Here is a 72,089-nt window from a genome sequence, read left to right on the forward strand (position 1 = left end):
CACTGGGTATTACTGGCCAGTAAAAATGTATATTGACTTGCTGTGGGGAAACCTCCCTTCTGTTCACAGTTGAGAAGCAAGTGCTTGGTTAGTTGCAACTTGATAGGCTCTTGGTAGGCAATGTCCAAAGCAGAGGCAAAGCTCCGGCGGGGAGTGAATGGGCAAAAAGATCCACTAATCCCCGTGAGCAAATTCTCCAAAAATGATGCCTTTTCAGGCCTTAAGACTCAAAGAGAACATTGTCAAAAGGTAGAAACTGTTTTAAACTGCTCATTCCCCTGAGAGTAAAATCTGGTTTAAGGGGATGCAGTCTTTTACTGCAGGGAGAGGTGAGTGAGGTTTGTGTCAAGCCTTTGTGATAAGAACACTGTATAAGTCAGAAGAGGCTAGGTTATGCTGTAAAAACAAACAAGCCACAGATCCTAGATGCTCACAGTAGCGAAGATTTGTTTCTCTTTGTTTTACAAGTCCAGTGCAGGTCAGTAGGGAGGCTCTGCTGATTCACTGTTGTCATTTAGGTACCCAGGATGAGGCAGACTCAACTTCTACGCAGATTTTTGTGGTTGTCAAAATCACGGGGCAAAATCAATACTGGGGGATCTCACATTGACATTTCAATACCTCAAACAGAAAGTAATTCATGTAACTTTCACTCTCAGCCCATTGGGCTGAATTAGCATCCAGTCTCAAGAGGGCAGAGAAGTCCTCCCCTGTGTCCAGAAAGAGAGGAGAATAAAAATCAGGGAATGGCAGTAAAGACTGCCACATATATAGCACTATTTAATGAAATGGGGAGGGGGGAGTTGTGATACTAAAATTCTAGCATCAGAATTATATTCAGTGAGAAAACTCTTCTCATTTGGGAAAATATCTTGATAGGCATCTCAGTGTGAGGGTTGAGAGCTGACTAATCAGGCAATAGAAGATTATCCCTGAATTACTCTGAGTGTGATAAATTTAAGAATTTGCTGTGATTCCAAGAGGAAGAAGAGAAAAGAAAAGAAAAAGAATAAAGAGATAGATGTCAGCAAGATGCAGAGATTGAGACAAGATGAGTAAAAGATCATGGAAAACCTTAAGTCCTTTAGTAAGATAACTGATGTATCTTTTCAGAACAATGATCACTACAGGTCCAGTTTAGATTTTTTACATGGCTGCAATTTAACTTCTTCATTTTAGCCTGCAGTCTTCAATAAGTCTGCTACATTCATCAATGCACTGTGTGCACAGATTTTTTCTGTGAAAAAATGAAGGAAAGTTTCTTTTCTGGTTTAATACATGGCTACATAGAAACAGAAGCTGAAGGCAGACACCCTCCTACTGCTTATGCCCAAGAAAGTTGCCAAAATACAGGGAAGACTTTGGATGCCCATAGGCCATGGAATTTGGGGTTAAAGCCAAATCTTTCAAGGAGCCAGGAGATCCCAAATTGGTTATATCAGTATATACCCAGGATTTTGTCAGGATAAGAAATGTAGGTGTCTAAGAAAGTTCTTTCTTGCATTTATTGAGATTCTTGAATCTAGTCCCCAAATTTGGGTATGTAACTTTGTCTTATGGGTTTTGGTTCTTTCCTTTAAATTTTTCCATTCTCCTATACTTTCATTATTCCTTCTCTACTTCACATGAAGAGACACCAGCCCAGAATTGCGTGACTCTAATGTGGTCAATGGAGGAACCAGGAGTTTATGCCACCAATATTCATTTCTACTTCTGGAGTCTTAGATAAGTATATTTTAGGAATTTCTTTTCAGCTCAAAAAAAAATTCAGCAAATGCTGGTATAATTGGAGATGCACATGGAAAACTGGTGCCGTCAATGGGGTGACATTATGGAGAGCAATGACTTCTATCACAGTGGTTCTTGAGGCCTGGGAAGCCAATGTGGCTAGGATGCTGGGAAGTGCAAAGCTTCCTGCTCCAGATTTTGCCAGGTGGTTGTGCCCTCTTTTAATTTCAACTGCAATTATAAGGATGATAAAATGGAAAAACAAATATTTGTGCAATGAATGGGAAAAGCCAATTAGTTTTGCACCAACGAGAAATAACGCAGAACTCCTCGCGTCTTATAATAAAATTGGCTCTTTCCACATACATTTTTAAAATGCATATATACTGTCCAAATGTACTTAGAAATTTAAATAGCACTGGGATAAAATATATTCTGCAAGTTTTATTAAAAGAAATCAGCAATAAAGTTTCTGAATTTTAAGAAGAAAAATAATTATAATAGGATCTAGGTGTATAATAATTTAGTAAATGTCAGGGTTGTGTTTTTTTGCTTCCATAATATGTTCTTGCATGATCTTCTCTTCCCTCTTGCTGTCTCTACCCGCATCCAAAGGAAGCATAGATATATCTAAGACTTAACCAGTTAGCAGTGCAATTTCAAGCTTAATACCCCTGCCAGCTCCAATTTTTTTTTTTAAGGTAGAGAAGTCCAGTCTATTATAGCTTTTTCTCCGACTTAGTTGAAACTTGACAACCAGATCTGAAAGTACTTTGTGATTTTTTTTCATATTTGATAAGACAAAAATTTCCTGTGTGACTACAGGCTGGTTTTATATATGAAGTATTAATATAGATATCCTTTATTTACTAAGCAGTTACTATTAGCTTTATATGTGAAATTCATTTTATATAAATTATTGCATTTAATCTTTATAACAGTTCTATGAGAAAAATCTAATTATCCCCATTTTACAGATAACAAAACAGGTTAAGAAATGTTATGATAACCCAGCTACTGAGGAGAGAGATACACAAGTCTACATGAGTGCAAAAGGTTTACTCTGAATCACTAGTAAGTACATTACTCTGAATGTAGTTCTTACTAGTATCTTCTATCCACCCATCCATCCAATCATCCATTCAATCAATCATTCCTTCATTTATTGATTTCTAAAAATTGTATTATTCACCCATGATATACCAGATGCTGTGTACCAAGAACTGGGGATACAACAGTGTGAAACAGCAAAGCCCCTTCCCCCAAGAGCTTACATTCTTATAGGAATAGATGAGGCCAGAAACAAAAAAACAAAGAAGGTAACATAGATAGTGATAAGGGCTCTGAAGGGAATGAAGAGTGCACTGTGGAGGAGAGAAACTGGATATGGCTGAGACCCCACTGCTTTTCACAAAAAGATCTGAGAAGGACTCTCTGAGGAGGGGATATCTGAGCTGAGACCCTCAAGATGAGAAGGTGGCATCCACATTCATGGCCAGAAGGAGGAGTGTCCCAAGAAGAGGATGCAGTATCGGGGAGGTGTCTAAGAGGGCCAATTCCAGGTAATGGAAGCTTCTTTTTTAAGTGCCTATTTAAAAAACCAGGTACCTAGTTCAGTGGAAATGATCCACAATCAATACCACACCATGCTGCTTTCTAGAAGAGAGGTCACTGGACTACTCCTCTGGTTTCTGTTGATTACCTTAAGGCCAGTATTACATCTTCAGGTGTTCATTTTAGATAACTCTCAAGTCTATTTATTGTATGTACCACATTTATTTTTGAAACTTAGGAGAAAGGAGTCTCATGTGGATGTTCTTGGGGAAAATGATGGGCAAGTCACACTTCTAATTAGTCTTTTCACATTACTTAATGTCTTAGTTAAATTACTTTTTTTTGGTATCCTTTCCATTTCCTCTCATCTACTGAATAATAATTTGCTGAGTGTTTGTAAACACTATGCTGAAGAGTAATAACTGAAATTCTCCATAAAAGAGATGTGCAATGTAGAGTGACAAGGATAATTTGGCCCTTAGGGTGTTGGAAGAGATATTATATCTTGTGCACTGCCATTACTTCCGCAATAAGACTAAGCCAGACGAGATTCACCTTCTTGTGACATTTCCCTGAAAGACAGGAAAATATCTGGACTCATATGACAAAGTAAACGTTTCATTTTAAGTTGTCTAACTCTTCAGAACAATGTTGTAAGTGTCAGTGTCTGTAATTTCAGGCTCTAGAGAATGAGATTTTCTTTTAAAGCTCTGAACAACTGTAAGATAACGCATGATGTGTGATACTGTTTTTGATTGACAGAGCCAGATCTGATAATCCAAGGGGCTAAGATAGGAGTTCTAATTTTTAATGTTGGCATGGAAAGTGACTGGGGCTGGTGACATTCACTTTAATATTCACTCTGTTCAGGTTTTGTGAACAAATGCTATATATATTCTTCAAGTATAAGTATGTTGGCAGTCCTGGGACATGTTTGCTGGTTTGTGATGACCTATAGTATGTCACCCAGTACTGTACCGAATGGATTGCTTTGCAAAGGCAGTTCTACCCTCGATTATACATTCTCAGAGAGCAATACTTTGTCTGTATAATTCACTAGAGCTTAGGATAAGCTTGGAGCCTAGCTATTAGCAGCAGGAATTTCATCAAGGCTTGGGAGGAAGGGGAGGATGAGATTGATGCCAAATGTTGGGTTGAACAAAAAGCTGAGGTATCTCTGAGGGCTTCTTGCTTTCTTCTTTAACTTTCCTCCCAACGAAAAGAAACTGCTGGGAATTTTAGCCTGTTCAATTTGCTGGTAAACAAGACATGAGGTGGGACATGGACCTGGACTTGCTGACTTGTGGAGGTTGTGGGACAGGAGCCACAACCATCAAATCATCTTGGTCCAGTAGGTGGTGGACAGGCCTGGGAGTCTCCCAGCAAGAGCAGAAGGAAAGAAAAGACCTTTATTTTGATGCTACCTTAGGATTCACCAGACAGCAACCTCATAAAAATAGGGCGAATTTGGTGGATAAAGGTGTGTGTGAAAGAGTTTTTAGGTCAGTGAAACTACTGTGTATGTTACTATAAGAGTGGACACATGTCATTATACATCTGTCCAACAAGACAGATACACCAAGAGCGAGCCCTAATGGAAACTATGGACTTTGGGTGTACTACAGATGTATCACTCTGGTGGGGATGTTGATAATGGGGGAGGCTACAGGTATGTGGGAGCAGCGGGTATATGGGAAATCTGTACCTTCCACTCAATTTCTCTGTGAACCTAAAACTGTTGTAGAAAAGAAAGTCTATTAATAATTAAGAAATGACACATAAATAATTAACTGCTGACAGGCTTATAAGTCATTCCTAAAATACACGCTGTAAAAAAAAGTTCGTGTACGTCTGCCCATAAATGCACAAAGAATTCCATGAAGATATTCAGGATATTCTTAAAAATGGTTTATTCCCTGTATCTTAGCCTAGGATCTTAGGTAGGAGGACTTACTGTCCATGTCTACCTTCTTCAATTTTAAAGATATTTTGCTGTGGATATATGTTACTTTTTAAATTAAAAATAGGCTAAAATTTTTATGTAGGTGGTATTTACCTTAAGGTATGTTTCTTTGATTTTTTTTACGTAAATGACTTCTCAATATTTAATGTGAGTATTCAACAGTATTAAATACTTCGGAAGTGCTTTTTAATCTCTGAAAGAGGAAGGGGATTATTTTTACTCAGAAGAGTCTTCTGAAGTAGCTTAGTACTGTCATTCAACATTTTCTGGTTAGGAAATTGGGGCAGAAAGAAGCAAACGTATTCACTGACGCACTGAAAATTTGTAAAAAGGACAGAATTAGAACTCCCAGCAGCCAAATCACAAACTGGGCGCATTCAGCATGACAGCGTGGTCAGTGTAGCAGCAGCATCAGTTAAAAATGGGTGGCTGGGCTGGATCAAATAAGTCAAATAAGCCAGCCCTGAGGACCAATATCCTCAGAGAAGAGTTCAATACAGGGGAAGTATACCATGCTGTCTAAGCCATTAGGTAGAAATTAAATAATTGCATCTTCCTAGCAAAGAGTTTGAATTAGTAGCAAATGACCATGTGGATTAGAGTGGAATGCCTGAGGCCTGTAATCTGGCCAGCCAATAGTGGAAAGGGTATATTTGAGCAGACAATGAATCCAGTGTGTTCAAATATTAGGTCTAACCAGTATACCTCAATCTAGCTGGGGGCCTGGTCTTTATTAAAAAGGAGAAATGACTGTGTATTATAAAGCAGATTAAAAAGAACTATTCCTGATATATTTTGGATAGTAACCCTTTATTGGATATATCATTTGTAAATATCTTCTTCCATGTGGTAGGTTGTCTCTTTGTTTTGTTGATGGTTCCCTAGGCTGTGCAAAAGTTTTTTAGTTTGATATAGTCCCATTTGTTTATTTTTGCTTTTGTTTCCCTTGCCTGAGGAGACATAGCTAGAAAGACATTGCTAAGACATGTCAAAGAGCGTACTGCCTGTGCTTTCTTCTAGGAGTTTTATGGTTTCAGGTCTTACTGTAGCATTGTTTACAATAGCTAGGATATGGAAATAACCTAAGTGCTCATCAGTGGATGAATGGATAAAAAGGATGTGGTACATGTACACAATGGAATACTACTAAGCCATAAAAAGATGAAATCTTGCCATTTGTGACAACATGGATGGAAATAAGGGAAATAAGTCAGATGGAGAAAGAAAAATATTATATGATTTCACTTTATATGGCATATAAAAAACAAGCAAACAAATGAACAAACTAAACAAAAGCAAACATGTAAATACAGAGAACAGAGTATTGATTACCAGAAGGAAAAGGGGGCAAGGGGAGGACGGAATGGATAAACGGGAATCAACTATATGGTGCTGAATGGAAACTAAATTTTTGGTGGTAAGCATGCTGTAGGGTATACAGAAATAAAAATATAATATTGTACACATAAAACTATATAATGTTTAAACCAATGTTACGTCAATGAAAAATAAATTAAAAAAAGAACTATTCCCCATCTGCTGACAGCAACATCCATAATAACAATGATTCTAAGAAGTGATGGAGAATTAGTACTCATTGGGACATTACATTAATCATAGAATGGAGTTCTCCTTCTGTTTCCTTCAACTGAAAATGGCAAAGGGGCATCTGAGTTTATTATTTACCAGCTTTCTTGGAAACTAACTTGTGACTAGGAAATGCAGGTTATGACAAATCCCATTCTAGCGAACTTGTATCAAAAACTGTTCATACTGTTTTGTCATGTTGATTCTTGTTGCATAAATAATATTTAAAATATAGGAGGACACTGATTGCCATTGTCTGTGTCTTGGGTATCATTTTTGTAGCAGTTTAATCTGAATGTTTATAATGTTTAAAATGAAATGCTTATTCAGTGAATGATGAAGTATCACAATTCTGGTGAAGACTCAGAAAAATCTTAGTTTCAGATTCTGAAGGGTAAAGGGGAATATTAGGCACATAAAAAATCTGTTGCCAAATATAATATTTTCAATGATGTGTTATGTGTTAGCTTGTTATAATTAAATATTTTTCTTCTCTTTCAGAGTTAGCTGACTGTGAAGGAAATGGAAATTCCCATCTTTTTCTCACTGACCAATGTCTGGGTGACTGAGAGTCTTGGGGTGCAAAAGGTAATATGATGTCTCACTTGTCTTACTGGATGCAAATTCAAAGAACTCATCCCCTGGCGGTGGTGGTGAAATTTGCTACAGTTGGATTAGCAGCATTTAAAAATGTGGACTCACTGGATGCAAATTCACTGATACCAAAAGAAGAGGTGAGTTAGTTGTGATGTCTTGTGGTTGTGCTTCCAAGCAGAAAGCCCTGCTGCTGTCCTCTGATGCACTTTGGGTTTGACATAAAAAGTGATGGCTCAGCCTTTCAGAGGAAAGCTTCGAGGCAGCTTTTGTCTTATCTCCTGGACTATCTCCTGAGAGGCAGGCTTGTCAGCTTCGAGTCAAATAAATCCAGGCTTTGAGATTCGGAGGAGAAGATGAGCTATGCCTTTGCTCTCTTGGCAGTCATCTGGGGACTTGCTGTGAAAATCCTTTGCCTAAGATGAATTATCAGCCCCTCAAGACTTTCACTAAAGGAAAGTAAACTGTACTCATGAAAATTAAATGGTGGCATTTCAGATAATGACAAGAGGGTGCTCTCTCTCTCTCTCTCTTTTATTTTTATTTTTTTTATTTTTTAGTAATCATTTATTTATTTATTTTTATGTTTATTTATGGCTGTGTTGGGTCTTCGTTTCTGTGCGAGGGCTTTCTCCAGTTGCGGCAAGCGGGAGCCACTCTTCATCGCGGTGTGCGGGCCTCTCACTATCGCGGCCTATCTTGTTGCGGAGCACAGGCTCCAGACGCGCAGGCTCAGTAGTTGTGGCTCACGAGCCCAGTTGCTCCGCGGCATGTGGGATCTTCCCAGACCAGGGCTCGAACCCGTGTCCCCTGAATTAGCAGGCAGATTCTCAACCACTGCGCCACCAGGGAAGCCCTCTCTCTTTTAAATTCAGGAATTCAGTGCTTTGGTTTTCAGTGATGCTCTGTGCATTTATAGATCAAGGAGCTGGAATATTAGGAAGCGTGTTTTTGTCTGCCTTTCTTATTCCAATGCCTTAAAATCATGGCTTAGGTCCTTGGAACCTTTTCTTGCTTGCCAATGTAAATAAAATAAAGAAGAGAGACACATACTGTGGTGAGAATATGAAGTCAGCAGAAAACTGCTTTGGAGTTTGCAAGACACAGTCAACTATATCTAGCTCAGAAGGTGCATTTAAGGGTTAATTAGTTTAAGTTGCAGAATATTTGGAAAAGGAAGCATGAGGCATGGAGACTAATCAATAAAATATACACTTCCTAAACATTTTAACCACCTAGCCCCAATATTTCTCCCCACCAAAACACTGTTTATTTTTATATTATTTATTTGCATCTATCAGCCTTAATAAAATATTTCTTTTATTGTTTTAGTATCGATATTTTATCAAGTCTTTCTTTTCTCAACAAATACAAGCTGTATTTGCACTGGAGCATTTCTATAGCTCAATCTCTTTAAAAATAAAAATGCCCCCCCCCGAAAAAAAAGAGTTAGTGCCAATTTATCAAGAAGAAAATAAAACTCAGATGGCTTTCAGTCCATTTTCAAGTAAAGTATGAAATATCAGGAGATGGTTTGTTTTATACATGCTCACTTTAGATTAAAATGAAAATTTCATAATGTTCTTTAAAATACAATCCAATTAAATTTCCAGTGTCTTTGTTTACAAGTTCCTAGATGGAACTTTCGAAAAGCTCATACTGTAGTAATAACCATAAAGCCACCTTGCTAAGAAAATGTTACCCAACTTAGAAATAATGTCTTTATAGTCTGTGTGGGAATACGTAAGTCCAGAATCTTTAGTAGGTGATGATACTGTTTGAGTCTGCATTTTCTCTCCTGTTGTGTCCTCTTTATTGAGGACACATTCTGAATGGCACTCTACTACCAAGTGGGGAGCATAAGGCAGGCACAAATCTATTATTTGAGAAAGTTGAGCCCTGAGAATTTGAGGCAGCTACTCAAAATCATACAGCTGATGGCGGGTTCAAGTTCCCAGGTCTTGTTTTCAGAAACCTCTACTTCCATTCCTTGAGTAATACTTAGCCTCTACTAAGGCTGGGGTCAATTTCTCAGGGACAGCCAAGGTATTATACTTAGACATGGCCAAGTACATAGCAACTCACAGCTAGATAAAATTGGTTACATGGCAGATACTACGCTGAGAACTTTTATACACAATATCTCTTCTACTCTTCACAAGAAGTCTGTAAGATGGATTCTATTAATGTCCCCATTTTACAGATGAGAAATTGAAAACAACAGAGGTCAGAAAACTTGTTCAAGGTCATATATGTAAGAAAATGGCCAAACCAGAAACTGAAACTAAGTCTGTCTGTACATTTGAAAGTCCATACATTAAACCACTCCACTCCATAGCCTCTACACATAAACAAGAAAGATACAAACAGGATGAAAATCCACATTCATTATTTAAAACAAGCACATTTTCAAATGTCTTTTTAAGGAATAGTCATATGCAAACAATGACAAGATGAAGTATTCCTGAAATATGAGTTTAAATTTTGGGAATGCAAATAGTGAGAACTCAGTACTTTAGTGTGTAGGAATGATTACAATGGTTCTGCATAAATACACACATCCTTTCTGCAAGTGAAATAGCAAACTATGTGTAAGACGTGTGTAAATTATTTTTGCACACGTACTAGCTACCACTTGTAAAATCCTATTAAGAAATTGTTGTCGACAACAGTCAGCACTGGGGAGCAGAACGAGATCTTTGGTTGTGTCAGTTATGTTCTTGTGGCTGACAGAATATTTATTCCCAGAGTTAACTATTATAAATTGTGTTGCCCCTTCAGTTGCTACAAGCTTGTGATGGAGAGTGGGCAGAGAGGACAACCTGTAATTCAGGATGGTTTGGAAGCTGGTTGCCTAGGAAACTGGGATGAGCAGCAAATGCCCACCAAAACTGACTTGTCAACAAGATAGGGGATTTTCTTTTTTGATCTGCATTGCTTTCTGAATACATATTTTGTGACTCATGTGGAGTCTGATTTGGGCCAGTAGCCCTTGGTGGGCTGTGTATGCCAAAGTGGGCCAAAGGTTAGTCAGGGAGGATGGGAAATTTTTCATAAACATTGTGCTGACAAAATACTGGGGGGAAAGGGCATGATGGTGCAGTTAAAAAGGGGTTTATAAGATAAGCTAATCAACAGATGAATATCTTACATAACATAACATGCTTACAATTCTTATCGTAAATTTACATCTAAATTTGTAGTAGCAAAACTTACTTTTCTTTAACATAAAACTTTTATTTGTTGTAATCCACTGTTCCCTGCTCTTATACCAGAAGCTTTGATTTATAGTAAAGTAGTTATCTCCAAGGGTAGCACTTGGAAATTCACAAAGCTTTGAGGAAAATAGTACCTAATTTCCCTATAGTTTTAAAGCATGAACACTTAATTTTTATTTTTAAATGTATCACACATGTACACATATACATTTTATAAGTATGTATACATGTGTGCATATATATTTAAGTAGAATCATATGAAATTGCTGATTTTAGACTATATTGGGTCTACAAAAATGGCAATTTTATGTATATATATACTTCAACTTATAAACAGGAGAGATCATAGAATACATTTTTTTTCTTGTCCTTTTTTGCTTGGGTTCCCATTTCCTCTTTTCCCATCTCCACCTTACCCTGTCTATGTCAGCCCTACCCTGCCCTTCTCATATATCCTCACTCTATCCTCGTCTCACAAACAATTCACATTAACAAACTATCAATAGTATATATCTTCATAGTCATAGAATCATAAACATATGTGCAGCTATATATGGGCTAGCGACCAAACTTGTGGTGTGGAACCTCAAACTTCCAGATTGCTTTTCCCCTGTTGAAATCTATAGCCAAATATTCTCTTTCCTGCATTTAAATAATACTTATCTCCTCTGCTTTGCACTAATCTTTAATGGATTTCAGCCTCGTTTTACGTAGTTTCTTCACTTTTTGACACTCATTCACTCGAATTCTTTTTCTCTTATTATGTGCTAGAAACTACTCACAATTGATTCAAGCTGTAAAGTATGGCAACACATCACATGATAGATTAGTAATTCTTTTCTGGTTTCTTACTTTTGCCTCCACAGAATAGCCTATTATTTTGTGAAGTTAAGAGTAAGAATATAAGAGAAGGAAATACTTTACTAGACCCAGAATTTATCCTGCAAAGAAAAATGGCCTCCCAGAGCCATTTCTCCAGTTTCCATCTGTCAGAGCAAAGTTAATGACCAGGTAGGCAATAGGGCCATATGAAAAGACCTTAGAATTTATGTTCCAGAGGAGAGAGTTTGAAATGTTAAAATCGACAAGAGGTACAGCTTCACGACGGATGTGATAGAAGACCTGGCGTTCTCACGCTCAGCCAAAGGTGACTTCTCCCCTCACTGCCTACAGCCATTGCCATTGAACCCCACTTTCCTTCCAGGAGACAATATTTATTCTACTAGGTCATTGTGGGCGATCTCTGCTCAGCAGTACGGGCAGATTCCCAAGATGCTGGGCCACTGGACTACTCCAGGACTACACCACTCTGAGTGCTCTCCCTAGGGAGTTAGTGTCAACAGATGAAGAAGGAAATGAGGACTCAGAGGTGGAGGGTCTACGCCCTCTTCTCCTCTCTGCACTCGCCTGCCCCTGCATGCATCTCTATAGGTCTTGGATGCTCGTTGGCCCACATGTAAATGCCTGCCGTGTGTCGAGGCTGTTGTCCTTGGACTACAGTCCTTTCTCTTATTTGGAAAGGAAAGTTCTTTGTAATGAAATAAAATTCATAGGAGTTTGGGGGTTGAAGGTCTCTTGGGATCAACTCAGAAGAGCCCATTTCTAAGAGTTGTGATGGGTTTGCCTGGTAGGGGTTCCTTGGACTGGTCTTTTATCCTCAGCAGAGGGTACCCTGGCCGGGGAGAACACAGCTCATTCTGGTTCTTTTGTGCTTGAGGGCTCTGATTTATTTAGAAGCTGAGACTGCCCTTCTCCTGTCTGTCAAAAGGGTTTCAAAGCTGCTGCACCAGGAACTGTTTCAGATTAGAGACTTCAGTAACTAATGATCCATGTCCTCTCTTCAGTAGTGAAACCCCCAAATGGTCCTAGGAGAAGAGAAGTAAATCTTGACAGCTGCTTAGAGGGCATTTTAGAACTAAATCCTAGGAGAAATGCTTTTAGGTTCAGAGACCTCCCCACCCGCTGCCAAAAAAAAAAAAAAAAAAAAAAAATAAGGGAGGGAAAAAATATTAGTGTACAGAAAGGCAGCTGTTTGAGCTCGCCCAGGTGTGCTCTGAAGACCAAACCCCTACATCAGCAATTAGCGGGTAACCCTTGAGCTCCTCTACCTCCTAGACAGCACAGTGGAATCACATGGCGTGGGAAGCGCGCGCGTACACACACACGTCATGTGATCCTACCTGCAGGAAGGTAGTTTCTGTGGGTGAGAGAATGAAGCCAGGTAACATTCCAAACAGACCGTAGTTTTAGCAGATCTATCAAGAACATTGACGTGGGAGGCTTGTTAATGTAATCCCGGAAGCCTTTTCATTTTTTCTTTGGAAAGTGTGTGAATAATCGTAATGCCGTTTTGCTTCCAAAACTGGACAGTGAGTTGAAGGGCAGCAGCCGTCGCCACAACAACAGCACCACCATCACCACCACCAACACCAAAATCTTCTATCCTGGCCACCATGGAGTTTCTTGAAAGAACTTATCTTGTGAATGACAAAGCCACCAAGATGTACACCTTCACACTAGACAGGTAACAGACATCTGATGCTGCTTCACAATTCTCTGTGTCTTGAGTATTCACTAAGTCCCTAGATCCTACTGCTTCAGAATTGGAAACTTTTGCTGTTGCAACTTGGGGGTGTTTTGTAAAATTTTATAAACTGTTGGCCAACTTATATAATTCTTATCCTGAAAAAGGCAATACTCTGTATAGTTGATTTGCTTCCTTAAATATCCTGAGTGTACGAAGGACATATTTTATTAGTATATTTTTCATCTGTAGATTTTCTTCTAAAAAACAGACATACACAATCTGATGTGTTTTCCTTTCTTTTCCTCAATTATTCAATTTATATAATAAAAATTATATTATATAAAATATAATTTTATAATTATTAAATTATATTTAGAAAGAATTAAGGCTTTTCAACTAGGTGGCAAATTGTGGTCACACTGATCTTAAGTTAATTGCTATTTTCTTAAGTATATAATGTCATTATCACATATACACACCTATAATAAATATAGCTGAGCTTAATGTTCTACATAGCTCTAGTTCTTTTTACTATCTCCCACAGTGCCATGTGCAATATATTCATTCATTTCCCCCTTATTTAACAATAATTGATTGAACATGTGTATATATACTGGAGACTAAAATATTCCTAGTCCTATATCTCTGTCCTCTTGAAAGCCTGAGTCTAATGTGGAATGCATATAAGAAACAGGCAATTACAAAATAGCATGTGTGTTATGCTGGGGGTATACAGTAAAAAACCTCAAGGGAACCTAGGTCTTTGCTGGACTTCGGGAGTCAGAGAAAGCTTTTCAGAAGTGATAGGCTGAGAACTGAAAAAATAAAAAGGAGTTAGAATAGGGTTAGGGAAACCCTACATAGAAAGTAGGGTTAGGAAAGTTTTCCTGACTGAGATAATTTCCTGGTAAAGACAGAGACAAATAAGAATGAGACTTTGGTGCATCTGGGGAATTCAATCCAAGTGGGGAGCAAAGAGAAACACACTCAGAATACATAGATAAATGAATGAGAATCTGAAATAAATTCATGTTAGAAGCAGAATTTAAGAGAATACTTACCCATTAATAATATGTGTAATGTTTTTGTGTGTTTCATGAAAACAAATTAATATTCCAAAGAGTAGCGGCATTGTGTTTGATAGCATCAATGTTTAAGCAACTGCAAAGGGAGTTTTTCTTAGGATGTTTATAACTTTGCTTAAAAAATATATATGACAAAGAGTCTAGCACATCTATTATCTCACACAGTAAGAATTATTCTTCTAAGAAAATAATATTAGATGTGATTTATTGAGATCATAAACGACAAAGCCTCACATTAGGTCAGGCAGAAACTTTGAACAACAAATTGTTAACACTGTGGACACTATTAATAGAGCATCTCTACATTATTAAAATAGCAGTATTTCCCTTCTCATGAAACTAGACCATTAGCACTCTGTTATGCAAATAAAGCCAACTGTTTATGGTTATAGGGTCTCATTCACCTCATGAACTGGTATGGTTTTCAGGATACAGTGATGATAAAAACTTTCAAACTCATTTTTATTTTCTTTCCAAATAAAAACAATTGAACCTAGATGAGATTATTTATCCTGATCCCTCATTTCACCAGTTAGGAAAGTGAATTCCAGAGAGAATAAATGCCATTTTAAAGGTTGGATGTCTAATTATGGCAGAGTTGGGATGTGGACCATGCTTCCTGTTTGGGAATTTTGCTCCCCTCCCCGTCTCCTGCACACACACTTTCACCATGTGGCCTCCTGGGTCCTAAATCTCTTTCCTCCTGAGCTCATATGAACCTTGATCCCCTCACTAATTCACTTTTCCTCACCTCTCCCAATCTCCTTTCTCATATATTTTGTTCTACCTCTATTTCAGAGGTAACTTTGTCCCCTGAAGGTCCTTCTCTTTTCTCCTTCCTTCTCTTTTTTTCTACTTATCATCAGCTTTCTATTTAAGTTGTTATCATCTGTTAAGAAACTTATCTAGAAGGAATATGTATTCTCTAATTACACAACAAGAGTGCTTCAGTTATCTATTGTTGTGCAAGAAACTACCCCCAAAATGTAGTGGCTTCAACAACAATCATTTTATTAATCACAGTTCTCGCTCCATGTGGAGTTATCGAGGTTTGCTTGTGAGGCTGCATTCTGCTGGTGTCTGGGATGTGCTAGAAGGTCAAGGATGGCTTCACTTACTTGTCTGGGGTCTTTGTGTTAGCTTTGACTGGTCTTCTTTCTCCTTCCCATGGCTTCTCTCTCTGTGTGGTGTCTCATTTTATCAGATTAGCTTGGACTTTTTTATATGGCAGTTCAGGGGAGCAAGAGAGCAGCAGTGGAAGCTGACAGGTGTCAGACAGCCTAAGACCAGAACTGGCACAGCACCATTTTTACCACATTTGATGGGTTAAAGCAAGTCCCAAGTCTGAGATTCAAGGGGTAGCACAGTGGATTCCATCTCTTGCTGGCATGTGCATATAAGATGACAGGAATTGTTGGACATAATTTTAGAGACATTTTACCACAGGAAGTAGTAATATTAGGCCCTGTAGGTATTATTGTGTAATCTCTCCCCCACCAATCCCTCCAATTCCCTTTCCAGTGATGTGATTCCCTATGCTTGGGCTCATGGTAGCAAAGAGATAGCTGTATAAAGTTGACCTACATACTCAATATGGTTTTCTTGGTACTGGAAACAAGCTTTTCTTTTTCCCAAGTTGTATATTAAAGAAGTGCAGGGAATGTGAGGGCAGGGCCAGATGGTAGGGACAAAGTACTGGAATCTTTTCAATGTGAAGCCTTAAAGTGTGTGTGTGTGTGTGTGTGTGTGTGTGTATGTGTGTTTGGGATGGCAGGACTTCTGGAATGGTGGTGTAAGTAGCTCAATGGACCTCCTTCCCCAGTGAAACATTTTTACCATTTTACTGGTAAAAATAATGTTAAAAAAACTCCAACAGTTTAGTCTCTGGAAATTGTCTTAAGGGCATACAGCAAACTGAGATTTATTCAAGAAAATCTACTAAATCTTAGTAAAAAGAAAGAGTCTGTGGCATTTGAGCCATGATCTGCCCCACTAACCTCTTTCCCCTCCAAGCTTGTTGTGATGGAAGTTCTACTCTGGTTGGATGTGGCCAAAAGACAGGGATCTCTCTCTCCCAGCTTCTATAGTAAAATATTACAGACTGGGTAGCTTAAACAACAGAAATTTATTTTTTCTCCCAGCTTCCAACTGGGGCTACAGTTCACCCCTAGAGCAAAGGGCTGCTGGAATCTCTAATGGCCCCAGCTCCATATTATAGAACCTGTATTCAATGCAGGCATGGCCAAGAGGACTGGGGCCCCCTTCCTTCACCCAATCCCTGCTCATGGTCTAGGAGCAGCAAGCTCCTGAACACCCCTGCCCTGGCTCACACATAGGGTGAGGTTCTTCACCACCCACTTATGGAGCAGAGGTGGCACTCTAGGATAAAGTGGGTCACTGTTCCTTCTCTCAGTTTTGGGGCAGTGATGCAGAGGTTCTGCCCATGGGAGAATCAGGCTATAAGAACAGAGAGCTATGCATCTTTCCCTTAGAGGACTGATGATACATCAGCTAAAAGTTTATTTGGAACAGAACATGGGATATTTCAAGCATAAGGGCACTGTCAAAAACAATGAGGATTTTGCTGTTGAGCAATCAAGAGCAGGCTGGTTGCTTCATCAGAGCAAGAAGCTAAATGGTAGACCAGTTAGAAGTTTAACAGAAACAGCTAGGGAAAGACAGGTAAAAAGAGCCCTCCTGGAGTTGGCACAAACCACAAAGATCAGCCTCAAATACTATCCCTGTAAGGAGGCTCTTATGGACTGAATGTTTTTGTCATTCCACAATTCATATACTAAAACCCTAGCTCCCATGTGACTATATTGGAAACAGGACCTTTAAGATGATTAAGGTTAAATGAGGTCATTAGGGTGAAGTCCTGATAGATAGAACTGATATCTTTATAAAAGAGGAAGAGATACCAGAGATCTCTCTCTTTCTACCATGTGAGAACATAGCAAGAAGACAGCCATCTACAAGCCAGGACCACCAAAACCAGAAACCAAATCTTCCAGCACCTTAATAATGGATTTCTAGCCTCTAGAACTATGAAAAAATAAATTTCTGTTGTGTAAGCTACCCAGTCTGTAGTATTTTACTATAGAAGCTAGAGTAGACTAATACATGGCCCAACTTTAATTGGATAATATTGTAATTTATGCCTCAGGATACTGTTGAAAACATTAGAGCAATCAGCAAGTGATTAAGGAGGACAAGAGCTGAGTGTGATACCAACACAGGCAGAGCAGCCAGAAGCTTAACAGTGATAGCATGGAAAAAGACAGTCAAAGCAAACATGATTAAAATGATCACCATCCCTGGGAAAGGGGGTAGGGGGAGGTAAGGATAACTGTGCACATGTCCAAGGCTGCACTCTCTGAGGAATGGCAATAGAGGCTATACAGCAGGGAAGGTCAAAGAAAATACTCCACTGAACTAGACAAGCCAATTCACTAACCAAATAAAAAAGCAAACAAGTAAGCAGCAACAATAACAAGCCCACTGGGGATCAGTATTCAGAATTGCTACAATATATTACCTAAAACATCCAGTTTCCAGAAAAATATGACAACCTATGCAAAGGAACAGGAAAGGATAACCTATAAACAGTAAAAAGAGCAGGTAATAGAAACTGCCTTTGAAAGGGCCCCCATGTTGAACTTAGCATTCAAAGAGTTAAAGCAGCTATTATAAATATGTTCAAAGAATTAAGGAAAATCATGTTTAAAGAATTAAAGAAAGGCAGGATGACAATGTCTCATCACATAGAGACTATCAGTAATAATAGATAGAAATTATAAAAAAGAACCAAATTCTGAAGTTGAAAAGTGCAATAAATAGAACAAAGGGACTCAGCAGTAGATATGAGCTGGCAGAGGAAAGAATCAGTGACTGTGAAGACAGGTCAATAGTTATGCAACATAAAATACAGAGAGAAAAAGGAATGAATAAAAATTAACAGAGCCTCAGAGAAATGTGGTACATAGTTAAATGTCCTACCATATACATAATGGGAATACCAGAAAGAGAGGAGGCAGAAAAGGAGCAGAAAAACATTCAAAGGAACAAATTTCAAAATTTGGTGAAAATATTAATTTATACATCCATGATAGTAAACAAACTCTAAGAAGAATCAAGGCAAACAGATCTATACTCTGACACACACATCATAGTTAAAATATTGAAAGCAAAACACACAGAAAAATCTTGAAAGCAGTAGGAGGAAAAAAGACTCATCGTGAACAAGAGTTTCTCAGTAAGATTAACAGCTGACTTCTATCAGAAACAAAGGAGGCTGGAAGACAGTGGCACGGCATATTTAAAGTACTGAAAGAAAAAACAAACCCTGCCAATCAATCAACTTTTATCCAACAGAACTATCTTTCTAAAATGAAGGTGAAATAAAGAAATTCCCAAATGAATAAAAATTGAGAGAACTTTTTGCTAGCAGATTCATTTTACAAGTAATAGTAAAGGAAATTCTTCAGGCTTAAAACAAATGACACCAGCCATTAGCTGGAGTCAACACACAAAAAATCAAACAGCATCAGTAAAGGTAATTATGTAGATAATTATAAAAGACAGAATATTTACTCTCCTTTTTTCTCTTAATTGATTTAAAGAAAATCACATAAAATAAAATGCATGTAATCTTTGATGAAATGGAAAAATTCATAGAAAGATATCAGCTACCAAACTCGAGAGGAAATAGAAATCTGAGTAGACCAATAACAAGTAAAGAGATTGTATTAGCTTCACACAAAGAAAGCCCAGATGTCTCACTGATGACTTCTACCAAAGATGTAAAACAGAATTAATATCAATTCTTCCAAAAAATAAAAGAGTGAACATTTTCCAACTTATTCTATGAGTTCAATATTCCACAGATAGAAAAACAATAGAAATGAAAACATACAATAGAAATGAAAACATACTTCCACAAAATCTTGTATACAAATTTTCAAAGCAGTATTATTCATAATAGCTGAAAAAATGTAAACAACCTAAATGTTCATCAGATGTATATCCATACAACTGAGTACTATCTGGAAATAAAAAGCAATAAAGTACTGACGTACTGATATTTGCTATATCATGGATGAACCTTGAAAACACTATACTAAGTGAAAGAAGCCAGTCACAAAATCTACATAATGTATGATTCCATTTATAGAAAATGTCCAGAATAGGCAAATTTATAAAGACAGAAATAAGATTAGCAATTTCCTGAAGTAGGATTGTGTGTAAGGAGACTGGGGATTTACTGGGTATGGAATTTCTTTTTGGGGTGATGAAAATGTTCTAAATTAGATTGTGGTGATGGTTGTATGACTTTGTAAATATGCTTAAACCCATTAATTGTATATATCAAATGGGTTTGTGGTATATGAATTATATTTTAATAAAGTTGTTTAAAAAAGGGGTGGAACATTGGATAGCTGGTCTGGGACAAGAAATTACACCTGTTAGGTGAACATTTCTATTCCCCACTCCCTCATAACATTTAATCAAATAAACGGTCTCCATATTTTGCTCACTATACTTTAGCCTTCCAAGCAACACCCAAAATGATCATTTTAGAAATGTGAACCACATAATGTTACTTCCCTAGTCAAAACTTTCCAACTTCCTCCTTTTACACTTTGAAGAAAATGAAACCCTTTACAATGGCCCAAAGAGTTCTGCATGATCTGACTTCTGCCTACTTCTTTGACTTCATCCAATTTCACTCTCTCTTCATGCTACAGTGCCCACTATGTAGTTTCCTTTCTGTTCAAGACAAGCTTCTGAACAAGACAAGTTCTTTCTTGCCTTTGGGCTTTTGCACCAGCAATGCCCTCTGCTTGTGATGTTCCTCCTTCATGTGGGTCTGCTCCTGGTTACCTTTTAAGTTACTGCTGAGATATCATCTACAGAGGTGCCTTCCCCTACCACTCTATTGCAGGTAGCCTCACCTTTCCTCTCCCAGTCACTGCCCATGATACTACACAGCCTCTGTTACTATCAGCTGGTTTGCTGTGTTCCCCTCTGCTAGGATATAAGCTTCTTAGGTCAAGAACTTTGCTTGTCTCAAAGGCATGGTATCATTAGCACCTCTGATGGTGCAGGCATGCAATACATTTGTTGAATGAATGAATACATGAAGTGTTGGAAATGCATGGCGGGACCTAAGATTTTATCTCCTCTCCCAACAGGAGGAGTGATTTTATATAGTCAACATGTGAAGTAAGAGTGTGAAAAATATTACCAGCTCCACTTAAGAGATATAGAACCAAAGGGGTTTGACTTCTACCAACAGACAAAAATAAAATACAAAATTAAAAAAAAAAAATGCTTCTCCAAGATCACAAAATAAAGCTCCATTTTCTAATTCTTATTTTAAGAGAGGAACTCTAAGTTCTAGGCTATTGACATCAACTTTTGTAATATTTCCCTATTTTTCTTCTCTGTTTCTCCCCGTTTTTTCTTTTTGATGCTACAGTAAATTTCTTTGCTCTGGCCTATTGTTCCTACTCTTCAAAGCGTCAGCCATATTTGAATGTGTGGTGACCTCTGGTGATTTATTCTTTGAAAGTAAATTCACATTTTATATTTTGATGCATTCTAGCATTTGCTTTTTAGAACCTTCGTTTTAAAATTCTTCTTAGAATTTGCATCACTTTTCAGATCAAGAGCCTGTACTGCATCTAGAGACACTCAGACCACTTTGCTCTTATGAGATGATGAGGAATATATTTTAACTTCAGTTTTTTAACTTCTTTTGGAATCATAGACCCTTTGGGGAGCCCAGCGAAGATGGTGGACTCCCACCTCCCCTCATAAAACACATACATACACACATGTGAACACACTGTATCCAATTTCAGTCCTGTTTTGGATTTCTGGCTTAGTGCTTCAAGGAACAATCTCAGCTCAAAATGTATCCAAATTGGTTAATCTTAGGTCTAGGACAAGGTAGCAGCATTTAAAAGTAAAAATTGGCCAGGTTTCTTGCACTTTTCCTCTTGTGGCATTGCTTACAGGCTGTTCCCCTGGTGGACTTCCTGCCTTGGTCTGCCTTCTAAACTGTTCCAGGATAAGTTCTCTCTCAGTCACTCATCACTTGGTTTTCTCTGCCCACAAGATTCACGAAAAATAGAAAATAAAGTAAAGCTTCGGGGGAGGGGCAAGATGGCGGAAGAGTAAGACGCGGAGATCACCTTCCTCCCCACAGATACATGAGAAATACATCTACACGTGGAACTGCTCCTACAGAACACCCACTGAACGCTGGCAGAAGACGTCAGACCTCCCAAAAGGCAAGAAAATCCCCACGTACTTGGGTAGGGCAAAAGAAAAAAGAAATAACAGAGACAAAAGAATAGGGACCAGTGGGAGGGAGCTGTGAAGGAGGAAAGGTTTCCACACACTAGGAAGCCCCTTCGTGGGCAGAGACTGCGGGTAGCAGAGGGGGGAAGCTTCAGAGCCACGGAGGAGAGCGTAGCCACATTGGTGCGGAGGGCAAAGCGGAGAGATTCCCGCACAGAGGAGCGGTGCCGACCAGCACTCACCAGCCCGAGAGGCTTGTCTGCTCAGCTGCCGGGGCGGGCGGGGGCTGTGAGCTGGGGCTCGGGCTTCGGTGCTAGCCGGGAGGGAGTCCGGGAAAAAGACTGCAGCTGCCGAAGAGGCAAGAGACTTTTTCTTGCCTCTTTGTTTCGCGGCGCTTAAGGAGAGGGAATTCAGAGCGCTGCCTAAACGAGCTCCAGAGACGGGCGCGAGCCGCGGCTATCAGCGCGGATCCCACAGCAACAGGGACGCAGAGGGAAAAACGGAGAGATTCCCGCACAGAGGCTCGGCGCCGAGCAGCACTCACCAGTCCGAGAGGCTTGTCTGCTCACCCGCCGGGGCGGGCGGGGGCTGGGAGCTGAGGCGCGGGCTTCGGTCGGATCCCACGGAGAGGACTGGGGTTGGCTGCGTGAACACAGCCTGAAGGGGCTAGCGCACCACAACTAGCCGGGAGGGAGCCCGAGAAAAAGTCTGCAGCTGCCGAAGAGGCAGGAGACTTTTTTTTGCCTCTTTGTTTCGCGGCGTGCAAGGAGAGGGGATTCAGAGCGCCACTTAAACGAACTCCAGAGACGGGCGCGAGCCGCGGCTATCAGCGCGGACCCCAGAGACGGGCATGAGACGCTAAGGCTGCTGCTGCCACCACCAAAAAGCCTGTGTGCGAGCACAGGTCATTCTCCACACCGCCCCTCCCGGGAGCCTGTGCAGCCTGCCACGGCCAGGCTCCCGTAATCTGGGGACAACTTCCCCGGGAGAGCGCACGGCGCGCCTCAGGCTGCTGCAACGTCACGCCGGCTTCTGCCGCCGCAGGCTCGCCCCGCCTCCTCCGCACCGCTCCCTCCCCCCGGTCTGACTGAGCCAGAGCCCCCGAATCAGCTGCTCCTTTAACCCCGTTCTGTCTGAGCGGGGAACAGACGCCCTCAGGGGACCTACATGCAGAGGCGGGTCCAAATCCAAAGCTGAACCCCGGGAGCTGTACGAACAAAGAAGAGAAAGGGAAATCTCTCCCAGCAGCCTCAGAAGCAGCGGATTAAAGCTCCACAAACAACTTGATGTGCCTGCATCTGTTGAATACCTGAATAGACAACGAATCATCCCAAATTTAGGAGGTGGACTTTGGGAGCAGGATATATTAACTTTTCCCCTTTTCCTTTTTTTGTGAGTGTATATGTGTATGCTTCTGGGTGAGATTTTGTCTGTATAGCTTTGCTCTCACCGTTAGTCCTAGGGTTAGGTCCGTCCGTTTTTTTTTGTTTTGTTTTGTTTTGTTTTGTTTTTTTGCTTAAAAAGATTTTTTTTTCCCCAATAAATGTTTTCTTAATAATTTTTTCCTTATTTTCTATTTTTAAAAAATTAAAAAAAATTTTTTAATAAGTTTTTTCATATTTATTTTAAAAAATTAAAAAATTTATTTTTCTTAATAAATTTTTTAATAATTTTTTTCTTATTTTTAGTATAAAAAATTAATAAATCTATTTTTAAAAATTAAAAAAAAATTTTTTTAAATAAATTCTTAATAATTTTTTTTTTATTTTTTATTATAATTGCTTTATTTTATTTTATTTTATCCTCTTTCTTTCTTTTTTTCCAATTTTTCTCCCTTTTATTCTGAGCCGTGTGGATGAAAGGCTCTTGGTGCTCCAGCCAGGCATTAGGGCTGTGCCTCTGAGGTGGGAGAGCCAACTTCAGGACACTGGTCCACAAGAGACCTCCCAGCTCCACGTAATACCAAACGGCAAAAATCTCTCAGAGATCTCCATCTCAACATCAAGACCCAGCTTCACTCAACGACCAGCAAGCTACAGTGCTGGACACCCTATGCCAAACAACTAGCAAGACAGGAACACAGCCCCATCCATTAACAGAGAGGCTGCCTAAAATCATAATAAGGCCACAGACACCCCAAAACACACCACCAGACGTGGACGAGCCCACCAGAAAGACAACATCCAGCCTCATCCACCAGAACACAGGCACTAGTTCCCTCCACCAGGAAACCTACACAACCCACTGAACCAACCTTAGCCACTGGGGACAGATACCAAAAACAACGGGAACTACGAACCTGTAGCCTGTGAAAAGAAGACCCCAAACACAGTAAGATAAGCAAAATGAGAAGACAGAAAAACACACAGCAGATGAAGGAGCAGGGTCAAAACACACCAGACCTAACAAATGAAGAGGAAATAGGTAGTCTACCTGAAAAAGAATTCAGAATAATGATAGTAAGGATGATCCAAAATCTTGGAAATAGAATAGACAAAATGCAAGAAACATTCAACAAGGACGTAGAAGAACTAAAGAGGAACCAAGCAACGATGAAAAGCACAATAAATGAAATTAAAAATACTCTAGATGGGATCAATAGCAGAATAACTGAGGCAGAAAACGGATAAGTGACCTGGAAGACAAAATGGTGGAAATAACTAATGCAGAGCAGAATAAAGAAAAAAGAATGAAAAGAACTGAGGACAGTCTCAGAGACCTCTGGGACAACATTAAACGCACCAACATTCGAATTATAGGGGTCCCAGAAGAAGAAGAGAAAAAGAAAGGGACTGAGAAAATATTTGAAGAGATTATAGTTGAAAACTTCCCTAATATGGGAAAGGAAATAGTTAATCAAGTCCTGGAAGCACAGAGAGTCCCATACAGGATAAATCCAAGGAGAAACACACCAAGACACATATTAATCAAACTATCAAAAATTAAATATAAAGAAAACATATTAAAAGCAGCAAGGGAAAAACAACAAATAACACACAAGGGCATCCCCATAAGGTTAACAGCTGATCTTTCAGCAGAAACTCTGCAAGCCAGAAGGGAGTGGCAGGATATACTTAAAGTGATGAAGGAGAAAAACCTACAACCAAGATTACTCTACCCAGCAAGGATCTCATTCAGATTTGATGGAGAAATTAAAACCTTTACAGACAAGCAAAAGCTGAGAGAGTTCAGCACCACCAAACCAGCTTTACAACAAATGCTAAAGGAACTTCTCTAGGCAAGAAAAGCAAGAGAAGGAAAACACCTACAATAACAAACCCAAAACATTTAAGAAAATGGGAATAGGAACATATATATCGATAATTACCTTAAATGTAAATGGATTAAATGCTCCCACCAAAAGACACAGACTGGCTGAATGGATACAAAAACAAGACCCATATATATGCTGTCTACAAGAGACCCACTTCAGACCTAGAGACACATACAGACTGAAAGTGAGGGGATGGAAAAAGATATTCCATGCAAATGGAAATCAAAAGAAAGCTGGAGTAGCAATTCTCATATCAGACAAAATAGACTTTAAAATAAAGACTATTACAAGAGACAAAGAAGGACACTATATAATGATCAAGGGATCGATCCAAGAGGAAGGTATAACAATTGTAAATATTTATGCACCCAACATAGGAGCACCTCAATACATAAGGCAAATACTAACAGCCATAAAAGGGGAAATCGACAGTAACACAATCATAGTAGGGGACTTTAATACCCCACTTTCACCAATGGACAGATCATCCAAAATGAAAATAAATAAGGAAACACAAGCTTTAAATGATACATTAAACAAGATGGACTTAATTGATATTTATAGGACATTCCACCCAAAAACAACAGAATACACATTTTTCTCAAGTGCTCATGGAACATTCTCCAGGATAGATCATATCTTGGGTCACAAATCAAGCCTTGGTAAATTTAAAAAAATTGAAATCGTATCAAGTATCTTTTCCGACCACAACGCTATGAGACTAGATATCAATTACAGGAAAAGATCTGTAAAAAATACAAACACATGGAGGCTACACAATACACTACTTAATAACGAAGTGATCACTGAAGAAATCAAAGGGGAAATCAAAAAATACCTAGAAACAAATGACAATGGAGACACGATGATCCAAAACCTATGGGATGCAGCAAAAGCAGTCCTAAGAGGGAAGTTTATAGCAATACAAGCCTACATCAAGAAACAGGAAACATCTCGAATAAACAACCTAACCTTGCACCTTAAGCAATTAGAGAAAGAAGAACAAAAAAACCCCAAAGCTAGCAGAAGGAAAGAAATCATAAAGATCAGATCAGAAATAAATGAAAAAGAAATGAAGGAAACAATAGCAAAAATCAATGAAACTAAAAGCTGGTTCTTTGAGAAGATAAACAAAATTGATAAACCATTAGCCAGACTCATCAAGAGAAAAAGGGAGAAGACTCAAATTAATAGAATTAGAAATGAAAAAGGAGAAGTAACCACTGACACTGCAGAAATACAAAGGATCATGAGAGATTACTACAAGCAACTCTATGCCAATAAAATGGACAACCTGGAAGAAATGGACAGATTCTTAGAAATGCACAAGCTGTCAAGACTGAACCAGGAAGAAATAGAAAATATGAACAGACCAATCACAAGCACTGAAATTGAAACTGTGATTAAAAATCTTCCAACACACAAAAGCCCAGGACCAGATGGCTTCACAGGCGAATTCTATCAAACATTTAGAGAAGAGCTAACACCTATCCTTTTCAAACTCTTCCAAAATATTGCAGAGGGAGGAACACTCCCCAACTCATTCTACGAGGCCACCATCACCCTGATACCAAAACCAGACAAAGATGTCACAAAGAAAGAAAACTACAGGCCAATATCACTGATGAACATAGATGCAAAAATCCTCAACAAAATCCTAGCAAACAGAATCCAACAGCACATTAAAAGGATTATACACCATGATCAAGTGGGGTTTATTCCAGGAATGCAAGGATTCTTCAATATACGCAAATCAATCAACGTGATACATCATATTAACAAATTGAAGGAGAAAAACCATATGATCATCTCAATAGATGCAGAGAAAGCTTTTGACAAAATTCAACACCCATTTATGATAAAAGTCCTGCAGAAAGTAGGCATAGAGGGAACTTTCCTCAACATAATAAAGGCCGTATATGACAAACCCACAGCCAACATTGTGCTCAATGGTGAAAAACTGAAACCATTTCCACTAAGATCAGGAACAAGACAAGGTTTCCCACTCTCACCACTATTATTCAACATAGTTTTGGAAGTGTTAGCCACAGCAATCAGAGAAGAAAAAGAAATAAAAGGAATCCAAATCGGAAAAGAAGAAGTAAAGCTGTCACTGTTTGCAGATGACATGATACTATACATAGAGAATCCAAAAGATGCTACCAGAAAACTACTAGAGCTAATCAATGAATTTGGTAAAGTAGCAGGATACAAAATTAATGCACAGAAATCTCTTGCATTCCTGTATACTAATGATGAAAAATCTGAAAGTGAAATTAAGAAAACACTCCCATTTACCATTGCAACAAAAAGAATAAAATATCTAGGAATAAACCTACCTAGGGAGACAAAAGACCTGTATGCAGAAAATTATAGGACACTGATGAAAGAAATTAAAGATGATACAAATAGAGGGAGAGATATACCATGTTCTTGGATTGGAAGAATAAACATTGTGAAAATGACTCTGCTACCCAAAGCAATCTACAGATTCAATGCAATCCCTATCAAACTACCACTGGCATTTTTCACAGAACTAGAACAAAAAATTTCACAATTTGTATGGAAACACAAAAGACCCCGAATAGCCAAAGCAATCTTGAGAACGAAAAATGGAGCTGGAGGAATCAGGCTCCCCGACTTCAGACTATATTACAAAGCTACAGTAATTAAGACAGTTTGGTACTGGCACAAAAACAGAAATATAGATCAATGGAACAGGATAGAAAGCCCAGAGATAAGCCCACGCACATATGGTCACCTTATCTTTGATAAAGGAGGCAAGCATATACAGTGGAGAAAAGACAGCCTCTTCAATAAGTGGTGCTGGGAAAATTGGGCAGGTACATGTAAAAGTATGAAATTAGAACACTCCCTGACACCATACACAAAAATAAACTCAAAATGGATTAAAGACCTAAGTGTAAGGCCAGACACTATCAAACTCTTAGAGGAAAACATAGGCAGAACACTCTATGACATAAATCACAGCAAGATCCTTTTTGACCCAGGTCCTAGAGAAATGGAAATAAAAACACAAATAAACAAATGGGACCTAATGAAACTTAAAAGCTTTTGCACAGCAAAGGAAACCATAAACAAGACCAAAAGACAACCCTCAGAATGGGAGAAAATATTTGCAAATGAAGCAACTGACAAAGGATTAATCTCCAAGATTTACAAGCAGCTCATGCAGCTCAATAACAAAAAAACAAACAACCCAATCCAAAAATGGGCAGAAGACCTAAATAGACATTTCTCCAAAGAAGATATACAGATTGCCAACAGACACATGAAAGAATGCTCAACATCATTAATCATTAGAGAAATGCAAATCAAAACTACAATGAGGTATCATCTCACACCGGTCAGAATGGCCATCATCAAAAAATCTAGAAACAATAAATGCTGGAGAGGGTGTGGAGAAAAGGGAACACTCTTGCACTGTTGGTGGGAATGTAAATTGATACAGCCACTATGGAGAACAGTATGGGGGTTCCTTAAAAAACTAAAAATAGAACTACCATACGACCCAGCAATCCCACTACTGGGCATATACCCTGAGAAAACCATAATTCAGAAAGAGTCATGTACCAAAATATTCATTGCAGCTCTGTTTACGATAGCCAGGACCTGGAAGCAACCTAAGTGTCCATCATCAGATGAATGGATAAAGAAGATGTGGCACATATATACAATGGAATATTACTCAGCCATAAAAAGAAATGAAATGGAGGTATTTGTAATGAGGTGGATGGAGTTAGAGTCTGTCATACAGAGTGAAGTAAGTCAGAAAGAGAAAAACAAATACAGTATGCTAACACATATATATGGAATCTAAGGAAAAAAAAAAAAAAAGGTCATGAAGAACCTAGTGGCAAGATGGGAATAAAGACACAGACCTACTAGAGAATGGACTTGAGGATATGGGGAGGGGGAGGGGTGAGATATGACAGGTTGAGAGAGTGTCATGGACATATATGCACTACCAAATGTAAAATAGATAGCTAGTGGGAAGCAGCCGCATAGCACAGGGAGATCAGTTCGGTGCTTTGTGACCACCTAGAGGGGTGGGATAGGGAGGGTGGGAGGGAGGGAGATGCAAGAGGGAAGAGATATGGGAACATATGTATATGTATAACTGATTCACTTTGTTATAAAGCAGAAGCTAACACACCATTGTAAAGCAATTATACTTCAATAAAGATGTTTAAAAAAATAAATAAATAAAAAATAAATAAATAAATAAATAAATAAAGTAAAGCTTCATATGGCCAGAGTGGTCATATGAACAATGCCAGAATATTTGGTGACCCTGTCCTGCTCATACTGCCTTCTCAGCACAAGGAAAAAGCAAACCTCCACCATGTTTTCTTATTAGTTCTCTGGCTCCTCTGAGTTGATGACCATTGGTGACTAACACTACTACCTTATATGGCTGTTTATTATCAGGGTATGTATCACATTACAAAGGTGAAAATTTATAGGTATGAGTACTCTATGTGCCTCTTGCCAAATAGTTCTTATTCCAATATGAAGATTACTTGGAATTGCTCAAAATCCTGAGTGCTATTAACATCATCGGCAAAAACAATCTGAAGCCAATTTGGCAATATACATCAAAATCCTTAAAAATGCAGATACTCTTTTTTTAAAAATAAATTTATTTATTTATTTATTTTTGGCTGCGTTGGGTCTTCGTTGCTGCACGCGGCCTTTCTCTAGTTGTGGCAAGTGGGGGCTACTCTTTGTTGCTGTGCACGGGCTTCTCACTGCAGTGGCTTCTCTTGTTGCAGAGCACAGGCTCTAGGTGCTCGGGCTTCAGTAGTTGCGGCACGGGGGCTCAGTAGTTGTGGCACGCAGGCTCAGTAGTTGTGGCTCACGGGCTCCAGAGCGCAGGCTCAGTAGTTGTGGCGCACGGGCTTAGTTGCTCCGTGGCATGTGGGATCTTCCCGGACCAGGGCTCAAGCCCATGTCCCCTGCATTGGCAGGTGGATTCTTAACCACTGCGCCACCAGGGAAGCCCAAAATATAGATACTCTTTAGCCAAGTAATTCCCCTTTCAGGATTGCATTTTAAGGAGATAATAATATATTTAGCAAAGGATAACTATAAGGATATGAATCACAGTGGCGCCAAATAATTGGAAAAGAGTCAATTGTTCAATAATAGAAAATAGTTACTTATGTTGTGACATATCTATACTAAATATAATGCTCTCTGTATGTTAAACTAATGATATAGAATATTTAATAAATTGAGAAAATGTTAACAATATATACAGCTAAAAATTAGGTTCCAAAGCTGTATCTTTGGTGGAATCCTATTGTGACACTGTCATTTCATCCACAATCTATTCCAGCCCATCCCCACTGAGTTGCAGTCATGTGATTTGGGTATCACTTACCCCACTCTCAGCTCCAGGAGTCAGCATTGTTGGGTTTTGCCAATCTTCTGGCTGTAACAAGGTCTAAGCCAATTAGCACATCCATAGTCCTCTGGCTACAGAGGCTGGCCAAATCAGCATGCAACTCAGTACTTCTGTTTTGCAGTTGGGAGAATGAACACTCTTTCTCACTGTATAAGAAAAAACAAGTACACAGTCCTGATTATCTTGGGCAACTATTCCACTACATGAGGAAAACCAGCCTGAGGTTGAAGAGTAGTTGAGAACTGCAGAGCAATGGATCTGGAGCTTTGATAAATCAGGCTGAAGCCTGATACTTCTAGATGTTTTCAGTTGCAGAACCAATAATTCCCATTTGTTAACTTACCTAGCATGAGCTTTGTTTTCTGTGCTTGCTATCAAAAACATCCTAATTAATATGGACTCTAAGTAAAAACAGTATTTATTTATTACAAAGCTAAACAAAAAACTATCAATAATAGTTGTCTCTTGGTGGTAATTTATTAGTGATTTTTTTCCCTCTGCTTTGTGCCTTTCTGTAATTCCAGGTCTTCTATAATGAATATGTATGTTATTTTATTCAGGGAAACCCCCCAAATATAAGGATAATTAGAATTGTAGTAATAATCATCATTTAAGCCAAAACCATCAGATCTTTTTGTGGATGGTGATAAGACAAAGTAACTCTTCAAGTGGAGGAAAATAATTTATTTCCATTTTTATACCTTTCAAAGTCATGAATGTAAAGTTCTTACTCCTAAGAATCTTATTAATGTCTTCTAATAAGTTTATTAAAAAATACAAATCTAATTAGTTCAAGATCATGGCATCAGTAAAAATTGGTTTTAGGTGTACCGATGTTCAGGTAGAGAGGCAGTGTGGGCATAGTGGAAAAAACACTAGGCTTGGAGTCCCAGCTCTCCCATTTCCTGACTATTTGACCTCAGGCAATTACTTAATCTCTCTGAATCTTAATTACTTCAGGTAAGAAACTGTGGGTTGGACTAAATGTTATCTACAATCTTTGCATTTGTGAAATTCTATATTTCTATAAATGGCTCTATATTTCTATAAATGCTTTATATTTGAATAGAACTGATAGGCACTGCCTGCTTTTGGAAGTATAAGTAGGTTTAACTCTCATTACAACTTTGATAGATTGGTCGAGATTTCTGCAAAGCTGTGTTAAGAAGGTTTCTGAGGGTTCATATGGACTCAGCAGGAAAAAGTGCTATGATCTATTAACAATGTTGTTGTGCAGAAGAAAGGGAGAGTGTTGCCATGCAATAGTGAGTCTGAATCACCAGGCTGACTCACACACACATTACTCGTTAATAATAATAACCTCATTACTGCCCCTTTTAAAATTTATAGCAGTGTCCAAAATGTTTTCAAAGTGAAGTGACTGTGAAGGAAATGCACCAAAATGTATCTGCTTCCTTTCTCCTTTTCCTTTACTTTCTTTTAATCACTGGTAGTATAGACTGAATAAGAGCTTGCCTAAATAAAAGCAAAACTCTGTTTGTAGTTGAGAATTCAGAAGGAAATTTCTCACTTGTTCTTTACATTTGATATTTCTTGTAGAAGGAGCCATGAATTATAAGTTCCTAGCTAGTCAGCAAATGTCCTCATAGCAGTTCTGATAATGGGTAGGGCTGTCAGTGAGAGGTTTGTTTGCAACCATGTTCACTTCTTGCTTCTGTCAAACTCATCCTCAGCATGGAACTCCAGCAGAAACCCTTGAATAAAGATCAACGTCCTGGAGAGAAGCCAGAGGAGCCAGAGTCAGGAGCCATGTATCACTGCCACAGCAACTCCAAGGCCACAGAGAACAGGGCAAAGGAGCAAGTCTATGCCAAGTGGAAACTCTGTGCTGCTTCAGGAACATGCTTAGTTTTCATGATTGCAGAGGTCATCGGTGAGTATTTCTCAAGACTTCTCTGATTAAACGAGCAAACAAACAAAACCCTGCATCATTACAGGAGAGTTGCCCTTTTAAAAAAAGACTGAATATTTTCTGTAAATATAAAGTAACAATATGCTCATTGTAGATAAGTTGGAAAGCAGAAGGAAACAAAATAAAATTTGTCACAATCCCACTTTTTTTTTAAAAATTTTATTTATTTATTTATTTATGGCTGTGTTGGGTCTTCGTTTCTGTGCGAGGGCTTTCTCTAGTTGTGGCAAGCGGGGGCCACTCTTCATCGTGGTGCGCGGGCCTCTCACTATCGCGGCCTCTCTTGTGCGGAGCACAGGCTCCAGTCGCGCAGGCTCAGTAGTTGTGGCTCACGGGCCTAGTTGCTCCGCGGCATGTGGGATCTTCCCAGACCAGGGCTCGAACCCGTGTCCCCTGCATTGGCAGGCAGATTCTCAACCACTGCGCCACCAGGGAAGCCCACAATCCCACTTTTGAGTGATAATCTTCAATAACATTATGGAGTATTTTTCTACAGTATATTTTCTATTCATAGCTCACAATTTTTTTTTTAACATAACTGAGAGCACACAATGCTTTTGGCCATGCCATCAAACACTCTTCAAAAACATTTCTATGCCTGAACAATATTCTATAATATGCTCTACTGTGATTTACATAACCATCTCTCTATTAGAAATTTAGGGAGTTTTTTCCTGCTTATGGACAATGCTGCAGTGAAAAATCTGGAATAAAACTCTGCTTGCTTTTCTGGATAATTCCTTCAAAGAGATTCCTAAAAGTGGAAATAACTAGTTGAAGGACATGAATATTTTTATTACTTCTTTATGCACATTGCCAAACTGCTATCCAGAAAGCTTGAAAACAATTCCTATGTCTGCCAGCTCTACATGAGAATGATTCTCTCTCCAAATCTTTCCCAGAACTTATTTTAATCTTTCAAAAATCTTTGCTAATGTATAGATGAATATGCTTTATTTTAATATGCATTCCTTTGTTATTATTAATATTATTTGCATGTTTATTAACGATCTGTATTTCCCTCTGTTAATGCATTTTCTATTTGACTCTTAATATCTGTGGCTCACTTGTTTTTTCAGATAATTTGTAATTCTTTATATTGATCTCTGGGAGCTCTTTATATAGTTATTAAAGTTTTGTTATATCTGTTATAAGTACTATTCTAGTTTGTTGTTTACTTTTTAGTTTTTGTTTAATTTTTGGTTTGACTTAGAGAAGTTTCAAATTTTACAGAGGTAATTGTATCAAACATTTCATTTTGAGCTGATTTCTTTTACTACTCTTTCACTATTTTAGTGCTTAGTAAGCCTTTCCTATCTACTGAGAAGATAAATATCATTTTGTCGTTGTTCAATTTTTTGCATTTAATTTTAAATCAATGTGAAATTATCTATGCTCTTAGCATTGAAAATTCTCTTTCTAAAGAGCTAACAAAGATTTACACATCATTTATGGAATAATTCATTATTTCCTCCATTGATTTTTCTCCATATTACTTTTATCATTTATCAAATTTCTATAAATAATAGAGTTAGGTTCTAAGGTGTTTTATCTGTGCTGCTGATCTCTGTCAGTAGTAACATATTTAATGTAGATTTACATGTTATAATATCTGTTGTTCTTTCCTCATTATCCTTTGTTTAACAGAAAAAAGGTAAAGGCTGTTCATTCCTGTTTATTACTCTAATTAAACATGAGAATAATTTTGTTCAGTTTCCTCCAAAATCTAATTTTGATTTTATTGGTATATAAATTAATTTGGGAACACAAATCTTCTTAAAATACTCAGTTTTTCCCTCCAGGAATACAGTATGTTTCTCCATTTATCCAGATATTCTACATCTCTCATCAAGTTAAGGTTTTATGTTTTTAGTTTGCTTGTTTTAACACAAGGACAACCTACTTCTTGCTAGAGTTATTTATAGTTATTTTGTGTGTTTGGTTTATTCTTTCCAGAGGTGAGTAGGGTCTTCCTTTTCTCATGTCCTGCTTTCTAAATGGTTACTTTTTGGATTTTGGAAAGTTTTCATTTTGTATATTCATTTTGTACTCAACAGTGTATTTGAACTATTGTCATTCTAAATGTATCTCAGTTAATTTTCCTTGTTCCTCTCTCATCTCTCCTCCTAGGAGATAATCCTCTCTTGTTCAAAAAAATTATATTTCTCCTTGCTTTCAATAGTTATGTCTCTTCTGTATGTTTCATATTTTTATCATGTTAAATAATATGCTAGATCAAATCATATGTTCAACTATTTAGCTGTTAAGTGAAATGTTTCCTGAGGGGTTAAGTATTTTTATTATGTTAATGAAGTATTCTCCTTGTTCTAGTTTTTTAATGGTTAATGGATAATCAAGGATGAGTGTTGACTTTTATCAAAAACCTTATCTTTTAAATTCATTCTGTTTTAAAACTTTTTTTACCCATTGCTGATGTGTATTATATTAAGAGATCATGATACATTTCTGGTATTATGATGACAACAGCTAATATTTGTTTAATGCTTACTATGCTGGGAACTGTGATGAGTGCTTTCTACGTATCACCTTACTTAATCCTGATGAAATTCCTGAGAGGTAGGTCCTATTACGAATTGCACTTTATAGACCATAAACCTGAAGCACAAAGAGTAAAGTACTCGACTTTAACAACATACCTATCAGTGAGCAGGCGGTCTGAATGCCAGAGCTCATGCTCTTAGGCTCTCACTATGGTGACTAGACCTTGGTGGACCATTCTTTCAAGGCACTGCTCAATCTGAGTCACTAATATTTTTGTTAGGATTTTTACATTGAAAAATCATTGTAATTTTTTTGATCATTGAAATTTAACTATAGTTTTCTGTTTTGGAGCTATTTTTCTCGGTTTTTGAATCTGAGTTATGCATATTAAAATGAAAAGTTTAGTTTTAATAATTTCCTTTTTATATACTGGGTTGGCCAAAAAGTTCATTCGGGCTTTTCCATAAGATGTTAAGGAGAACCCAGAACGAACTTTTTGGCCAACTCTATAAAAAAACTAAAACAATTTATATGACATTGTAATTATTCTTCCTTTTTAAGAACTCCCTGATAAATTGTCTGACTTCAGAGACATTCTTGGAGATAATTTTTTCATATATTTTAGCTTCTTCCTCATTCATGGACATACTCCAAATTTCTACTTCTTGAGTAAATTTTGGTTATTTATAAATCTCCCAAGTCATTCATCTCACTGAAACTGTCAAATTTATTATCATACAATGGAACATGATAGTCTTATATTGGTATTCTCTTATTTATTCCAGCTCCTTTCTCATTTTAATATTGTTTATATATTTTTACTTCTTTTCCTTGATAAAACTTTATTTTATTGATATATATATTTTTTATTGAATATATTATTATTTTAATTTTCCTTCTGTTTTCTAATTCATAATTTTGGCTTTAAAAATATTTTTATTTCCTCTTTCTTTTCTCAGAGTTGTAGTCTTATTGCGTATTTTAATATCTTAAGTTATATCTTTATTTAATATATTTGTATCCTTTCTTTTTATTAATAATAAAGCTATGTACAGCTATAAACTTAATCTAAAGGTTTTGGTATGCTGTGGTATCTTATTTATAATTTTTTTACCAAAAAATTAACAAGAACACTATAAGCTACCTATATAAGTACCATAGGCTACTACCACTCTTACCACTATAACTTGTTACACTCTGTTACCAATATTTTGGCTTCATTTTCTCTTTATTACCCCAAAAGAGTGCTAAATTAATGATAATCTGATAGTGGAGGAGAATCTGTTAAGCTTTTTTTCTTTTTTAGCACTATAATAGCAAGCAATTAGAATTAGTTTCTTCAAGTTATGGAGTCTTCTGACCTATACACGTATACTTTTATAGCTTTTGGAAACTGGAAGAGAGCTTAGACCCAATCCGGTCCAAGATGAATCCAGAGTTGGTAAATAACCTTCCAGTTAAAATTTTTTTAAAAAATTGATACCACACAATTTCTAGAGCCAGGGTGAGTCTTTTGAATGAATGACTTAATAGCTTGATAGAGCTGCAAAGAATTTACTTTTAGCAGCTCCAATCTGGAAAACTCCCTCTGGAAATCCATTGATATCTATACTAGAGGGGCATTCTTTTTTATTATTGAAAGTCACAAGACTATGGACAATTTTCAATTGCTCACGTAAGAGATCAACAAAACGGAAAATCTAAAAAACATAATCCATTTGAAACATGATTTGAAATGCTGATGTTCTGGACATTCATAGCCTTCCAAATAAAGTACTGGCACAACCCCATGCAAACACAGCTCAGCAGGATGTATAAACTGGCTTGTTTTCTGCACAACTTTCTTCTCTTGCTTTTCCCGGAAAACATGTGGATGCTGAGAATAGACGCATATTCTCCCCAGCTGATATCTAATTAATATTCTGAAATGAGATGGCCTCCCATTCACAAAACTCAGTTTTCTCCTTGTACCTTTCCGTATGCCCTGTCAATTTGTTTCTAAAATTTTTAGAGGGGAAATGGGAAGCTATTCAGTTGGAGTGAGCAAATCAATCTCCTCCTTTCCTTCTCATTCCTAATAATTAGTCTATGAGTTCAAATCTGGCTTTAGGGTCAGAAGAAAGTGATGTTGTCAGTAAAGGAATTAAGTGGATACTGACAGAAAATCATTTGGAATTTGAGCTGTATTGATGTTGAGCTAATTTTCCTGAAACATTGCTCTCATCGTGTTAATTCTGTTTTCAAAATTCTTCAGTGGCTCACCTTTGCCATTTCAGTCCTTCACAACCTTTTTCCCATCATGTCAAGCACAGGAAATTTTACTGAGCACAGGGGCAAACTGACAAGTATTCTTGTAGCAGAAAGAGGCTGGTTCAGGGGCCCTCTCTGTGGTAGGCCCTACTCAGCTGCACCAAGTGAAGAGAGATCAATATACTGGAAAATGCTGGCATCCTGCACAAAATGAAAAATTCTTACTCTGGTTTTCAAGTTACTCCACCATTTGCCTGCCAAACTGACTATCAATCTTTTTCTTTTACTACTTCCCTATATGACTCGTCTTCTGTTTCAGCTATTTATTCATTCTATGCAAAATAATCATTGCACCTTCAGGTCTCTGTAACTTTTGCTTATGCCTTTTGATTTACATGGAAAACCCTCTCATTCTCCATAGCCATCAAAACCCTGACCATCATTCAAGACCCCAACCCACAACTCACCTCCTTCCTAAAACCGTTTTTGACCATGTCAGAGAAAGCAAGTAGTATTCTCAGATGACTTTTGGGAATCTGGGAGGTCCTCCTGCAGGATATGGGATCTGAGCAAAGCCTTGAAGGATGAGTAGGAATGGAGAGGTGACTAAGAGGGAGATGAGAAGGGCCTTTCAGATGGAGGGGCTTGAATGCGGTCCAGGAGTTAGTAAATATCAGCCTTACCTGGAAAGATTTTGAGTTCTTAGGTCAGCAATAGGACAAGAAATCTGTATTCTTAGAAGGAAATTCAAGTGATTCTGATGTGTTAGCCACATTTGGGTGGCACTGTTTGCAGTGGACTGGCATTGCCTGCCCAGCAAGCTTTCTCATACTTACTGTCCTGGCTGCACCTCTGGTCCTCCTGGCCCAAGTCCCTCATGCTCACAGGCACGGCTGGCTGTGAGACACCAAGCTGGATTAATCGGCGTCTCTGGGTCTTTATATAGGGAGACTGGGAAAAAAGCTCTCTCTCTTTCCTTTAAAATACTATGCTGAAATGATACAAACCCAGAGGCCCACCTTTTTTTTTGCTGAGGGGGAGGAAGCCTGTCTTCAGCAAAAAATTTTTTGAACCTTACGATTAGGCTGTACCCGATCCAACCCCACCCAGATTTGTTCTCAGTTATTTGAGCCAATAAATGATCATTTTGTTGTTGTTTAAGCTAGTTTGAGTTGTGCATTTATGACTTACAACTGAAAGAACCTAAGGCAGTGGTGTGGGGTAAAACATGGTTAGTGGGGAATGAAACTAGAATGGTGGCTGAGGGTTCTAGGAGGCTGTGAGGCCCGGCTGGGGAAGCTGGATTTATTCTGTAGGCTTTGGGGAGTAACTGACGTTTAGAACAGGGGAGAACCAGGTCACAGAGCTGTGTTTAGAGAAAGAACTGGCCACAGGGTGCAGAGCAGATAGGAAGAGGGAATTAAAGAAGGCTAAGGCTTTGAACCTACTGAATTGGGATACTTTCTGATTGAATGTGAAAATTCCTATTGTAGCAAGGCCATAAAGAGGAGTTACACTACATATGTAAACATGCATCCATTTTTAAGAAGACAGACATACAGAAACCGAGAACTCACAAAAACAAGCTCAAGTATGGCCATTTCTGGAAGAAAATGTGAGTAGTCAGGAAAAGACATCCTGAAGCAGGACTATTTAGAGTTAAGCAAGAATGGAGGAAGCACTAGTTTGCTGGACAGGGGTATAGATCTGGGAGCAGGCTGGGGAAGATGGTAAGTATCTCAGAGTAAAAAAAAAAACTCTCTCCTAGTAAGAGAAAGCTAAAGCTGAGTGATGTGATAACCACAAGCTTTATTGCTAAGGGTGCTTATTTTGTACTAGAGCCAGGGCGTCTCAGTGGCTTAGGCTACTTATTTTTTTGAGGTTCTTGGTATTAAAAATTTAAGAAATGTCAAAACGTGCCAATGCAAACTGTGGTGTGTTTTAAATACATGTAAAATAATGACTTCATGAGCTTTTGACATAACATCATATGTACTGTAATAATGCTATTCATAAAACAAAGAATTTTAAAAATATGAATTAATAGCATACCCTGGGGTTGTCTGGAAATGGGACACAAAACTACAATTGTCAGATGAATATTTACTTCTCCCAATCCTGTTAGCATGTCTGTTCTCCACAGAAAATGTCACATGTACTTAACAGCAACTCTCCAAACCTGGGGTGAATATGAGACCCAGGGCCAGTGGCTCCCCTGCTTTCCTACTGTCCTCTTCATCCCACAGGCCCTAGAAGAGTCTGTTTCCAGGACTTAGTGCCTCTCCTATCTTGTTCTAACTGCATCACTCTCTGCATTTTGCCATGTAATCCAGGAACATGTCTGTTACTGCCTTACTTCATGCCTTTATCTCAATTTCCTTTGGCTATTTCTGCTGTGTCTTAACCTCCAGCTTCTCCCTCCCCCGCCCCCAGCCCAAGTCATCCTCCCTATTGCTGGCAAAGATCTCCCGCTTAAATACAGATCTGAACATGTCACAACCTTGCCTCAAAATCACAAAAAGATCCCTTTGTCCCACAGGATAACATTCAAATCCTTTAGCGTTACGTGTGACACCGTACACAAGGGTCCCCAAGCCATCTTTCCAGTCTCACTTCCCGTTATTTCTCCAACACACCACACCTCCTACTTTTCCACAAAGGTGCCCTGTTCTTTCACTTCTCTCTGTTTTTGTTCTTGCTCTTATCTCTTTTGGAAAAACTCTTCCTTTCTAGCTAATTCTTACCCCTCCCTCCTGTGGAAAGTTCTTCAGGGCTCCCAGTGAGAGTGGCTTTCTGATCCCCTAGACCCCTAGCCCATGATGCCTGTTTTCTATACAGTGAGTGTTAGACAATGGGATCACTGAAGAGAGGAACTGTGTTTTGTTTAACTTTGTTTATTTTTGTATACCCTATCCCTGTGATGTGCACAGTAAGGTCTCAATACATCCTGGCTGGATGATTGAATTAATTGTCGATAATACCCCATGCTTTCAGAAGCAAATGCAAATTCAGTCACAGACTACCTCTTACAAACAGTTTACTCCATAGGATTCAGCATGATTGCCCACAGTTTTTTGGATTGTTCTTATAAGCAGCTTGGATGGTTGCAGAATGATTCTCAGTTCCCGGGTCTCCATATAAACCTGCTTCTTCCAAAGCAAGCCCTTTTTCTTTCCCAGTTACCTCCTGACTCAGCTGAGCCTGTTAAAGAACCCCTGTAAGATTTCATTTCCTTGACTTAAGCTACCATTTTAGCCCAGCATACCATCATTCATCACCATCATTCATTGCTAAGATTGCGGCATGCTGCTTATCTGCATGTAGTCATTCCCTGGGCAAGAAATAATGCATTATTAACACAGCTTTATTATCAGGCCCAAGTTTGGCAGACAGAGCAACATTAGAGGATAATTGGAAGGACAGCTGATTTGTTAGCAAAATGTTGCTTTTTGGCTAATGAATCATTCTGATTTTTGCCCTGACAGCTCAGTAACAAGCTTGAAGACTACTTTGCTTCAGACCATTAAACTCTGACAAACCAGATATAAACTATAGCTAGAGCCAGAGACCTGTGGGGCTTATTGCAATTATGAACCTTATATGCAATTTTCTTACATCATTAGTTGAGACAAGGTGAGTCTGACGATGGAGGGGCTGATGACTGACAGTTTCTGTCGCTTTGTTGCACACAAGGCAATAAACAGCTTCTGGCAGGACTAATCAGTCAGCGGAAGCTCTTTGCTGGGAAGATGTAGTAACAACAATAAAGGTTATTGCACTCAAACAACAAGCCCTGTTGGAGAAGGAAAAGACAAGGTTGTCCTTTTGACTTCTATTTTAGAGGTTGGAGGTCTTTTCACAAAGGAGAACTAGACAGAAGTACAGGGAACACACCAAATGGAGAGAAAAACAAGGCAGATGTCCTATGGCTTGGGTTCTCTTCCTGTGCTTTATTGGACTGTTGGTGCATTCAAGATTATCATACTAAGTGAAGTAAGTCAGACAGAGAAAGACAAATATCATATGATATCGCTTATATGTGGAATCTAAAAAAATGATACAAATGAACGTATTTACTAAACAGAAACAGACTCACAGACATAGAAAATAAATTTATGGTTACCAAAGGGAAAGGGGGTGGGATAAATTAAGAGTATGGGGTTAACATATACACACTACTATATATAACATATACACCCTACTATATATAAAATAGATAATTAACCAGGGCCTACTGTATAACACAGGGAATGCTACTCAGTATTCTGCAATAACCTATATGGAAAAAGAATCTGAAAAAGAATAGATATATGTATATGTACAACTAAATCACTTAGCTGTACACCTGAAGCTAACACAACACTGTAAATCAACTCTACTCCAATATAAAATAGAAATTAAAAAAAAAGAATCTCATTGGAAGGTACCTGCCCTTTCTTCTTACTCCTCCCCGCTATTCATAACAGCGATCTCAAAACCAGGTGGATAACATAAATTAGCGGAGCAGAAAGAAGCGGTAAAGACTATGGTAAAATTACAAGTCAAATAACAGCACATCAGTGGGCCAGATTGTGTCATTTGGTTTACAGACCAAAGTCCAGGTCTTCAGTCTGGAGACCCTTTCAATCTGGCCTGCACCTCTCCAGCCTCCTCTTTTTATATTTCTTTTGCATCCTCATGCCCCTGTCTAACCGGGATGTTCTTCAAATGTTCCCCACATTTTCTTATCTCTGTACCTTAGCTCTCCCAGGAATGGCCTCTCTTGTGCAATTCACTTCTACATGTTCAAATCCTACCCACACTCTGGATCGTGGTTTCTCTACTTGTCAAATTGGGAAAAAGAGGTGGATTAAATCAAAGTTAAGACCCTTTCTCGTCTTCAGTTCTGTGAGTCTGTGGCATTTTCACCAACTGAGGTTAGTATGTATATGATCTAGTTGCACTCTGGGGCCCTAACCCCATATCCTATCCTGCATCCCCAAGGTGGACACATTGCTGGGAGTCTTGCTGTCATCACAGACGCTGCCCATCTCTTAATTGACCTGACCAGTTTCCTGCTCAGTCTCTTCTCCTTGTGGTTGTCATCGAAACCCCCCTCCAAGCGGCTAACATTTGGATGGCACCGAGCAGGTACAGTTCATCAACTGAGCACTGACACAGAGTAACGCTGCAGAGTCAAACCGAGGATAAAAATGGAACGGACAGTGCAAAGCCTTGTTTGAAAATCCCATAGAGGCACATCTCTGGTTCACAGAGTGAAACAGATGTGTACGTGGTAATGTGTGTTCTCAATGCTAATTCCACTAACAGCCAGATTAATGGCGCTACCTCTACTCCAATGGGACAACAGGAACACATACCTCACTTTAGCAACCACCCCAGTCCAAGAATCTCAGTGTGTGGGAACAGCCATGATATTATTCATTAAATGACTCGGCATCTGGGAGAGAGGGTGGGGTGAAGCTTCTACCATTTTGCAAAGTAAAGCACAGAGAGCCCAAGAGAGTTGGAGAGATTGAAGAACTTCTTATAGGGGGGTTGGGAATAGAATACGGACTTTCCTGCTCACATTCAGTGAATGGCTCAGCTGGATATCTTGTTCAATCAGCCATCAACAACAACAAGAAAAGGAGAAGGAAGAGGAGGAAGAGGAAATGAAAGTTTATTTTTCCTCTTTCTTAGATCTGGTTCTTTGACGAGTGATGGCTTGCTCTTGTCTAGGAATGGGCCCAGGTATGATGAGGGTTTACTACCTGGGAAGCTTTTACTTTGGCTCATTTTTACAATCCACCCCTCTCTCCAACACATACTGTCACTCCACTTCTCCTCCTCTGTATTATTCCTTACATCAGCTGGAGGAGCTACTGGCTGAATGTACAAATCATGTGTACAAAGAGTTACAATTCCATATTTTCACACCAGTTGAGAAAATCAATGTGGAGGAGATCTGAGGGCAGAGCTTTGGGCAACATGCTAACACGGCCAGCCTTCACCAAAAGGTGCCAATAGACAGAGACCACAGCTTGTAGGCTGACAATTGTGGATTGTGGTTTTTCAAGTTTAGAATGATAGGAAGTTCTAATTTCATGTCAAACAACTTATCAACACAGGTGTTTTGGATTGCCTTTCTTTAACACTGAGAGAGAGAAAGAGAGAGAGAGAGAGAGAGAGAGAGAGAGAGAGAGAGAGAGAGAGGTGAGGTAATAAACATCAATAAAAAGACTTGGTGACAATGTGATTTAAGATGCTTTGCAGTCCCTGAATAGGGCTACACTTGGAAAACATGTACCTTTGGCTGAGCACCCATCATTTATCTGCATAAATTTTTACATGTATTTTACCCTTTCTGATACCATTGGTCAAAGCTGCTTTGTAAACACAGGAAAGACTCAGAATTTAGATTGCTGCTTGAACTTTCTCATCCTGGTGATGGAAGTCCATGAGCATCGACACTGTAGAAGACCAGAGCTGTTCAATAGGGCTTTCTGCTTCAAGGGAAATGTTGTATAATAGATAATACAATGTGGTCATGGAGCACTTTAGATGTGGCTAGTTCTACTGAAGAACTGGATTTTTAATTTTACTTATTTTAAATTTAAATAGCCACATGTGATTGATGGCTACCATATTAGGCAGCACCTCCATAGACATATAGGTGAAAATCAACTAGCACATCAAACATGTAAATTCATGGATAACTTTGTTTAGGAAGAAGCTAAGTATAAAAAGTGAGTTTATGTAAAGATAATGCTAATACATGCACCCCAATGTTCATAGCAACATTATTTACAATTTCCAAGATATGGAAGTAACCTAACTGCCCACCAACAGATGAGGGGATAAAGATGTGGTATATATATACACATATATACATACGTATACATACACATACAATGGAATCCTACTCAGCCATAACAAGAATGAAATTTTGCCATTTGCAACAACATGGATGGACTTGGAGGGCATTATGCTAAGTGAAATAAGTCAGACAGAGAAAGACAAATACTATGTGATATCACTTATATGTGGAATCTAAAAAATACAACAAACTAGTAAATATAACAAAACAGAAGCAGACTCACAGATGTAGAGAACAAACTAGTGGTTACCAGTGGGGAGAAGGAAGCGGGGAGGGGCATGATAGGGATAGGGCATTAAGAACTACAAGCTATTATATATAAAATAAATAAGCTACAAGGATATATTGTACCACACAGGGAATCTAGCCAATATTTTATAATAACTATAAATGGAATATAACCTTTAAAAATTTTGAATCACTATCTCATACACCTGAAATTTACATAACATTGTACATCAACCACACCTCAATAAAAAAAAAAAATAGAGTGTTAAGTGGCCAATGAGACAGGGGGCATGTGAATACGGTAAAAATCATGAAAGTGTATGTAAATGACTGAAGTCTGGGAAATAATATGTTACATTGCTCTGCTTTAAAAGGGGGAAGGTCAGAATTATGAAATGTGCCTGACCACTGACTCACAGAATGTTTCTAGAGCCTTGTAGGCTTTTAGAACCTATTTACAAGGTTGAGTGAAAGATCAAGGTGAGGTGTAAGGAACTTCTAAGTGAGCAAACATACTTCACTTAGTGGGAAGCTTGAACACTATCTTATCTTTAAATGTTCATGTAAATGTCTCCATTCTGACACTTCTTTTCCTTACTCTTGCTTGTAAAATGCAGTTAGAGCGTTGATATACCTTGGAGTTTGCCTCTGTGTTTATAATATGTTGGGTTGGCATATGAAACTCATTTTCATTAAGTCTCTGAAGGCTTCCCTTTTTACTATTTTACAGTGCTGGCAAGTTGTAAATGTTTTATGGCAAAATTAAGAGTTTCTAAACACATTTTACTCTTTGTGTCCCATTATTTCATCTCCTAATAAGTTTCAATCATTTTAGCACCTGTTTAAATTAAAATCCCTCAGGAAAACAGCAAGGGCAGGCAGCCATTAATATGCTTTAAAAATTTGCTGAAAATTACTTAGTAATATGGAGCATAATGAACTCAGACACTGGTGTTTTATGAATACAACATTAAAGTGTCTCATCTTAGTGCTAAAATCCATCCACACTTTTGCTTTGCGAATCACCGAGTGAGCTAGTGTGAAGCTTCTCTTTTTTTGGGGGGGGATGGAGCATTAATATCTTATGACTCTTGGGGAGGTTAAGGTGATTCACAAATTCTTTGTTTATGCGTGTCTGTGTGCTTGAATCCCTAGAGATCCTTGGTGCCCTGCTGTCCATCCTATGTGTCTGGGTGGTGACTGGTGTGTTGGTGTACCTAGCGTGTGAACGCCTGCTGTACTCCAATTACCAGATCCAGGCGACCATGATGATCATTGTTTCGAGCTGTGCGGTGGCAGCGAACATTATGTAAGTCACCCCACACACTGCCCATGAAGCTTGTCTGGACATAGATTTGTGGGTTTGTTGTTGTTGTTATTGTTTGTTTTTAATTCCTCCACTTGTGAGGATGGTCGAGACCTGACAGAGTGTTCAAATGGCTCTAAGACTGAAAATAGGGCTGGTTGTGCTAGTTTAAGTTACAGTGTGTTTTAACATTGGCTTCTAATAGCTACCATTTTGAATGCTTCCTATGTGTCAGAGACTGCGCTGAGATCTTTTGATCTATTTACATTATCAAGCTCAATGTTCACAACACGCATACCATACAGATTAGGAAATTGAAGCTCAGTGAGGTTAAATAAACTGCCAATGAGGCAGTGCAGAGCAGGATTTGAAAACAGACCCACCAAACCCAGAATTGAGCTTCTAGCCATCCTACTCTCTCACACAAATTGATGGTTCCATGTGGGATGTGACTTACTCCTATTCTTTTTGTTACATGAACACATTATGAGTTCCCAGAGACCTGGGTTGGAAGAGATCATAAATTTTATTTACTTCAGTCCCCTTTCTACTTTTGAATTCTCTTTTGCAATATCCCCATAAAGTGGTCATTAGTTTCATATATTTTAACAGAATAATAGGGAATTTATTTCTCTCAAAAGCAGTCTATCTTATCTTTGCATCATTATGATTGCATGAAAACTCTTAAGCTGTGCTAGCTAAACTCTCTCTTTAGTTTCCATCTCTTGCTCCATTCTCTCATCCAGGCAGTCTTAAATCATTCTTAGAGGAAATGTGATCATGCTCTGCTGGACATGTGATCATTGCCATACTGGTCTGGTCTTCCCAAATGAACTATTTGATTGCTCATGACAATGCGGAGTTGAAGCCAGGGCTTTGATCCTTTTTGGTTGATTTGATCTTTCCTATTTGATAGTCTGATTTTGGGCAACCTTACTTAAAACTCTATCTATCTATCTATCTATCCATCCATCCATCCATCCATCCATCTACCTACCTACCTATCATCTGTGGTAGACACAATAATGGCCCCTCAAAGATTTCCACATTCTAATCCTTGGAACCTCTGAATATGTCAACTTACATGGTAAGAGGAACTTTGCAAATGTGGTTAAGGATGGATCTTGAGAAGGGGAGACTATCCTGAATTATCCAGATAGGCCCAATGTAACCACAAAAGTCCTTATAGGAGGGAAGCATGAGGTCAGAGGGGAGAGAAGATGCTGCATTGCCGGCTTTGAAGATGGAGGAACGGGCCTGGAGCTAGGGAATGTAAGTGACCTCTAGAAGCTGGAAAGGTAAGAAAATGAATTCTCCCCTAGAGCCTCCAGAAGGAATGCAGTCCTGCACACTCATTGTAGACTTCTGACTTCCAGAACTATAAGATAATAAATTTATGTTGTTCTAAGCCACAAAGGCTTTGTGGTAATTTGTTACGGCAGCAATAGAAAACCATTTATGTATAGCAGTAGACACCATCTATGTATCATCTGTCTGTCTATCTTGCAATGTAACATGATACATTCAATGAGGTAGGTTCACGAATGAAAGTGAAGAAGATAGTGACGAAGAATGGCATTTTAAACAGCGTTTTTTTGTTTTTGTTTTTTGAGAGCGGGCACAAAGGAATCCCTGGAATTAGAGGGTAGTCTGAGCGTGTGTACTTTGAATAAGTTCCTCCAGGCACTTTCATGTCCTTAGCTTGTACCTGCCTCAGTTCCTCATCCCTTAGTTTGGGACCCATTGCTCAAAATCTCTAAGCTAAACAATTAGAAGAGTGGTATCTGATCTGCTGTCACTGACTAGATCACTATTTCTACCCAGTTAACTTGAAAATGTGTTTCATATTGGCACTGGGAGAAAAAGTATGGGAAGATCAATGCAAATCTATCACTACTAGGAGACAAATAAGCCAGACCACATGTCCTGCTGACTGGGAGTCAATATCATCATCTTTCCATAAAAAGAACAATATGTCCCCAGGGCAGCAGGAACAATAAAAATGTTAATAATTTCCCGAGTCATATGTCACATAGGTTGTGTGTATGCTGCATAAAGATGAAGAATGCACCCAGTTAACTACCACATAAATCTGGCACCTTGATGATCGAGTGTGACTTTCTAAATAGATACCATCCATATTTTCTTTTTACTGCAACTGCTTTCGAACTTCGACCCTAATATTTCATGTGCTTTTCATGCTTACGAAGACCAGGGAATTGAAAAGCATTGACTTCCCTGTGCAAGCAGGCAGTTATTTATGGATAAGGATACTGAATGACTAAAATGTTTACTCCCAGAACTGGGATTACAGGTTTCAAGTGCTGCTAGATGCTGTATTGTCTGACCACAGAGATATCAGAACCATAATTTGGGAATAAATCTACTCCTTGGGAGCCCAAAATCAAGGCAGAAAGTTCTAACAGAAGTTGCTAAGGGATTCTTGGATGAAGATTACTGACAGCGCCTTAAGGCTAAGTTTTTCTCTGCCTGCAACATTTCCTAGCCTATTTAACTCTAGTATAACCTTTCAAATCCAACTCAATTGCCTTGTCTGTCTAACTACATCAGAGCCCCCTGTTGTACTATCTGTAGCACCAGTTCTTAATAGACTTACTATAATTTGAATTTTCCATTTATGTGTGTCTTTCTAAAATCTCTGCCACCTCCATCATACTTAAAGCTACAATGGGGGAGGGACTATGTCTATTTTCACCTTTATGCCCCAAGCATTTAATAGTGCCTGGCATATAAGAATCCCTAAGTAAGTTTTTTTTTTTTTAATATAAAATGAGTAAAAGAATGAATAACAGCGTGATGAGCATACATGGCAGACCTAGAAAGAAAGTCTATTAACTGCCAGGCATGTTAGGTTGTCTGAAGAACTTTAAATGGTAACTCCTAATTGAGGGTGAATTTCTGCCCAAACACTGACAATCTAAAAACTGTAAATTATGTAATGTTCACATCTTGGTGGATAGCAGTCTCTCCGCTTTGTGATGATGGCCTGAGATTTAACAGACACTTTACCTGCAAATAGACTGGGATACATGGTACTGAAAAATTATTTTTTTAAACCTTTGTTACAAAATCTACAGAAAGCGTTTCTAGGCAAAACGTAAGAGATATTACTCCTAAAGCTGTGGATAAATAGAATCAGGTACATAATTTATAGGGCCTACTATTAGTCTCTTTGACTTGGATTGGGGCTGTTAAATTTTGCAATATGTTATATATACATATAACATTTATATACATTATAATACATTAATATATTTCAGTCTCTTGATAAATAGCTATATATACATAAGCACAGTACTCTCATCATTGGCCACTAGGGAATTATTCAAATTTCCAATTCTCATGGAAATGAACAAAATTAAGTAAAATAAAAGATTAAAAAATCCAACTTTGATGAAATTCACTACTTATTTTGTTTTATTGTTTTCTGCTGCTTTTTTGCATTTGAAACCAGCACATTTAATTAAGCTCCCACCAAAGCTCAGCTTTAAGCCTAGCTCAGCGTCTGACATTCAGTAGACCCTCAATAAATGATATTGCCCCTCCTCATTGTCAAATACTTGGCATTTACCTAAGAGGTGATGGTTTCCAGTTTTAAAATGAAACAGAGTAGCATTAATTAGATGGAAAAGAAAACTGAGGTGAATCGTCATTGTCTATCCTTGTGTGAAATTTTTTAAATTCCATGATACCCTTGTGTTCAAAATTAGTTCAAAATAGTCCACTATAAAGCATTAATGTTTCAACTCTTTGCCATTTTGGGTAATACATGCTGTCGTCAACTCCCCCATTATGCTGCACAGATTTTTAAGGGTTAATCTCGTGGGCCAAGGACATTGTTTTTTCTTCCAGACTGAGTGTGATTTTGCACCAGAGACACCCTGGCCACAATCACAAAGAAGTGCAAGCTAATGCCAGTGTCAGAGCTGCTTTTGTACATGCCCTTGGAGATCTATTTCAGAGCATCAGTGTGTTAACCAGTGCACTTATTATCTACTTTAAGGTGAGTATGTTTGAGTTTACTCACTGTCTTAGTGATTTTATAGATTAGGTGGTACAGAAGCTGACCCTCCATTATTAACTTAAATGAGGGTGGACAGCCGGTTTGCCCACACAAACTACTTTACAAGGTTTAAACAAAGAAACTTTCAAAGCTTGAAACCTTAGACTTTCCAAATTCCTAAGAGCTATGTCTTTAACTGTAGGGCTGCCAGTCTTTCAAGAAAGTAGTTCCTTCTGTTCTGCGGTTAAGATGGATTGCAATGGAACCATGAATAACTTAGGGTTCTTGGGTTGTAAGCAACAGAAAAGATCTGTAGCTCACTTAAGCAAAAAGTAGACTCATTGGCTGAAATTTATTGGATGTACTCCTCTACAGAAATCAAGGTAGAATAAAGAGCAACTTTTGGTATCTAGATTTCAGAAACTATCCAACTTCTGTCCTAGGCACCATGCTGAAATGAATGTGACTCAACTAATTTTTTTCCTGTTCTTGTCACTCTGCTGAAGATTCATATTTCTGGGAAATGGAGCCCAGCTGACATAGGTTGGGTCTTGTATCTGCTGTTTGGCCGGGGAGGGTAGAGCACCTGATTGACTCTCCCGCCATGGGAGACAGGTAACTTATTTCCAAAAAGTCAGGGTGTCAGTTGAAACTTGGAATAGATCCTGAGTGGGCCTCTGACCCCAAACAAATATTCACTACAGATCTCTATTTGGTAATACCAAGAACCAACACAGTTGGGTGAGCGTGGAGGTAGGGGGGTAATGGAGGAGAGGAGCGTATAGCTCTGTCTGTTCGCATCACGACTGCCCAGCTAGCAAGGACTCTATTATTTTTACTGGAAAATGAAAACATGTAAATAAAAATTACAAAGACATTTCTGAATTCAATTGAGCAAATCCTCATTAAAAGCTTTAAGTTTAAGACAAAATCGTTCAAAATTGTAGGGTGAGTGAAGTTTGAGAGTACTCTTACCAAGGTTACTCTTGCCGGGTTTCTTAGAAGTAATGAGGCACAAATTTTTCTGTGGCACAAAACTTCATCAAGGGCAGAAGAGCAGGTGTTTCACCCTGAGGCCAAGGGCTCCAGTGGTGAGAGAGCATGAGAATGAGGCCTCAGTACATATTCTTTGGACTGTATCAAAGATGCCTGTCTTGAGTATGTGTCATATTTAAGAGGGAAAGAAGTAAACTAACCCAGTCTGCCAAGACCAAGCTCTGGCTATACCTTGGTTACATGCAACCTCTGAACAAATGATATCCTTTCGTTTCACCATAATTAAGGCTGAAAAGTCATTGAACGTTGTACAAATGTGTGCATATTTTCATCACATTCTCTGTACTTCTATTAATTTGAGAGAAGTTAAATCAGGCCTTTTGAGAGAGCACTCAAGGATATCTCTCTTTTTACTTCTTAAATTGTGGGGAGAGCATGTCCTATGGTTTCCCTTTCTTGAGTCACTGAGAGTTGAAAGCTTAGAAGAAGGAATGAGTCTTCAGGAAGTCTTGCCTCTGAGTTGGATGTTCAGTGTCAGGAGGGTGAATGGGTGACAGGGAGGGAAGGAAGCGTGAAGGTTTACTTATTTTATCAATCAGACTTTCCGCATGGGAGGCCTGGATTCAATTAACTGAAATCCCCATATTTTCTAGCCAGACTATAAAATGGCTGACCCGATCTGCACATTTGTCTTTTCCATCCTGGTTCTGGCCAGCACCATCACTATCTTAAAGGACTTCTCCATCTTACTCATGGAAGGTAGGAATGATTTTCCTATTATTCCCAGCATCCGTGTTTTCTCTTCCTTATAATCACAAAAGGGAATGGCCTCAAGGCGTGCTCACTGTAAGTTTGCATTATAGGGAAAATGTAAACTTACAAGAAATTTTTGTGAAAAAAATTATGATTTTTATTCAAATGGGAATACATAAATAAAAAGGATTGGCTTCTGTTTTCTTCAGCAACTGTTAAATGATATGGCATAGTATAAAAACAATACGTACAAACACTAGAATGAGTGATTCAGTGAGGGAGATACAGCAAAAATATAAATTTATCCCTCAATATGTGGCAAATACCTAAGAAGTATTGACTAAATCTATCCCTCAGGCAGCATTACAGCTACTATGAAGGACTTGCCTAAAATGCTCATTAGACTAGGCCAGCAGTTCTCAGACAGTGGCATCAGAACCACTTGCAGGGTCTGTTAAAACACAGACTGCTGGGCCCACCCAACAGTTCCTGAGACAGTAGGCCTGGGGTGAGGCCTGAGAATCTGAATTTTAACAAGACGTTGCCGCTGCTGGGTGGGGGACCGTACTTTGAGAACCACTGGACTAGTCTCTTCATACCCCTGAAAGGGTTCTTCCATGAGGGCACTGGGAGCGGCACTTAGAAAATTCAATCACAACCAGAGGTTTGCATCTTATCAAACATTCAGATGATCAAAAATAGCCATACGTCGGCTGAGCTTCTCTTTCCTGTCCAGCACATTTTGACCGAAGGTAGACACAGTCTCAGAGTACAGCCACCTTCACGACAGGTCACCCTTCCCTAGCTTAGCATTCACTGCCCAGTACACGTTTAAAGGTTTTGTTCTCAGAGGGCACGATAATCGTTGGTAGGTGACAATGTTGACTGACCACAGTGAAACAGAAAACGGAGTCAAACATCACTGAGTAACAAGTGAATGTCCTCGCTCAGAAGGGGACAATATTTGGTTTGTCAAGTCCCAGATGCATCCATTTCCTTTTCTGAGGGCCAACTGCTAAGCTGCAGCTGTTAACTGCTGTTACGGAACTTACTGACTTGAAGGTGGAGAAAAGACAAATGTGTGTACAATGTGAGATGACCATATTCCACTTTATCTCTCAGTACAGCCCTTCTCTCATGATTATCTTTTTTTTTATTTAAGCAAAAATGTAGCTAATTATTGAAACTGGCAGGTAACTCCTATCTGGAAGATGCTTAAGTTTTAAATTAGGTTTTCAAATTAGGTTAGCATAAAATAATACTTGTACTTGGTAAAATTTTTTAAAAAAAGATGGAAAGGTATAAAATGATAAGAAAAAGTCTCTCCATTTTTCCACCTTTGAATTCTCAGTCCCATTATTCAGGAGTAACACCTACTAATAAGTTGACATATATCTGTCCAAAAATATCTATGCATTTACACATATATGTACATGTAATATACATATATACATGTGTGTATATGTGTGTATATATATATATAGTGCGTGTGTGTATGTCTTTTTTATACAAACTGGGATTACATACATATTTTGTTCTGCACCTTGCTTTTTTCAACTGGAGATCTTTCCATATTAGTACATACATAGATACACCTCATTCTTTTTCACGGATACAAAGTATTCTATTCTACTGTAAGCATGTATCGCAATACCTGCTTATTGACAGACATTACAAATAATGCTGCAATTATATTTTTAGCACTTGTATGTCTGTGGAATAATTCCTAGAAGTGTACTGCTGTTTCAGAAGTTATGTGCATTTTAAAATTTGATAGATATTGCCCTTTCTACCAAAGATACCATATCAATTTCTTTCTTACCTACAGCATATGAGAGTGCTTATTTCCTCACATCCTCACCATCACTGGGTATTGTCAAACTGTTGATTCTCTTCTAATCTGATAGGTGAATATTATCTTACTGATTCCATATACAAGTCTTTAATTATGAAGAATACTGAGTGATTTTTCATATACTTATTAGCCTGGGTAATTATTTTTTTGAAAACGAATCTGGGTATTTTCCTGGATGCATTAATATTTTTGCAGGCTCTCCCCCAGAAAGAAAAAGCTTTCTAAGGTGTGATGAAACATTGAGGCCAGTGGGAACATATCCTTTTGCTTGTCAATATTATTTCATAGAGTAAAGTAAGTAACAGTGGACTTGCATTCTCCATAAAAGTCAAGTGATAAAGGAGGCAAGAGAAAAAGAGGTAGTGGGATCATGACTTCATCTCAAGGGTCCTAGATGAATGACAGCAGGTCTTCAAAGGGTCAAATGAAACTCTCCAGAGGTGACACATTAGGCATAATAGTCAACTTTGGGTTACAGTACGTGGAGTCTAGCATTTGCATGACACTCCACACCCAGAGCACGTACCTTAGAATCTGACATCCCACTTACCTATGTGGCCTTAGCAATTCTTCTTAACCTCTCTGACTCCCACTTTCTTCTCCAGTCAAACAGGAGTTGTAACACTCATTAACTAGCTCTAAAAGTTCTTATAACTATTAAATAAAATAATCACTATAAATAAAGTGTTCAATACAAGCCTTGACATGTAGCTTCTCAATAAAGGTGTTATTATTATTATTATGTAACATTTTCACCCATGACTCCATGCACATTCTATGGCTAATCGGAGACAAGAACTTCTTTGTTTCTAGTACCCTGAGCTTTGTGCAGCTCATAGAGTAAAAAGCCATGTTGACCAGTTCTATGAAATATGAAGTGGGACTAAACTAAACTCAAACTGTAGTGAATTTTAAGTTAGCCTCAAGGAGGAAATCCCCATGAGCAAGGTTCTTAAATCCTGAAAAAGGAGAGCTAAGGATTCCCTATTCCTTTTAAGTAAGTGGTCCTCTACTAGCTGCTCATTACAGTCATCTGGGAAGCTTTTAAAAAATGCTTATACCCAGGCCCTAGACCCAGAGATTTTGATTTAATAGGGGCTGGCTTTGATGTTTTTCAACATGCAGCCAAGCTTGAGAACCACTGCAGGGTAGAGCTGCCCAGTAGCTGGTAAATTTTAGTGTAATGGTCCTCTTGACTTGACTTGGACCTTGACTCAGTTAGAATCACCAAATGAGCTAAGAAAATACTGATGCTGGGTCTTATCCCCAGAGAATCTGACTTAATTGGTCTTGGGTGTAAACCAACAAATCATTTTAGAAATTTTAGAAATTTCTAAAATTCCTGATCATTTTAGAAATCATCAGGATTTCTAAAATCCCTGGTGACACTAATGTGCATCCAAGGTCAAGAACCACTATGAAAGCATAAAGATTTCAGAGCCTCATCCATAGAAATTTTCTTCAGGAGCATTTTAATGGAGCCAAGGCATATTTATTTTTAACAAACACACCAGGTGTTTGTGATGTATGTATACAATTGAAGTGGAAGCTAAAAAGTGTTTATCCTTAGAAATCTCTTCTACAGCATCCTCTTTGGATCACCTTTAGTTGACAAGGATTTACCTATTGCATCAATGGCTTTACCATGGTTGTGCTAGTTGAGTTGATTTTTTTTTTTAATTCTTATATCAAACTGATGTCTTTTATGATTTTAACCAACCATTGACTCAGGCCCTTACACTTTCATATCCTGTCATCTTCTATGTGACAATCCTTGCAATGTTTGAAAACAGTGATCCTACTTCCCTTAGCCTTCTCATCTCGAGGCTAGAGACACCCCAGTTCCTTCAGCCCCAAAGAATAGCTGATTGGCTGCCAGACTTCCCACCTTCCTGTGTGTCCCACACTGTTCCTTTAGAAACAAGGATGAAAGTCAAACTACTGCATTCTGTGGCCCAAATATTAAACCCTAAGATACCTAAAATAATAGAAATTCTACAGACTGAATAATGAGATGGTATTAAAACATTAGGATCCCCTATTAACACCGTTCACTAAGTGACCTGTTGGATAACTAATATTTGTATAGCAGTAGAGTTTACAAAGGACAGATATTTTCTGAGATATTTTCAGAGTCCCCAAAGGACTCTGTTAACTACGTATTGTTCTTATCATCCCTATTTTACTACAAATGTTCTAAGGATTAGACAAGTTCCAAGAGTTGGGTAAATTCACAATAGTTGTAGTCAGAATGCCAACCCGGGATAATCTGATACCAAATCCCATGTGATTTCCTTTTGCTTTCCAGATAATTTCAAAGATAACTGGGTAAACCATACACTCTGAAAATGAAGGGTGATGACTGTTGTTGATGATTGCCTAGTAAAATCTGCAAATATTCTTTGTGAACCTGTGATTGATGGTAAAACCTCTGAAATAGGTGAATCTGCTTTGTAAACATTTGAAATAAGAAACCATAAATGGAGAGGGCAAGTTAATATTTTACTAAGGACTTTGCATCCTCGATTGGCCATTGCACTGAGCTGTATTTAGTGAAATAACAACAGCCTCCCACTCTGTCCTCTTGGCAGGTGTGCCAAAGAACCTGAGTTACAATGGTGTGAAAGAGCTCATTTTAGCGGTGGATGGGGTGGTGTCTGTGCACAGCTTGCACGTCTGGTCGCTAACAATGAACCAGGTGATTCTCTCAGCTCACGTTACTGCAGGTCAGTGAGTTTTGTAAACACCCTGCACGAAATTCAGTCCTTGTCCTGTAAAGTCCGTAGTTTCCCTCCTTTAGGTACAGTAGCCCTTAGTGTCTGTTGCCCCTGCCAAAACAACTGTAAAGTGTTTTGTGTGACCAAGGGCCTTTGAAAATCATCCCCCTTGCTAGTGTCGTCATGGCAACAGTGATACTTATGACAACCCTGGAGGCCGACTGCAGAGGGTTAGAGAGTAGAACAAAAGGCTAAAATGCCACCCAAACTTCAAGGCCTTAAACTCTGTTTGACTTGATGTCCTATCGGTTAAATAAGAGGAAGAATTTAAGAAGAAATCTTCATTGAGTATCTTTGGTGTGTAAGATGCTTTGCCTATCACCAAAGAGAGAAAGATGGTCCCATCCTTAAGGTTCTAAAAAGTTAAAAGATATTCTAGTCAGAATTAATGGTGGTTCCTTTACTGAATGGTTAGAAACTCTGTAACCATGTGAGATAACTCTTAGGATTTGGGGTTTATCCTAAAAACTACTTTTTCGAGTAGAAGGTGATTTTGTTCGTGATACGTCCTAGGGCTGAGAAAATGGGCACTGCCTCGGGAGACAGCTCAGGCTAAGGATGACACATTAGGCTGCTAAGAAATAACTCATGAAGTTACTCAGAGGCAGGGAACAGGAAGAGTCATTTGAGGACTGTGCTTTCTCAGACATCCTCATCTTTGCTGAGAGGCATGGATCTGGCCGCAGGGAATTTACAGCCTACACTACACCAATATTTCACTGCAAATGGCAGAATCTAGTAAACAATCAGGTTACTATGGCGGGAACTTTACAGCCTCCTGATACCTTTTGGGACAAGAGAAAAGATGGCAGTGAGGTTTGCTGCTCTAAATGCTTCCTGGCTCTTGTCACTATCTTTGATATCAATTCTGGTTAGCTATAAGGGTGGCAACCCAGAGAACCCAGGCAACTGGTGAGCAGGGCTGTATAAGAAATAATAGTTTTGACTTGGCTTTTTCATGGCTTGTCTCCACTCTCATACTCAGCTCCTAGGAGCGCCAGACTCCAGAGAGGCTGCGGGCGAGAAGAGTTCCCGTAGTGACGGGGTGCTCTGCAGCACTAGGATGTCCCCCGTCTCGTCTGTGTGAATGTAGCTGATGGTCAGAGCCATCATGGTTCCTTCTGAGTGCGCTGCCTGTGCCCCACCCCACCAGGTCAAAGACAAAAGCTGCAGATGAGACGTCGCCCCTGTGTGTGCAATCAGTGCCAATCTCACTGTGGTTCTTTATCAACAGCAGCCAGCCGGGACAGCCAGGTGGTTCGGAGAGAAATTGCGAAAGCCCTCAGCAGTAGCTTTCCTGTGCGCTCACTCACCATTCAGATGGAACCTCTAGCCAACCAAGACCCCGACTGCCTTTTCTGTGAAGATCCCCGGGACTAGCTCAGTCGCACTGCCAGCTCCCCAAGTTTGACAGGCCACTACGTGCTGCTCTGCAGTTTCTAAGAAACCAAAGGAAGAAGTTTGAGAAATTCATGATACAGTTCAATGCACATTTTATCCTTCTTTATTTAGCTCCATCCACCATGAATGAAAATGCGTTTAGATTCATCAGTCCATTGGATTATCAACCCATCAGTAGCTGTGTTCAATTCCAGGAATGTGTGTATAGATTATTCCTGACTGGGGCTGAAATAACAGCTGTTTGTAACCACAGGGGATAAAAAGTTCACCTCCCTTCAATAACGCATCCCGAGGCTGAGTGGGTAAGGTTGAACTCACGAAAGTCTTATCAGGAATCAGTGGCAAGGAGAGAGTCACAAATTTTTTCCGAAACACGAAAAGCAAAAATGAGAGGAGCCAAGTCAGGGGTAAAAGAGAATTTGGAGGTCTAATACTGCATTAGAGCTTGACTTTCCCCCTAAGCTGTAATATAATTTGGGGCATTATCTTTCTACTCCTTATCAATATCACTATTCACTAAATGGGAAAGAATTCCCTCTCTTTATCTTGCTTGCACACTATGTTGTGATATGTCTGAAACTGCTGAATTATATTTTACTACCCTGTATAGAAGGCACCTGTACAAATGAAAAATGATGAAACTGCTGCTTTTTGAGTGTTTTCATATGGTATGGCCTAATAATAAAAGAAAATGAGGAGGCACAGAGAGGCAGAGTATTTACCCCAAGTCACATGGAAAATAATTTAGTCAAAGAATTAAGATAAGAGCTCCAAGGTCTTGAATAATATTTATGGAGTACCAATTATTGTCCTAGTTGGCTCTTATCTTATACTGGGCTCTTCAGATATGTCCTCTTATTTCATTCTAATGATAACTTTAAAAAGTTCAAATTAATACCATCATTGTATAGATATGGGTGTAAACGTTAAGTAAAGTAACCAATGTCATTTATTCATTCATTTAAAAATATTTTTCGATGCAGGCTATGGGCTGAGCATTGGTTAAACCAAGCTGACATGGCCTTTGCCCTCATAGAACTCTTTCCCCTATGTGGGGAGCCAGGCATTATACTAATAAACACCACCAAGAATGTACTACAAATAGCAGCAAGTGATATGAAAGAAGAGGCTGATTGAGGTTGGGGGAGGTCAATGGAGGGCCTCTCTGAAGAAATGGCATCCAAGTTGAGACTTGAACGAAAAGACAGGCGGTAGCCAAATGCATTGTAGAGGGAAGCACATTCTAGAAGAAGCCAGAGAATGAGTGGACACCCTGAAGAAAGAACTGGGTGCATTTGAGGAATTGAGGAAGGTCCCTGTGGCTGGAGCATACTAAGTGAAGGATGAGTTGAAGAATATGAAGGACCAGAGCAGGAGGAATAAGCAAGTCCAAGTTAGAAAGTAGCTGAAACCAGATCTAATTTGGCCAAAATCCCATCTACACTTTCTCTTTGAACACTTTTTTTTTGGCTGTTTCTTTTTGACCAAGTAATCTGCATTGACAATCAACCATTATTTCAGAAGTGCCTGCTAAAGACAAGCCTATATTCCTCCAAGAATGGGATGAATAAATTGCTGAGTTTAAAAGTAAAGGCATGACAGTGCTTCTGTAATGTATCCTGTCTTAGGTAGCACTAAATTTGTATCTTGTCTATACAAAAGTCTGGCGAAAGAAAGAGGAAACTTAAACTAATGGAAGTGGCTGTAGGCTGACCTACCAAAAGATCTTGCCCCCAGAGACCCTGAATTATACCAGTGACAATGGGGACATGAAAGGGAGAGAGGAGTGACATGGTGGAAACAGGGGACTCTGTGGTGGAGGAATGAACATGAGAGGGAATTAGAAACCCTGGTGTGAGTCCCTTTCTGCTGCCTTCCAGATCTGTGACCTTCAGGGGCTACTCCATTTCTCTGAGCTTTAGATTCTCATCTGAAAATGGGGATTATATTTTCATCAATGGGTTTCTGTTAGAATTACATGGGATAATGTAAAGAACAAGGTTCTTGGGACTTCCCTGGTGGTCCAGTGGTTAAGACTCCGAGCTCCCAGTGCAGGGGACCTGGGTTCAATCCCTGGTCAGGGAACTAGATCCCACGTGCCACAACTAAGAAGCCCGCATGCCGCAACTAAAAGATCCCACATGTGCCAACAAAGATCCCACGTGCTGCAACTAAGACCCAGCACAGCCAAATAAATAAATAAATATTAAAAAAAGAACAAGGTTCTTTGTGTGGTAAAAAGTGAGTGCTCCATAGATATTCTTTCCAATCCAGGGTTTCTCAACCTTGGCATTATTGATATTTGGGGCTGGATCAACTCTTTGTTGTGGACGAACTGTTCCAACACAACAGCAAAAAGTTGTTTCTGTGCATCATAGGATGTTTAGCAGCATCCCTGGGCTCTACCCACGACCTACTACTAGCACTCTCCAACACACACACACACACACACACACATCATACACACACACACACACTTATAGACTAAAAGGGAAAATATAGCAGTTGAGTGGGGCATGGAGGTCTTGGCACTCAGGATGGCTGCCTCTTGACAAGAAGCCAATGGGATAAGAGGAAGTAATTTGAGGCTGCTCCTTACATTCCAGGTCCACTTCTGTTCACTTTCCAGACCCTCCAACAAGGGGACAGGAGTATTTAACATGATTTGTCTGAGACTAGGACGTTCTTTGGGCTGTGGTTTTCTCCTAGACAGGGTTACTGTGTCTTATAGCCAGGGACACATGATCTCATTTTTTCTCTCCTTGCCTCATGGTAAATAAACCCAGGCACAGTGTGTCTCCTTGGTCCAGGCCAGGCATGCTTCTCTTCTTTTCTTTTCCAACTCCCCTGAGCAGAGAGCTGAGTGGGTAAGTTACACCAAGGCCTTTTGTGCAGATCTGGCCATCCATCTTTCCTTCCCACCCCATCTTTGCACAGGGGGAATTGAATGTGCTGGTCTCAAGATTTAGATTTAAGTAGTAGGAAGGAAATGGAAGGCTCACTTCAGCCTCCAGCTGGAGCCCTGTGTTCTGAATGTGGAAACATTTCACTGGGTTATTGGATCTTGCCTCAGATATTAAGGACGTACTATTTTGATTTGTATTCTGCTATTATTGTGTGGCTCTCACCTGTGGAGAGTAAAATAAAGATGTGCAGGCCTCAGTGGGTCTGGTTTGGAACCTGAACTTCTGTATTTTTTAACATACCCGGAGATGATTCTAAAGAACAGCCAGAGTCTAGAAGAACCTCAGCCAAAGGAGGTCACTAAGTGGGGGATTCAGACACATACCCAGATACCTATAATAATTTCTTAAGTTGCAGCCATGTGGGTGGGGTACGAAGGGAGCATAGAGTGGTGGGGATTGCAGTGTGGGCATGGCCATTGAGACTTCAGGCCATTGAGCTGACAGCCATGCTAGACTTTGAATTATATATGGAGGTCCTCCAGGCAGATGAATAAAAGGGCATTTGAGACAAAGGGAAGACTATGAGTAAGTCATGCTTGTGTTTTCCTGCTGGTTTTTAATTTGAAAAGCAGAATATATGTGGCAAAGAAAACGATCAACTCTGTGATGTTTAAAATGATGTAATTTTTGCTACTTTGTCATTATTAATATTGAGGAGAACAGGAGTTCTGCCTTTGATGATTTTTATGTCATTGTCAGCATCTAGCAGGGTGCTGGAAACCTAGCAGGCATCAATAATTGCTGAGGCAATGACTCTGGGGCTATATGTGGGCCTTGTCATTATTTTTCATTTACATTTGTATTTTTCTGAAATTTTGAGGGCCAAGAAAACACTGACTTTGACTGAGGAGGTCATCTGTGCCATCTCCGCAAATCAATCAGCACCGCTGAAAGCTACTTAGCATTTTGCTGACGGCTCGCCCTCCTCAGTGGAGACAAACAGACCTGTCCCACACCTCAGGAAGCATGCTTAGGCAACCAGAATGAGGGGCACTCAGGTTCCTAGTGGCTCCTGCCTCCGCTGGCTCTCGGAACAGAAGGGATGGTTCACGCCAACTCACGTCTCCTGTCTGAAGGGTCGCTGAATGGTTTCGCTTTTCTGTATTTTGTACAGGACAGAGTTCTAAAGGACAGATGACCTGGCAAACACACAAGTTCTAGTGGCATTGTCTGCTCTGCTTTTTTTTGAAATCGTGTTAATCTTCGATTTTATGTCAGAAACACATTGAATGCCAGGTAATCATAAGGGAGATGGACTTGTATGTCAACCAAAGGAATGGCCCATGGCTCCAAGCCATTTCTACTATTCCCCTGAAATTCTACTTCTTTAGTCGACTAGATTGAAAACTCTGGATGGTAGATGTTTTTGTGTTAAAGTCAAGACAATCTGCAATAGGGATTTTAAGGATTTGAGATGAAAGAGCAGCTGCCACCAAGGGACTTCATGTGCCAGGCATCACTGTTGAAGGTCTGTTGCTCCCTTTTCCCCCTCCTTGGCATGGTCAGAACTCCAGGCCATTGAAGTTACTGGAATAGTGTAGAAGAATTCTTTACTTCGTGGCATTGTACTCTCTCTGGCTATTGAAACATTAATGATATTTCATGACTTTCAAAGCAACATGCTTTATTCAGCAGAATACTAAAATCAGGCCAATTGTACTGCCGCCCCCCTCCATCCTTAATATGCTTCACTGTCATCCAGTACCCGGTCAAGATTTATCTAGGACTCTATGGTGATGTTAAGGGCCCACAAAAGAAATTTATGGGTTCCATATGTTTGGTTAGAGATGGAAAATGGAAATGTTGAAGGACATGAAGGAAAGAATGCTTATCCTTTGAACAGCAGTTCTGTCAACTGCCTGAGTTTGAATCTTAGTTCTTCCCTTTATTAGCTCTGTGACCTCAAGCTAGTTACTTAAATGCTCTGTCCCTGTTTCCTGATCAGCAAAACTTCCCTATTCAGAGGCATGAGAATTTAATAAATGAGGACACTTAAGGAACTTGCATTTGTGCATAGCAGGTAGTTAGCACTCAGTAAATCTTAACTGTTATTTATTGTTATATACAAAGTATGTATTTATTGTTATGTACAAAGTGTGAGTATGTATGCATGTGTGCACAGAGATTTTTAACATCTTTATTGGAATATAATTGCTTTACAATGGTGTGTTAGTTTGTTTTATAACAAAGTGAATCAGCTATACATATACATATATCCCCGTATCTCCTATATCATGCCAACTTTTAGAAGGTTTTGAGTCATCAACATATTCCCACAAGAGAATGGCCCAATTATTGGTGAGAATTAAACAGGGCTTTCTCTCACAGGGAGCGACTGAGGCTTGCTGAGATGAAGGCTTGTCTGAGAGAGTGTTACCTAGTAAGGGAGTCCTGGATTCATTAAACTAGTTACATCCCTTTCTGACATGCTTTGAAAACTTCTACTTTTATCTTTGAAGTAAAAGCTGAATGAGTCACTCAAAGTGCGTTTGTTAGCAAAGTCTAACTGTCCAGTTCAATGAAGGCAGAGTCATAGACCCCCTAGACCTTTTACCCTGTTCCTATGAAACATCACTTCCTTGGTTTCTTGGTGTCTCTTTCTCTCATGAAGTTGAGACTTGCTCTAACCAGGTGCATTTCCTTCTGCTGGTCTCTAAATTGTCATTGCCATATTCGGATCATTTACTTACCTGTTAAATTTGTAAGCCAACAAAGGCCTTTAGCACTCTGGTGTCAAAAAAAAAAAAAAAGTGCTCCTGGGCATATACATTTTATAGATTCTTGGAGAATGTTGCTCTCCTGCGCCATCCCCACCCAATGAAACGGGAGCCAGAGAACCCCGCAAAGAGACAGACCTCATTTTCTGCAATTAGCTTTCAAGTACCTTAAGGAAATGATTTTCTCAGCTCATCTCCCTGTACTCCCTGTTTGGGATCACAGGGCAATCTGCTTAAATGACTAATTACAGAAATCATTAAAGGCACCAAGCAAATGTTGTCTTTGAATACCCACCTCCCCAGTTTTACAAGTCCTGCTTGGCCTGAAAGTGATGAAACCACCTAATAGTCCAGCGCAGGCGGATGTTAAGAAAAAAACGGTGACCGTATGTGGTTCAGTTTCCTAACTTTCAGATTTCACACTTCATGTTTGTCATTCTGTTACTGGGCATCTGTTTAAATTCTATTTTAAAATGTTAATATATGTTTAAAACAAAATGAGGAAAAAGAGAATTTGGGTTAAGTCATCGTCTTTTGATCACTAAAATCATGACAGAAAATGTTTCTCATGACACCAATCAGGACTGTATTGAGAATACACACGTCCACTCTCAGTCTTTTATTGGAGGGAAGAACCCATTTGAGGAGCAGATTAGTCTAAGAGAGATCAAAGGTGACCTAAGAATCAGAGGCACTTCTGAAATCATCTTGGTCATTGCTATGAAACCCCAGTGGGGGAAGAGGATGGTGGTCAGAGGCTATGGTAGCCCTTGACAGTTGTAAAAAATCCAACACACTTGTGCTTCTTCAACCATAAAGGCCAGGAAGTGATGAGAGATGTCAAACTGAATTGCACCCTTTTCAGGTATGTCAAGCAAGCCCCAGGAGATAATGTATCAATATAATTGCCCTATATTTCCTTTCTTCAAAGGGGTACCCATTTGTTGAAAACATAATTGTCCTATTTGCAGCCATTAAAACCACGTGGTTGATGTACACAGTCCAATGGCACCGTCACATGCTATTTCCCTAGACCTGTAGAGTCTAGGAGTGTTTTGGGGTACTACAGAAGAAGAAAGGGTGCCAGCTGCACTGAAGATATTGTAAACCATGGTGAGTTAACTTGTACAATGGAATCAGCGGCAGATGTGACCTTGGGGTCTTCTTTGAAGTTGAACCAAATTCTGCAAATGGGATTCAGCAGGAACTTCATAAACTAATACCCTGTTTCTTTTCCATCCCCTCCCCTATTTTTTTTACAGAGATGAATAGGGGATTTTCTTTGGCCTGTACATGGGATTTATCAACAAGAATTTCTTTTACTGTCCCATTCTCCACTCCAAATGTGTCTCTGACATGGCAGAAGCCACAACCAGAAAAATATGAGTACTCTGTGTTGACGTTTCATTAGAGCAATACCTTCTATGAGTAATTAATAGCCCAGAAAGATGAAGCCTCCTTTTCTGGTTTCCACTTTCTCATAGAGTTCAGCACCTTGTATGAATCTGGATGAGGAAAGGACAGTTCAGATTTCCCTGGCTCAGTAAGCCCTGAATTCATAAATAAGAAGCAGATTCTTTTTCCATTCAATCTCCAATCCTTTATAAACAGAAAACCATGGAGAAGGTTTTTCAGGATCTTAGATGAGATCATCTTTAATGTTGACTAAAGACAAAATTCTGAAGGAGGCACTATGATCAAACATAGCTGATGAGAATATGCAATTATTTTCCTTCTTCTTCTTCTTCTCATAATTAATATTATTTTGATAGCTTTTAAACACCCTAGACTTTACGACTTATACCCCAACTATGGAGGATGTTTTACCTGGGTATAAATATTTGCACAATATATACTGCAGTATATAGATTTTTAAAGAAAACTTCTAATTCCCTACCCTGAAACTTTTCATTAATTCATTAATTCATGTAATTCATTTTTTCAACTGATTTTACTAATATTTATTGATCAAATACATGTCAGGCACAGTGTATGGGAGTACGATATTGGTCAGATACATTTATATTAGTCTAGAAGACTTTTATTTATATCAAAGATTAAGAAATGACTGAATAACTAAACCCTGGAGGTCCTGAAAAAATCCTAATACTCATATGCTAGACATCAACTCTGAGAAGTAAACACACCTGCATTGCTTCTCCCTTAAAAAATGTATTTTATAAAGATATTGCTCAGGTGCAATCAAATCATGAAATTAGTCACATTTCCTAATGAAATTTTACTGACAGTTCTAAAACTTGGTGAAGTATTTCACTTCACTTCCTTCTCCAATTACTGAGATATCAGTGTCTCTCACTGTACAATAGCAATTATTGGGCAATGACTTGAGGTTTAGATAGGCTTGGAATGTTAGTGCTGGAATAAATAATAATGAAACACTTAGGAATAAATTTAACCAAGCAGGTGAAAAAATCTGTACATTGAAAACCATAAGACACTGATGAAAGAAACTGAAGAAGACACAAATGGAAAGATATCATGTGTTCATATATTGGAAGAATTAACACTGTTAAAATCTCTATACTACCCAAAGTTATCTACAGATTCAATGTAACTACTATCAAAATTCCATTGCAATTTATCACAGAAATAGAAAAAGCAATCCTAAAATTCATATGGAACCACAGAAGAGCCTAAAGAGCCGAACTAATCTTGAGCAAAACAAAGCTGTAGGCATTACACTTCCTGATTTCAAAATATATCACAAAGCAACAGGAATCAACAGTATGGTACTGGCATAAAAACAGACATTTGACCAACGCAATAGAATAGAGACCCCCGAAATAAATCCATGCATTTTTGGTCAACTGATCTTCGGTAAGGTACCAAGAACACACAATTTGGAAAGGATAGTCTTTTTAATGATATTGGGAAAACTGCAGGTTCACATGCAGCAAAATAAAACTGTACCTTTATCTCACAGTGTGTACAAAAATCAACTCAAAATGGATTACAGACTTAGAGGTAAGACCGGAAATTGTAAAACTACTTGAAGAAAACATAGGGAAAAAGCTTGACATTGGTTTGGGCAATAACTTTTTTGGATATAACCTCAAAAGGAGTTATAATGCAAATTTATAGGACCTGACAATATTTGGAAGGTATTTAAAGCAAATTGCATTGAGATAATGCATCTAAAATGCTTAGCACAGTGCCTGTTTTTCTAGCGCACCAGCCCAGATAATAAGATAAGTGTAAATTACCTTCCTATTGTGCACAGAAATAGAATAAACTGGGAAAGTGGAGATATGCGGTGGAGAATGGGATATGGTAGAGAGAAGGGTAAGAGGTTGAGGATAATAGAGTAAAACTGATTCATAAGTTACACGTATCCTGGATGGAGGACATCAAAATAATGTGATGCAAGTGTAATAAAAGACAGCTGTTTCCCTACATTCTTAGCAAAGTCAAATAGAAATTGGGGTATTTTAAATACTAATGCCAATGTAGGGCAGAATTTAAGTCACCTAAAACTGCCTTTGCTTTTTCATCCACTTGTTTATTAAATGAGATTTTAATGGTTAATACGTGCCAGGCTCTGTGACAGACATGGGGATCCAGGACTGATGATGATACTCACATTCTAGTAGGGGATATGGACAATAAAGAAATAAGCAAAGACCTAAATAAGACATTTTTCAGATGGGGTAAGTAGTAAGAAGGAAATGAAAGCAGATGATATGGTAATGACTGGTGTGGGATACAGGGGGGCAGTTATCTATACAGGGTGATCATGTAGGTCCTTTATGAGTAGATGACATCTGGGTTGAGCCCGGATGTTAGGAAGGAGCCAGCCATGCAAAGTGGTGGAGGAAAGGGGAGGGCAGCATGTGCAAAGGCCCGAGGCAGGAAGAACTTGGCATGTTTGAAGAAAAGAAGTCAGTGTGCCTGATCATATGAGCAAGGCCAGGGAAAGAGGGACATGCTGGGCTGGGCTGTCAAGGAAAAAAGCTGGAATTTTAGTAAATGCAAAGATCTCCACTGGATGGAAGGGGGAACTACACCAGAAACTTGGTCTGCTACAGTTCTGTAGCTCTGCGTTTTGTGTTTTTGCAAAATACATTTTCAGACAAATTCATCAAAGATTTACCAAGTATCAAAAACTCCTTTGTAAAGAAATGCTTCATTTTTAAACACACACACACACACACACACACACACACACACGGAGAAAGTGAAACACTACACTCAGGGAAACACACCCCATGATCAGTGTGAGGAGAATCATCAGGTGGCGGGGGGAGACACGATGACTAGATGATTCGTAAAACTCCACGCTCCTGGGATGCATCTCTCTGGAGCTTTTCTCCTATCTGCCTTCACCAACATTTAAACAAGATTATGATAAAATAAACCCAAAGTTGGTTTTCTTTTTCTCTTTGTTTTGTTTTGTTTTGGCTTTTAAGGCATGAATTCCTCCTCTGGGTCTGTAGGAGCTGTCCCTTTCCTTCATGCAGCCACCAAGGAAAAGGCATGGTACCCAGACAATCCCCACCATTGACTTCAAGGCCCATATCTTATCCATACCTGATCTGGGACAATCTTGGCCTTTCTCCAGAGAAGGTATTTTAAAGTTTATTATTTACAAACCTTGTTGCCTTTTAAACAATTACATTCTGAACATATACATCATACACAGGGTTAAAAGCTAGACTGCTCAGTTGAGGTCATCTGGCCTCATTTCACCTTCCAGTTTCATCTATGATCACTGCCCACAAGTATCCTATACTGAGAGTCTCACCTGTTCACAAGCAGGCCTTCACAGGTCACGGCTCTATGCTTTGGCTCATTTCCCTTCCTGAGCTGCCCTCTCTTCCCTTTTCCTCCTCCCCAAATATCTCATAGTCTACAGATTTCCAGTTATAAGACAAATAAGTTCTGGGGATGTAATGTACAGTAGGGTGACTATAGTTAACAATACTGTATTGTATATTTGAAATCTGCTAAAAGAGTAGATCTTAAAAGTTCTCATTACAAGAAAATGTGACTATGTGGAGTGATTGATGTTAACTAAACTTATTGTGGTAATCATTTTGCAACATATACATATATCAAATCATTATGTTATACACCTTAAACTTATGAAATATTGTATGCCAATTACACCTCAATAAAACTGGAAGAAAACCACAACAACAAAAACTCTCCTATTCATCCTCCAAAGTCTTGCCAAAGATTGACTCTGAAGTTTCTCTGCCTTCCTCCTTCAGAAGTTAGTTCCTCCATCTTCCTTGTTTATTCAACACTTTGTAGGAACTTATCACATTCCACAAAAAATATTTATTTACATAAATATTTAAAATTTGACTTTCCCAGTTAGATTTTGAGCCCCTCAAAAGCAGTGATCTTTATCTTATTTAGCTTTGTATCCTCCCCTAGAAACTGTCATTGTGCTTAGCATCTAAGTAATTGTGGGATAGCTTGTTGAATGAATAATAATGGAATATATCAACTTCTGAAACATAGGAGCAGCTCATGATCTCTGATCAAGCCCTTAAGGAAGTGGAGTGTAGGAAGCAGATGAGAATAGGTGATAGGAAGTGTAACAGAACAGCTGTCAACAGAGCCAGTTCTGTCCTTGTAAATTACTCACAGCGAACTCTGGAGTTCTGTCTCCCCACAAGTAAAATGGGAATAAGAATCTCCCTTCAGTTGTTACAGAGACCAAATGGGATAGCATAGGCGAAAGCACTTTATGAACTGTAAACCATCATATAATCAGCAGATATTATTTTATTATTATTACTAACTGCAGTGGTTACTGCATGCCACTCTATTGTAGAAATTATACAATAGATTTACCTGTGTCTACAAGAGTATAGCTGCCTCCCCTCCCCAACCTTCAACTACCGAAAACACACACACTCACATACACACTTCTTGCTTGTCTGAGTTGTGGAGAATCGCTTATTGAGATCTTCCTGTAAGACTACTTGACTGAGGGGCTGCAAATACAAATCCATGGAGGCTGAGAAATAATTCTTCTGGTAGTAACTGTTGTTCTCATTTCAGCAAACATTGACCGAGCAGCTTTATACACCTGGCACTGTATCTTGGGAACTCAAGGTAATTCAATGGAAAATAAGGCAGAGTGATCTCAAGTCCCCCGGCCCCTGCCCCAGCACTGTAGGCCAACTTTATAATACAGGGTTTTAATATGAAGGTCCTGCTTAACTTTTTGTGAGCATGTTGGCACAATTAGACTTCTCTGAATGCCATTTACCTGGCTGAAGCAGGTAATGAAGTAAAGAAAGCAATTACAGGATGCATTTTGTGACTTAGAATAGAATCTTATCACTAATAAACATGATAGAGAAGACAGCTTCTGTACTACTGTTTTTTTTTTTTAACGCATGACTCACTTTTATTTTTTATTTTTATTTTTTTTTTAATTAATTAATTTATTTATTTATGGCTGTGTTGGGTCTTCGTTTCTGTGCGAGGGCTTTCTCTAGTTGCGGCAAGTGGGGGCCACTCTTCATCGCGGTGCGTGGGTCTCTCACTGTCCCGGCCTCTCTTGTTGCGGAGCACAGGCTCCAGACGCGCAGGCTCAGTAGTTATGGCTCACGGGCCTAGTTGCTCCGTGGCATGTGGGATCTTCCCGGACCAGGGCTCGAACCCATGTCCCCTGCATTGGCAGGCAGATTCTCAACCACTGAGCCACCAGGGAAGCCCTGTACTACTGTTATGTTGGAATTCAGGACACCCTTGGCCTTCAGACAATTTTTAGAAGTGTTGGAAGTTGAGGGCTGGGTGGTTCTAGAAGGTATGATTGGTTCAAAAAAGCTTGACCACTTTCCTAACAAGAAAAGGAATCTGGCATCTGTTCCAGAAGAAGTATTATTGGAGTGACAAAGCCATAAACCGCCAAACGCATCTCTTAAAGTGAGAGTTTAGCAGTGGTGTTTATTCAAATTAGGATTTTGCTTTATCATAAAGGAAAAGTCTCTGTTTTCCAGTGGATCAAGCCAGCTGACAGGAGTGAGATGAGGCAGAAGAAAAATCAGCATCCTGATTGATGTGCGCTTCTATATATCACATACCTCTTTAGGAGGAATTAGCATCTTAGACAGGAGGGCTGGGGGAATGTTAATGTTAAGTTGATTAGAAGCCAAATAACTTGGCTTAGTCGGAGCCCCTACAGGTTTCCTGAGAGCCCTGACTGCACTGGTCCAGATGGTCTTTTTTGGCTGTGCTACCCTCAACCACACATCCAGCCAGCTTCATTCTCCCAGCTCAACTCAGAGCAGGAGAGGCTGCCCCTACCTCCTCATGTGCCCCACAAATGCTGCACCATCTCCGTGCTCAGTGAATATTAAATAATCAAAATAGCAATAACAGCCCAAACTTGGCATATCCCTTCAAAAGACTTGGACAGGGGACAGGAGATACTGAATTGACGGCTGGAAGGAGAGAACAGGGTCCAACCTTTTCCTCATTATAAAGGATAATCATAATAGTGATATATTGTTGACAGAATATCGATAATGACATTAATAGGGCCTGGCAAGGTGTCAGGTACTGGGCTGAGAAATTAAATACATTTTCTTATTTGACCCTCAACCAAATTTCACGATGTATGTATGATAACCTCCACGTTACAGATGGGAAACAGCCCAAACTGTATGAGTGACCTTCCCAAACCTAACATGTAGTAGAACTAAGATGCAAACCCAGGTTTGTGACATTCCAAAACACATGCTCTAAAACTTTACTTTATAACCCTCCCCCCGCCCCAGCTCATTATGGCTACATGAATAACATGAAAAATGACTTGAGGGTCAAGAGGGGGCCTTCAATTCCTTCATTTGTCACCAAAGGAGCAAAATTTCTCGGTGAGGTGACGAGATGGGGGCTGAAGTGAGCAGACTAGAAGTGAAGAAAGTCAAGTGATGCTATTTTTTTTTTTTTTTTTTTTGCATTCTGTCTCTTGGACCCACTACCCCGAGGAGTAGTGAATTTTGCCTCATTTGAGAATGGCAATTATACTAATCATAATGGCGATGATGATGACCACATAGCTTCAGAGAAAATTTTCTCAGCTGTCGAATAATACTCAAAAGATTATCAAGGTTCATTAGCTATAGAATTATAAATGCAACTCACACATGCAATGTCCTGAGAACACTGAATGTCCTAAGAAACCAGCTGATCTTGAATATGCCTCAATTTTTCTACTTAAAGAATGAGGAACTAGAATTTTGTTTATGTACATATGTATATACATATATGTATTTGGATATAAATATATACATATAATGTTTCAGTGAGATGGGTGGGAAATTGTGTTTGTGTGAATATATTACTTATTTAAAAATAAACTTTGAAAACCAGTCACTCTCAGTAGTTTGAAGTGCTAAATTAAAATACACTTACATCTGTAGAGTTCTACATCTATAGTCTGTCAACTTTCCGTATACAAAACAAAATTAAATGATTAGTTTTTTCTACTATTATATTCCCCTTGTTTCTCATACTCAGGGATTGGGTGGGACAGAGTTTTACCTAGAATTTCAGAAAAGGCACATTTGCCTGTGAGAGTGATTATCACTGCTCTATTGCACAGTTCATTTTGGGGAAAAGAAAAGCTCAATACTTTCAATATTTTCTAGCCTTCATTAAAGATTGGGTATAGTTGCTAAATGATTCACAATCACCCAAGGGCCCAAGATCTGGGTTTGACCCTGTGCATCTCACATTAAAATTATTAGACTGTGATAGGAGTAGAATGCAGGATGGTTGCGCAAGTGAGAGGGGAAAACTCTTACTCAGTGAAAAAGATCTTATTAATCCAAGGTTTAAGGCAGGGAATGCAGGGAATGCAGGGAAGGTATATGACAGCTTAATGGAAGTTGCTGAAATATGGACTCTACCTCCCATTTCTGCAGAGCCTCTTAAGTGCAAAATGTCTAATAGGTGCAGAAAGTACTTGTGCTAGTGATGGCTGCATTTGTCAAAACGCCTCCTGCAGCTGTATGTACCCAAGGCAGATGGATGACCAGTGATTTCTTCTTGAAATCTTAGTCTACTCCTGTTCACTCATGTATCCCACTGATATGACTGATGTATGGACCACGCTTACCAATGCACTCCCCTCTGAAATACAAAGCTAATCATTAGAGGCCGTGTCAGGTAACAATTCAGCTGGGCTCTAGAGCTAGACTGCCTTGGTGTGAATCCAAGCTCTCTCTGAAATTTTCTAAGGCTGAGCTTCCCCAGGTATAAAAGAGGG

General features: G+C 39.0%; 1 protein-coding gene across 1 annotated transcript; it reads left to right on the forward strand.

Annotated features, from left to right (window-relative positions):
- Positions 1-13,097: 13,097 nt before the first annotated feature.
- SLC30A8 (solute carrier family 30 member 8) lies at positions 13,098-57,132 on the forward strand. Its single transcript, XM_061171954.1, has 8 exons — positions 13,098-13,168; positions 31,964-32,163; positions 41,938-42,084; positions 45,197-45,350; positions 49,221-49,371; positions 51,021-51,126; positions 55,567-55,701; positions 56,987-57,132. The coding sequence occupies exons 1-8, from the start codon at positions 13,098-13,100 to the stop codon at positions 57,130-57,132; spliced, it is 1,110 nt and encodes a 369-aa protein (XP_061027937.1).
- Positions 57,133-72,089: the final 14,957 nt, after the last annotated feature.

Source organism: Eubalaena glacialis, chromosome 17 (genome assembly GCF_028564815.1).
Source record: "Eubalaena glacialis isolate mEubGla1 chromosome 17, mEubGla1.1.hap2.+ XY, whole genome shotgun sequence".
Lineage (NCBI taxonomy): Eukaryota > Metazoa > Chordata > Mammalia > Artiodactyla > Balaenidae > Eubalaena > Eubalaena glacialis.

What these genes read in the sequence shown, in the direction of transcription:
- SLC30A8 (XM_061171954.1), top strand. Translation starts at nt 13,098, where the DNA reads ATGGAGTTTCTTGAAAGAACTTATCTTGTGAATGACAAAGCCACCAAG. An exon ending in CATGATTGCAGAGGTCATCG is followed by an intron (nt 32,164 to 41,937) that starts GTGAGTATTTCT and finishes TGCATCCCCAAG; the next exon opens with GTGGACACATTGCTGGGAGT. An exon ending in GCGGTGGCAGCGAACATTAT is followed by an intron (nt 45,351 to 49,220) that starts GTAAGTCACCCC and finishes TTTTTCTTCCAG; the next exon opens with ACTGAGTGTGATTTTGCACC.